The sequence below is a fragment of the Cibotium barometz genome, chromosome 43, assembly GCF_041138505.1.
Source record: "Cibotium barometz isolate CiBa-2024 chromosome 43, ASM4113850v1, whole genome shotgun sequence".
Lineage (NCBI taxonomy): Eukaryota > Viridiplantae > Streptophyta > Polypodiopsida > Cyatheales > Cibotiaceae > Cibotium > Cibotium barometz.
The window spans coordinates 7,412,869-7,484,957 of NC_141088.1; the positions used below are offsets into that span (position 1 = coordinate 7,412,869).

Consider the following 72,089-nt stretch of genomic DNA (forward strand, 5'->3'; position numbering starts at 1 on the left):
CAGGCCGAAGCATCACTGGCTTTGATGCTTCTCCAAACGGGTGAACCAATGCAGGAAGATGATCGCATGCTTGAGCCTGAAGAGGTTGAAGAGGAGATCCCTGACATTGAGGTTCTCACCCTCAATCCCATCATGTTAGATGGCAAGGAATTTCTTTTCTTAGACGACATCTCAAAAACAGTGGGCCTTAGAGAGGATGAGGCCCTCTCAACAATCGTTAACACTTCATCCATGCTTGATGAAGGTGAAACCTTTGCCACAGCGCCCTCCCTTGCCATTGACTTTGAAGACCACGAACTAACAAAGTCACTTGAATACATTTCATATGATGCAGTGCGCAAGCAGGAGGAGAATGTAGTGGCGGCACTTGTCGCCATACAAGAAGCAGTGGTAGACCATGATCTACCCGACTCTGCGTTTCAACCAAGCTCAAGCTGGAATGCAACTAAAGTGGACAACTCATCAAGCTTCATCATCGACAATCCTACTTTAAGAGACACTGATGATGCCCATGCGGTACGTTGAATTCTTACACTTCTAATATGTGCATTCTGCTTTGTGTACTTATATATGTAATTCTTGCAGACTGCGCTTGTTATTGACCATTTTGCGACGCGCGCAAGGGCGGGGTTCGAGTTTCTTCAACAGGACGCGATACCTCCTTGTGGTATTATCTCCCTCCTAGATTGGACCCCTCTGTTATAAGAGTATTCCATACAGATTGCACTGAAGAAGCCCGTGGAAAGTTACTGATGTGCAAAGCATTGAGTGGCCTTCTCTGTGACGATCCCATAGCTAGCAATGCCAATAAGTGCATCCTCATTAATAGGGAAGCTGCCTTGTGGGCGTTTGCCGGTAACTATCCCCATGGCCTTCTTGGACATTGTGCACTCTCTCTGGCCCAAGGTATAAATGATCCCCAAGCTATAGCTGATAACCTAGGCAGCAAATCTATACAGGGGTCTTCTAAAATCCCCAAGATGAGTGATCTTCTTGGGGGAAAATGAATTGTACTAGCCCACCAACTTTTGTAACTTTATCGAGAAATAGAACTTCTTTCTTGGTGTTTATTGTACCTCTCAATGTTTTGATCAAGTGATTAAATTTTGTGGTTTTACCATGTTTGTACGGCTTGCAATAGACTGATCTGCAATTGTCAATATTTTTTTGGTCAATTCAAAGGTCAATTCACAGTGCAATAGTGCTCACATAGTGTCCAGAATGTCAAAACAAGCACAAATAACCCTATTTCCCTACGGCGTGATTTTTGGCCTTCTGCAGCCGCCGGCCGGGGGCCAAAAATCGCGCCGTAGGGAAATAGGTCTATTTGCACTCATTTTCACATATCGGACACCGTGGGATGAAATCTGCACTCAATTTGACTTTATATCACCCTCGAGATGCATTCTAATTTATCAAAAAATACAAAATGCATCAGAGTTGTACCAATCTTGCACATTTCATAGGATGAATGAGATAGACACAGTGTTTAAAGTTTCTGGTCAAACCAATCTTGCAACAGACTTGTCGGCAAAGAAAAATATTTTCTGGGTCAAACCAATGGGCAGGTGGACTCATTTTCAGTATAATATTGTTCTCACTGTGTCCAGTATGTGAAAATAATGGCAAATGAGCTCATTTCCCTACGGCGCGATTTTTGGCCTTCTGCAGCCGGTCGGAGGCCAAAAATCGCGCCGTAGGGAAATGAGCTCATTTGCGCTTATTTTCACATACTGCACACAGTGAGAGCAATATTATACTGAAAATGAGATCACCTGCCCATTGGTTTGACCTACAAAAATATTTTTCTTTGCCGACAAGTCTGTTGCAAGATTGGTTTGACCAGAAACTTTAAACACTGTGTCTAGACCCCGTGTGAACAATATGACACTGAATATGACCTAATCTGACCCTCAAAATACATTCAAATTTAACAAAAATATCCTAAATTCACGAGACATTGCAGCAATTAAAAAAAACATTGCACAAGTCAAAGCGTGCACCAGAGAGACACAGTAACATAACCATTATATTCCAAATGTTGATTACATCAGATGTGATTACAAAAGGGTAAAAAAGGGCTGGGTTGTAGGCTTTAATCTCCTCCTGTCCTCCTCAGGCAGTCATCAGTGTGGAGCCGCATAGCAAGCGCCATATCAACAGTCTTTAGAGTAACGTGCTTTGCATGGACATGGCAGAGGACCGAATCTTGGAAAAGCATGACCAAAATTGACTCAGCGGCCTCCTGCAGCGCCCCAAGTGCAGCACCCTGTATGCGATCCACCCTATCACTATACTCTGCCATCACCTCTCTGACAAGACGTGTAAATGGCGCTTTTGCGATAAGTAGCTCAGTGCTTTTCTGATACCTGCGAATTTCTCTTAACGCCACCGTGCCCGGCCTGAACTTGTATTTTCTTTTAGCAGCAGGGGGTGGAGGAGGTTGTGCTCTGCGCTCCCAAGCAGGTGGATCGCGCCTAAACTTCTTTCTGACCTCTTCTCTTCGCAAACCTTCTTCATTCGTTGTCCCTTCAGTTTCCCCTTGTCTTGCCTCCTGTTCTGGTTCTGGATGGGGCCTCTTATTAGGAGGCACTAAGCGCACTGGCTTGGTCTTTCTAGCGCATTGCTTTTGGCGTTGTTTAATGGGGGTTCTCCGGGTCTCCAATTCTCTTTGAAGCTGCTCCAGCAGCAATCCGATTCTCCTCCTCTGCAATGCGTTGCCTCTCAGCCCTATCCTCTTGGCTTTTCCTCTGTTGTTCCTCCCTTTGGGCATCCTCTACCACCCGCTGTTGTCTTGCCATTTCTTCTTCATACGCGTAAAGCCTTGCCTGCTCTTGCAACACCCATTCCTGTTGCTCCATTTCACCTACATTCGTAGGAGGGAAGAAATCTGGGAGGGGGGTGCGTCGTGCCAGCATGGGGTTCGCATGCGCATGTATGTTTTCTGGCAAGATTGGGCCGAGATCTCCAAATATTTGTTGCTCATATTGCGTACCTTGTTGCGACCCCCCAGCTTGTTGGTCCTTTCTTCCTGCATGTTCCCCTTGTCTCTCCGGATGCGAGGAATCCTACTCTTCTTGATGCTCTTGTTGCGCTTGTTGCTTATTCCTTTCCGCATGTTGGTCTTGTGCTTGTTTTTGCCCTTGTCTGTCTGTATGCAATGAGCCTTGTCCTTCCTCTTGTTGCTTCCCTTGTTGCTCTTCCCCTTGCTTCTCCTGTTGCCTATCTTGTTGCTCCTCATGTTCTTGCTCCACACTTCCTTGTTGCTGCTCCATTCTTCGAGCTTCTCGCGCACGAGAAAGACCACGAGAGCGTTGTAGAGCACGGATACGAGCACCGGCGCTACTGTTGGCCGTTGCGATCGCACGTAGCAGGGTGTGTGCTTGGGTAGTGGTGTTCTCTTTCGGCGATTTGCGGGCTGTTTGCTTCGTTCTAGCCATGCAAAATATTTGAATGAGCTCTCTCCCAATGAAAAAGATTATAAATGAACTTTTAAAAGAAGGTTTAATTTATATAGACTTTATAAGTGGATTTAAAAAAAGAATTTAAATAACCTTTTAAATATTAATTTAATCAACCATACCAATCGGAGAGCCATCTTGAGCCACATCGACGTCGTGTGGCGACCCAACCTTGTAACCCCTCTCTTGCGCGTGAGTTGAGGTAAGCTTGGGTGCGTGACGCATTCACTGTCTTCACTATTCTGCGTCGTTGTAGGCAAATATTACCGTGTGAATTTTTGTTTCCCCTACCACCCAAGCTCCTGTAAAACCAATTGAACATTTCGTGCAGGGCATTGCTTTTTGTGGTGCCACCGCCATGACGTGTGTTCTTGAAATAAACAGCCTTGGCCTGGTAATGGGACCGTTCCATACCTTGGGTGCTCCAGAGAGCGAGGGACCCATACTCCTCGAGAAAATATGGTGCATGGGCAAACAATATATGCTGTAAATAAACAAATGAAACTTGGTGACCTTGAATTAATGGCAACAATAGAAATAGCCAAGAAAAAGGGATTACCATGCAATGTGTGATGTGAGTTTCTCCCCAAGCGTCGACCATATCCTTGGTGAATATCTTGATTGCATCTTTCAAGGTATCTTTTTCATCACTGTTGAGTGTGGGTTTCTCCATTAATTTGACCATTTGGTCTAATGATTCCCAAACACGCGCATGTTTCAGGCCAAGTACTGCATCATTACCTCTATATGTGGTTACATCACAAATTTTCTTCCAAATTTCAAACTCTGTGTGGCTTTTTGATTCCGAATGGTTTGACAGGAGATGCCTAGCCTTGGGTCCACCCATGCAAATTTTGGTGGGATTATCTTGTGTCGAACCTGATGTTTTTGTGTCCTTTTTAAGGGAAACTGCTCCACCATGCAATCCCACACATGATAGAATCACTTCCAAAGCGTGTACACATTCTTCCCGTCTTTCTGCAGGCTCCATATTCCAAGCATAATTCACATGCAACTTCAATAGCTTATCAAGGATTCTAAGCCTTGCATGCAATGAGCATACATGGACCCTGCTCAGAGGAATATTTAGAACTGGTTTCCAGTCGTTGTCCTGCTGGTCACGATTAGGTGGTGTAGTCTGATCACAAGACATAATGCCTTGAAACCACTGCATAGACTTCTCGATTGTTGAACTACCTGTAGTGACCTCTAGTTTCTTACCCTTACCCTTGCCCTTGCCCTTCAATTTAGCGTTTGGGTCCACTTTGGTGTGGCTACAATAAATGCAAGGGTACATAGTGTTTGCACCTAGTTTGCAACCTAACATGCATTTCAATGTCTTCAAGTCACCTGCCATGTGCCATTCAACATCAAAGTTTCCAACACCTTCTACATGAAGCTTTTGCCCTACAGTTTGCTCTGAAATTACATCTGGAATGCTTGTGTGATGAAAATACCATGTGAGTGTGTCATGTGTCTCATGTGGGAGCTCAAAGGCTGCTAGCCACCAGATGTTTTTCTCTGATTGAACTCCAAAATACTCTTGTGCTAATTTCTTTTGCCTTCTTGATGTTGATTCCCCATCTTCAACATTATTTTCGGCCTCTAGATCATCGAGAACTTCATTCTCCTCTATATATGTACCTTGTAGAGCTCTGTTCATGAGTGTTAAGCTCACTCGTTCAAGTCGATGACCCTTCACTATCTGGCATTCATCTAGCTTCAAAACAAATATAACTTTACCATCACATTCCTCATGTGTTAGGCCATAATACATGATCATTTCCCTTTGCAGCATCTCAACATCAACATAAACATTGTTGAAGTTGTCGTATTGAAAGCTGTTTGTCTTCGGTAGTGGCAAAGTTTCCAAGACACACCTGAAGCCGCCTAACATGCTTGCAATATTAGAGTTTGCACATTTCTTCGCCATAGTAATGCTGTAAGGGGTTGGAAGCAATGGTCGAAGAAGTCCTTTGTCCCTGAGAGCCACGCTAATCAATTTGTAAATTGCTTCATATCCTTTTCTGCTAACGCCCGCTGCATCGCATATCTCCATCATTCTTCGCGGACTAACCAAATTCTTAAGTTCACCAAAGAATTTCTGACGCAGTAATTCCACCGTCTTCTCATAGGATGGGCCCTGTAGCATATGCAAGATATCCTTGGTCCTGACAATGTGTTTCAATAGACTAGCACGTGCTGTAGCTGCCCCATTGCCGCACCCCATCATTGCATTGGCAAAATTTCTGCATATTCAATTGATATTCTATATTCCTTCCTATAACATTGATAGTATGATGGCAATGCAAGTAACAATAAAATGGAAATAGGTGACCTTGTTGCTCGTAGTCGCCTCTTCCTTGCTCCGCTCCTATTGGCAAGTAGCTCCACGGATTGTCGCTTTCGCTTCCTTGCTTGGTACCCTAGAGGAAGATGTGTGAGGTGATCGATGCGACGCCTCATGTTGCGTGTGGAGTATTGAAGATTGACATAGTTATCTGTGATTCTCAGAAAAGAATTGAAGCGCTCATCGGACTCTTTGCGTTGTGAATCTAGTTGCTTTGTTAGGTCAATAAGCATTTGATTAAGAGTCTTGATTTCCTCTGTATACTTATGTTGGAGCTGATGGAGTGCAGATTCCGCTTCAATCCTTTTTCGGGTCTCATCCAAGATGAGGGAATGCAGTCGAATGCAATAACCCAACAAGCCATTGTAACCATCGCCAATGAATCTGAGGAGCATTGTTATGTTCCTAAACATAGGTGGAGCACCGGAGAGGGGATCCATTGGGTAAAGTGATCCATCTGTCCATAAATCAATTGCTTTGTGACCTTGCATTCGGAGTTGATGCAAAGCTAAAGGGGCATTCTGAGACACTCTTGAACTACGCAATGTAGCATATGCCGCTTCAAGGTCGACATGAAAGCAAAATTTACGTGCCATATTAGTGATGTCTTGATGAGCCATTGATGAAGAAGAAGTAGATACAGTAGAATACAGTAGAATAGTGGTTGGATTGGATGATGGAGAGGAAACTTGCTGAGAAAATGAAATTTTTGAGAGAGAAAGTGGAGGGAAAACACAGATCTTGGAGAGCTCTGTGGAAAAAAGAATGAAGATGAAGGAGATAAGTGAGGGAGGGAAACATAGTTGAGTGAGAGTGGAATCAGTTGTTGCAGGCATTTTAGAGAGAGAGTGTAAAGAGAGAATGCAGATCTGCAGCCACTGGGCAACCTAGGATGGCAAACAGTAAGAGAGAGAGGAGGGAAATGATGGAGGGAGTTGTGGGAGGTGAGAATATGTGAGGGAGATGTGAGAATAAGTTGCAGGGCATTTTAGAGAGAGAGTGTAAAGAGAGAATGCAGATCTGCAGCCACTGTGCAACCTAGGATGGCAAACAGTAAGAGAGAGAGGAGGGAAATGATGGAGGGAGTTGTGGGAGGTGAGAATATGTGAGGGAGATGTGAGAATAAGTTGCAGGGCATTTTAGAGAGAGAGTGTAGAGAGAGAAGATCAGATTTGCACTTTCCTGCAGCCTAGGAGGGAAAAAAGTAAGAAAGAAGAGAATAGAATTTGAAATTCAAATTTCAAGAAAGAGGGAAGTGGAATTACCATAGTAAAATCTTGTAAAATCTCCAAGCCCTTTTAGAAAAAGAAATATAAAAAAAGGTTTTTTATAGGCACCTCTAGGCTACATGCCCCACAATTTCCCCTTGGTCAAAGCATGATTAGTATTTTAAGTAATTCCTTAAACTGCCAAATAAAAGGGCCCCTATAGACTCCACCCTTCCCCTAATGAAGATCTCTGGGAAATGCCCTTTCCACCCCAGACACTCTCTGAAGGTCGTAGTATGGATGGCGCTCAATTGAACGTTTAGAAGTTAATGACCTTCTTAGGCATGCCAACTGCGACTACTATGCTTGTAAAGCTTAAAGGTGATCCGAAATTGGCGGAAACCTTGAGATCTTTCCTAAACGATGATCTCGCCGTAAATCTTGAGAGTTTACAAGAAGCTCCACATGAACCCCCACCCCCATGAGACTCCACTCTAGATCTAATCTGCCCAAGCACTGCCCAAGCACCCTGCGCCAATCAATGGTGAATCCAAGTCCTTGTTTCGACTCCGTGTCAATGTACTTGGTGATTACTTTGAGGGGGATGCTTCAAATGCTGTGTTACCCATTATTTGCGAAGGCAATAGTGTATTAGCAGTGCTTGATGGCAGAGCGGGTGTTAGCAAAGTTACCAAACGCTGTTGGGAAAGAATGTCTTGTCCCTCCATGGAAGTAGCCAATCTCACAGTCAAGCTAGCCAATGGCAGCTTGATTAAAGCCCTGGGCTTGCTTAGAGAATTCAAAATCAAAGTCTTAGACCATTACGTCCACCATACATTTGTAGTTATGGACTTTGACGACAAACCCAGCTCTTTTGAAATGATCCTAGGTTGAGCATTCATGCGAGAGCACAACATGGTCCATGATTGGTCTCGAAATCATGTTTACCTGACCTTGGAAGGTGAGAATGTACGAATAGATCTGAAATCTGGAAAATCTTACCCTATGGCTCACGGATTCTTTCGCGAGAATTCCGACACAACAGTGTTTTCAGACTCGGAAGCGAACACATCTCTCAACTATTGCAGAACCTGTAAAAAAGAGACTGACCCTAACAATAAGGATTACGTTCAAGACTACGGTGGATGAAAATTGGTATCATCTTCTAGCCACAGTAGATGCATGGGGTAAACGAGGAATCACATGTGTTACAGCACAAGGAATACCCATTCCTAAGATTGTACCCTTAAATACGCTATGTGTTGCCCACGATTCAAGTGGATCAGAAACCAATTCTAGTTCGAGTGACCATAGTTGACCATAGTCCTAGAAATAACGCTAAGCCAAAATCCACAAGATCCAACAATTCCTTTAGAGCTTGGCGAAAAAAATAATAAAAAATAGCCTACCTACATCAGAAACTCATTGAATGTGATACCACTGCACAATGGCTACAATATGTTGGCACCTTTGATGCGAATCGAAAGATGATAGACAATTGGGGGGAGGAAATGCGACACTTAATGCAAGAAGGCAAACCCCCTAGCGCTGACTTGAACAAGGTTGAAGTACCAAAGAAACCCAAGCCTAGTAAATCATCGCGTAGGAGGAAGAATCGTGAAGCGCTGAAAGATGAACGACAAGCTAAAAAAGAGCTACAGCAAAAACAACACCCATAACCTAGTATGGACTTACATCCTGCTCCCGACAGGTTTAAAGCTTTTGTTGTTGGGGAAAGGCATCTCATCTTTGACAAAGCTCAAAGGGAACCATCTGTGGGAAACACAAAGGGCTACGATGGTCTAGCGGAAGTTAAAGAAGTTGATTTAGCCCAGGACGAAGAAGACCCTAAACCAGTCTTCATTGCCACAGACTTAACCCATCTTGAAGAGCAAGAATTGGTAGACTTGCTACGTGAGTTTCGGGATTGCTTTGCATGGACCTACAGGATATGCCTGGAATTCCTCGAGAGGTTTGTGAGCATACGATACCAATGAAGCCTGATGCAAAACCTATCTACCAGAGACCCTATCCCATGAACCCCAAATATGCCTCCCAGGTCCAAGAGGAGATCAATAAACTCATTGAATGCGGATTTATCTATGAGATTGAACATCCTACTTGGGTGTCGCCCTTTGTGGTGGTACCTAAGAAGAATGGAAAGCTCAGAGTCTGCATAGACTTAAAGAAGGTAAATGCTGCAACATGTAGAGACCACTACCCTCTCCCATTTAGCGAGCATGTACTCAAAAGAGTTGCAGGAAAGCAAGCTTATAGCTTTCTGGATGGATACTCCGGCTACAATCAAATCTCGATTGCAGAGGAGGACCGACCAAAAACAGCCTTCATCACTGAGTATGGAGTGTTTGCATTCAAAAGGATGCCATTCGGCTTGACCAACGCTCCTGCTAAATTTCAACGAGTAATGAATCATGCATTCAAGGAATTCTTGTGCCTCTTCCTAGAGGTATTCTTGGACGATTTATGCGTGCATTCATCCTGGGAAAAACACTTAGAGTGTCTGCACAAGGTCTTTGAAAAATGTCGCTATTATCGCATTTCTTTGAATCCCCATAAATGCCAATTCTGGGTAAAACATGGTGTGATCTTAGGTCATATTGTGTCAAAGAATGGGATATCCACTGATGAAGGTAAGGTTAAATTGATTCTTGAATTATCACCCCCTACCAACTTCAAAGGAGTACAACGATTCATGGGGCATGTGGGCTATTATCGCCGATTCATACTATTTTTTGCTCAGATGGCTCGTCCCTTGTACAAGCTACTGATTGAATTTATATGGACCGAGAAATGCCAAGAATCTTACGAGTTACTCAAGAAAGCTCTAGCATCCGCACCTATCTTGAAATCACCTAACGGGGACATCACATTTCATGTGCATATCGATGCATCCAATTTTGCAATTGGGTGTGTACTAGACTATCTCATTAGCTTTGCTAGCCGACAGCTTAATGACGCCGAAATAAACTACACTACCATGAAACAAGAATGTTTAGCTATGGTGTATGCTGTGAAGAAATTCCGGCATTATCTTCTAGCTAACCAGTTTGTATTTTATGTAGATCATCGGGGCATTACTTTATTTGGTCAACAAACCCTGTGCTACAGGACGCATCACTAGGTGGGTGTTAATACTTTTAGAGTTTGACTTCACCGTAGTGGTACGGCCTGGTAAAAAACATCTAATGGCCGATCATATGTCAAGGATTCCTAACGGGGAACCACCAAGTGGAATAGATGATGATCTCGCGGACGCCACCTTATTTCTTGTCGACTCTATTCCCCAATGGAGTGAAGATATTGTGGATGTCCTAGCACATGTTTGGCCAACATTAAAAGTCTAGATAAGCAGAAGGCTAGACAACTCATCAAGCAAAGTGCCGACTATCAACTCATTGCAGGACAACTCTACAAGAGAGGTAAGGATGATATTCTAAGACGTTTTCCTAGGGAGGATGAAACCTTACAAATCATGGAAGAAGCCCACCAAGGAGTAGGTGGAGGTCACTTTGCTGCAGACATCACTGCACACAAAATCATGCTTACGGGCTATTGGTGGCCCACCTTATTCAAGGATTGTGCATTGTTTGTCCGAGGTTGTGACGAATGTCAAAGATGTTTAAAACCTGGCAAGCAAGATACATGCCGCTACACCCAGTAGCTGTAAACAAACCATTTGAAAAATGGGGTTTTGATTTTATTGGGTCTATTAGTCCAGCTGCACGTCGATCTCATGCCAGGTACATAATAACCGCAACTGATTATGTCACAAAATGGGCGGAAGCCAAGGCGGTCAGGAAAGCTGATGCTCTTGCCACTGCTAGATTCATGTATGAAGACATAATCACTCGATTTGGTTGTCCCTTAGAGATCATAAGTGACCAGGGCACGCATTTCATCAATGAAATAGAAATATTGACTGCCAAGTTTATGATCTCTCATAGGAAATCATCTCCATATTACCCTAGAGCAAATGGATAAGCCGAAAGTACTAATAAGATATTAGTCTCCATTCTGACAAAAACAGTGGAGTACTAAAAGATCTGATTGGGAAACAAAGCTGTCAGCAGCTTTGTGGGCCTATCGGACATCCTACAAAGTAGCCACTGGATGCACCCCATTCAAGTTGGTCTACGGGTTAGAAGCTGTTATGCCATGGGAATTCTTAGTGCCTAGTTTACGAATAGCAACAGCCGAGAAATGGGACGGTCATGAACTTTCTGATCGTATCCAGATCCTCGAGCGTCTTGAGGAAGAAAGGCATTATGTGCTTCAAGGATTAATCACAGAAAAGCAACGTCGAAAACAGTGGTTTGACAGCCAACTGAAGGACAAAAACACCCATGAGGGGGATATGGTCCTCTTGTTTGGTGTAAGAGACAAAAAGCGAAAACTTAAATACACCGGCATGGGTCCCTTTCGGGTCTGTGAGATCACTCCCCAGGGCACTATTAGAGTGGAAACATTGGATGGTATAGAGACCGTCGGATTTCTCAATGGTAGCAAGTTTAAACGCTACTATGACTCCTTGACCATTGAGACAATCCAGGTAGCTCTCGGGATAAACAAGCTGCGAAAGAGAAGGAGATGAAACACATCCAAGATGCAATCAAGGAAGGAAAGGAACGCGAAGCCAAGCTCAAAATGAAACGAAATGTGAATGTGTGGACATATGATGTCTTCACATGCGAAAACCAGGAAGGTGACGGCCTCGCTCCCTTAAGAACTCAAATCGAAGTAGAAGGCAGTACTGGTAAAGTATTGTATAATGCCTTAGTTGATACGGCGGGTGCTAGCCATAACCTCATATCCTTTGAAGCATGGAATCAATTGGGAAGGCCTGCCTTGACCAGTTCCAATATCAAAGTGAAGGGCGTGAATGGGCATCTCTCTTATATCGTTGGTATTTTAAATACTAGTGTCCACTTTACTAATGGCCACATGGAAGTTTCCTTCTTAATAATGCCCGCAGGAGAATTATTGAAAAATGTGTTGCTAGGGCGAACTTGAATGTTTGCTACAAAGTGCCAAATTGATTGGGAATCAAACTCAATCGAGATGGTAATACCTACATGCCCTACAGTTTCACTCTGCACGCACTGTATACACGACGCATTGAGGATAACATCTCCGCCAACGTTCCCTCCGCAAACACTAACCACTACTAACACCCCTCATACACCACTACTAACACTAACAACCCAGCCAACCATCAAATGGGTATGGGTCCCCAAGGTCCAATCCCCCATCACGGAAATGATCCCTAAGGTTCACAGAAAACCCAACCAACCACGCCGACGATGGGTTGCAAAAGCTTTGCTTAAAGCATAAGGCTTTTATCAAGAAAATCAGTTTATTTGGATCCCCAAGGATCAATCTAACTGTAGCAACCCTTGCCAAACCATGCCTAAACCAAGTGAACCCACCAATGACAAGGGTAAAGGCCCCCTAAGGTCTCCACCCACGCCTTCTCCCACACGCCCCCCACAAGGTTCTCAAAAGTTCTACGTGACAGCCTTCGAAAAGGGGGAATCATCAACGACAAACTGCGCTAGTGAAGGAGAAGAGGTGTTGCTCTTTCCACCTCCTCAACCCCGTACCCAACCTCTACAAGGGAAACCCATTACGCACCAACAACAAGAGCGACCTAGGGGACTCGTCTCACCAATAAATGGGCTGTTCCACAGCCACATTCGAATACCTCAATGGTGGCTTTCTAGGTTCCCCAAGCTCCAAGCTCCAAACTCCACCGCTGCAAATACACCACCCATGCAATCAAGGGGCAACACCATTTCAGTATTTGTTGCCGAAGCGGAACCAGAAGAGGATTTACTCGATAACTTCAAGAATTGGGTCACATATGAAGAAGAGCATGCAGACGACCTACTTAAAGTCTTCAAGCACTGGATCCCCTATGAAGAAGAATAGGCTGAATGGGAACATATCTTTTTTCAACAATATTTGCCCCAGCTACCACAAGAGATTAGACTCAGGGTCAAAATGACGTTCGCCATGACACTCGGCGTCCCATTCGGATTATCCCATGCTCCTCCGAAGTTCAAGCGAAATCTAGCTATGGTCTACAGGTCAATGATTAGGAGACAGGGAAACTAAAAGAATAATAAAAAATAATAAAAAATTAACAAAAAATAAAGCTGCTTACGAAAATCCCCCAGGGCGTGAGCAGTCCTTGGTGTGTGAAAATCTAAATCATGGACACGCCCAAGGGGAAAGACTCGTAAGAACCCAAAAAGACACGAGCTCTCAAATAATTCTGGGCTAAATAATCTACGTTTTCTTTATTTTCTTTCTTTCTTTATGCACTAATAATACTTTATCTATACATAAATAATCACTTCACCACATCCCTCCACAAGGTGTTGGTTTTGCATTCCTAGCATGCTTACATCACTCTTCAGTCTTGACAGAACTCAAAATGGCTGCTGCTATACTGGACACCAAGCTCCCCGGATACCTATCCTTCCCATCAAAGAGCTGAAGGACATTGGTGGCCACTTTCTTATTGGAAGGATAACTCCATTCAATGGAAAAGTGCTCACAATGTGTGTCTACACCACCAAGACATACGATCTGCTTAAATCCGACTTGTATAAAGCAAATCTACACAAAGTGGGTCTAGGAGACTTGTTGCTGGACAAACGCTTATCAGCTCATATGCGTATCTTCGATTTCCTTATGGCATGGACCATAGTGGATCACACTCAAAGGGTGTCTCAAACAACATTAGGTTACATGCTCCAGGGAAAACCATGCTTCCCCTTCATCTACTCAACACTCTTAACCCAAGTGAAGAAGCAGGGTGTTATACTTCGCAATCCTCAGCTTCTAACCAAAATTCTTTATACAGGAGCTCAATTGCCAAAATGCCCAGTTCAGAAACGGCAACATTAGCAAGCTTATGCAAACAGCTTGCCCAAGTCAACGGAGTACCAGGGACATCCCCAAATGTCTTGACCCTCGCCAGGACTGACATACCTGACACAGACAAAGGGAAAGCACAAGCATCTACGGAACCAAACCTTGGGCAGGCTTTCAATGTGGCTACTACCTTAGAGTCTCAAAAAACTCAATCGCAGGTGCAATATGAAAACACAAATCAAACAACAGGTGCCCTGACAAATAGGAAAAGACATCTTGAAGAGGTTTTTGCCTTTCTGAACACAAGCTGCAGCAAACAGGGTTAGGAACTAGTGTCCACGGAGCCCCTGCTCTAGATATCATTGAGTATACACCTGCCCAGCTGACAATCGCCTTCAGCAAGCAGATAAAGCAAAGGAGGATCTCCAGCAAGCTCTGGCAGAAGCCCAAGGCAAATACCATGAAGCTTTGCGTCAAACTACAATGCTTCAAGAACAATGGGACCATGACAAGGAGGAGTATGATGCGCTTGTAAAACAATGCAAAGCATATGAGACTACAATCAAAGAGGTTCTACATCGAGAGGAGGCGATGAATAAAAAAATTGACCAAGTGACCAAGAAGGCCCACTCCTACCACAAACAACTTCAATCTTATGAGTCACAGATCAATGCCATGAGACAGGACATTCAAATCAAAGATCAACAGATAAACCGTCTCAAGCAGCTCCCTTCGGATCACATTGCTCAAACTTTGACAACAATAGATCGACAGTTCTCTTCACATCATTGGGAACAACAGGTCAACTCTTGTGGGAGCCCAAGAAAGTTTTAGAAACTTTGGCGTTGGTACAAGGCAATGTGGCATCAGCTATGATGAAGTATGCTGTCAATATCAAGGACTTAACAACACAAGGATGCCAGGAGCTGCTAGCCCATGGCAAGGTGACAAGTCTTGATTTCATCACTTTCTTGGCATTGGCAAAGCAAATCAATGTGCTAGAGTGGAGTTTCCTTGTAGATCACTCCACCTTCCTCATTGTACGACGGTGTCTCCGTGCGTGGTGTACACTCATGGAGCATTCTGAAGATTTCACAGAAGAGGATGAGGAGATGATCACGTTAGAGCTAGTCCAGGTTGCTCTACCTGCCCAAATTGCCTTCAAAGATAAATATGCCGAAAACTGGAAAATCATGGTGGCATTAAAAGGAAGGATCCAGGCAATCCGGCTACGGATGTTAAAGCAGGATGTGGCGACATATCATGCAAATGGGTTATGTCATCTCTTCTCATGCGTCTACAGCGAGCCCACTGAAGCGAGCCCACTGAAGCGAGCCCAACACAATCCCATAGAAGAGCTCCTAATGACAGAAGCGACAATTCAATATCCTGTTGCTGAAGATGTAAGCGATGATGAAGTTTACCAAGCTTTCAAATGCTTGCCACTTCCAGGAGAAGAGCCCATCATCTACATTCAAGATGATGATAAAGGTGATGATGATGACAATCAAGGTGGCGGAAAGGGTAAAGGAAAAAAGGCTGATCAAGATGCTAAGGAGGATCAAACTGGAACCAAAGATAAAAGTCTTCCCCCCAAAGGCAACATTTCCCCTTCAGCACCAACACCCCCTTCAAGTGGATCTGGGAAACCTCCGCACCCCACAACAAAAGATAAGGGCAAAGGTTTGGCACCACCTGATCCATCAAAAGGCCCTACCCCAGGAAGTCAAAAGCAGCTGGAACTAGCCATAGTTCCAGCTTTACCTTCACAATTGATGGAAAACCCTCTCTTAGGCGTACCTGGAATGGTAGCGGCATCCACAGTGAGATTTGCTGGCAAGGAGACGGATCCGTGCATTGAGATCTTCGACTTCTCTTCGCTTTTCATGCTCACGTAGACCAAACTTCTGCGGCATTGTGATCTCGTACAAAAAGCATTGATGGCAGCTCTGAGCATCCTCGAGTGTCTGAAACTGGAAAAGCAGGAAATTGTGGAAGCGCACAAGGATTGCCAGACAAGGGAACGTGAAGTTGATACAGTTCTGGCAAAAGCTACTCAGGACCTACTGGATGCACAAGATAAACTTGAAGCCCCTCTTGCAAAGGCTACTTGCGCCAAAAAAGGTGAAACTATTGCCAGTCAACTTGCAAAAATGACTGAGGAAAGAAATCACTGGCAAAGAAAATTCGTGGAGATGGTGAACAAATACAACAAAAGCCAAGCCAAAAAGGACTTGGATGACTGCCACTCCACAGTTAAGGGTCTCCAAGATCAGCTGGCTAAAGCATCCAGTGAGAGGGACGACTTACAAAAGCAGGTACACGAGCTCAAGGAGGAGAAGTCCCACATGGTTCACCAACTCAAGCAAACTGAAGCTGCAAAGAAAGGTGGGCCACATGAAAAAACGCTTCAAGAAGAAAGGGGCGAAACCGATGCACAAGCTCTTCACCGCGTGCAAAGGAATCGAAATGAGCTGCAGGTCCAGGTCGGCCATCTTCATGCAGACATAATCCACCTACAGGAGAACATCAAAGAGCTCCAACAAACGCGGACACCTAACCCCCTTTCTTTCATGGATGACCACAATCTCTACACTCTGACTAAAGAATATTGGGTGTCTACCTTCGAGGTACTGGACAAGTGCAGTGAGTGGTTCCAGGATCTACAAGCTGCAGTTGTAAGAAACAAATATGTGAGGACTCCACAACCACCAAAGGAATATCGGCAACTCTTCACGAAGCTGAAGGAGTCCATCGGATTATTGAAAGAATATAGTTTTCATCAGAAAACTCGGAGAGCAGCTGCTTCTCTACAAGTAGATGATTATGGAACCAACTTTGATACCAACATCTTCCTAGTAAACAAACACCTATTGGAAACTGAAGAGTTTAGGTCACTGGAAGCAGCTAGAAAGGATCCAAATGTATGACCCCCCATCTATGACATAATGGAGATGTGACAAGCCAAGGATAAAACGGGCTTAGGTGCCGAATCAGTGTCGTCATTCCAACAAGGAAAGTGCACTCAAGTCAACTTTGTGAAGGGTGCTATACAAGTCGACCCTCTCACAACACAAAGCCTTCCCAGTGAGCTGTCCAAAGATCCAGCTAAGGTTACATTCGAAGATGCATTAGACTGGGATCAACTCACAACACCACCGGAGAGCCCAAAAAGTGGTGCAGTGCCAGCTTCATCTGCGGGGAAAAAGAACAGATGCCGGAATCATCTACCCATGGCCTCAAAACTCTCTTCCCCAAGGAATTTCCCCTGCGGCCTATCCTGCATGAGCCACAAATTCAAGAGCGCCTCCGGCAATTACAAGAATTATTTGGTCCCCAGGAAATCGACCAAGAGGAACAGCGGTTCTCGTCATTCAAAGAAAAGCATGGAGAGTTCTGGAATCTTCATGATGATCCGTTTCTTCTTCACATGCGCCTCAAGAAGATGGCTCCTATTCCATATACGGAGTACAAAGAGCAAAAAAGATTTCAAATTTACCCTTATAAACCATATTTTAGGGGTCTCCGAAGCGCACCAAGCTAGCAACGTCAAGAGGGATTCAGTTGGGGCTTGGGTCCGTTGGGTCCGTTTCAAAAAGAATCGGTTTACCGCACACAACCTAACCAATTTCTTAGAAATAAGAATGGTCACAACAAAAATCCGTTACCTGGCTCGACATTGGGTGCGCAAACACACAGATAAAGACACCAATGGATCTCAAAATATGCCAGAGAAGTGTACTCCAGAATGGGAGAAAATGATGCGTCATTAACCAGGATGGCGACAAGAATACTTAAAGAAAGATGCATTGTATTCGGTCTACAAAAAGCAGCGCCACCATATGTTCGAGCAGATCCACTTTTCTATCCTACAGACAGAAGATGGACATGGGAAGAATTTGAGGCCTTGAAAAGCAAAGATGCGCGCATCTCCTATAATTTCCCGATACTTCCGGCTAAGATGTACCCAACACTAGCAGAATTCCAAGCAGCAATAGTAAATCTTATTGAAGCTTGGAATCTAATCCCCGCCCTCGCAATGGTGGCTACGTGCAGGTTTTTAAAGCTAATCCTCTTGCTCACAACATTGGCAAACTACAATGCATTGGAAGCTCAGTCCATGCGGCAGGTGTATGATCTCTCACAACACCCAGACATTGACATAATCTATCATTACTTCCACAAAGTAAAATATCTTCCAAGTAACTATCTTGTTACTTTCGATTGACACAAGATTCTGGGACATAAAGGAGGAACTATTCTTCACCCGACATACACCTCACTGACAAGACTCTGCGCGCACGCAAAAAGACTGCACTCCGGGATGCAATCACATGTGCGTGATGCCGAGGACGGCATCACCAGCAGGAAGGGGGCAATGTTAACTTCACCAACACGCCACCAACGCCATGAAGCAAGGGAAGCAAAAGAATGTGGGAGAAGCGACGAAGAAGTGGAGCACAAGCAGAAACGGAAGGAAGCAAGAGCAAGCAGAGGCAAAGAAGAAGACAAAGATGAAGAAAGGGCATGCAACATCTTTTTCCAAGAACATCTAATTATTTTTGTAATTTTATTTTTTCCCGGCCATGAATTTTTTCGACCAAATATGTAATTAATTGTAACAACACCGAACATGAGCGGAATTATTACTTGCGTGTTCGGGTCGTTTTTGGCAAGTCTGAGTGTCCCGGGAGCTCTGGAATGGTCCTAAAACCCCCTAGGGACATAGTTTGGGCGCCCGGACACCTTTCTAAGTGAGTTAAAAGCCCAAAAAACTCATTTGTAAAGAATTATTCGTGTCCGAGAGCCAAAAAACGAATTCTGTTTCTGCTTTTGTGTATTTGCCTGCATCTGTGTGTGTGAGAGAGAGGTGAGGGAGGTGAAGGGCATAACATAGGAGGAGAAGGGTGATTCTAGCTTGCTCCATAGGCAAGCTCTCGCACTCTACGCGCGTGGGCTCTTCCGCGAATACGCCGGTCTCCAACGAGCGGGAAGAGGTGAGTGAAACATCTCTTCTTACTTTCTTCTTCTCTTGCAAAGTAATCCTTTGTTTTGTGTGTGTGTGTGTGGGTTGCATATGCTTCACAATCCATAGCCCAAGCTCCCTAACGATCTACCCTACGGTGTGCTTAGCCTTCTTGCCCAAAGAGGTGAAGCCGCGGGTGAGGGTAGCAAGCTCCTCTTTCTTCCATCCGATCCGCCTGCCCAAGGGGAGAGGGAGGAAGAAAGAACGGCTTAACAGAGCCATCTGTAGGCCTCGGCTATGCCAGAACATAACATCATAATCAATGAAGCAACAATTGGAAGAAGTGCTACCCACTTTCCATTCAACAAGGATCAACAAGCCGATGATTGTCTCCGGCCTTGTAATAGCGAGGAAGCGTCGGTGGTGCCAAGCCACATGGTACCCTTCGTTTGGCTACTGAACAAGCAATGGGATTACTCCAATGGACCCTTAATGCGACTTGTTAAATGCAAAGGACTCGGTTGCACTCATTCTCTACTAAACTTAAACCTTCAAGTTCTTATCTCTTCACACACATGTGCGGTTCTCCAATTAGCTTCAACTTACCTCTTCACACACACGTGTGGATCTCCACAAAGCTTCAACTAATCTTGCACACACTCACAAAATCATGGAGCATTAGTACCCAATGACAAGATTAGCATGCAATTTATGCATCTAATTATGCAAATCTATGTGTGTATGCACATGAAATTAATGAAAATTAGTAACAATTAGTGAGAAATTAGTAACAATTAGTAAGTGGTTATTGCAAATTAGTGAGTTGGGGAGCTACGCTCAACCAATCGGGAATAATCTCAACCGAATCAAAGGGGTTTTTGTGAGTTTTTGAGTTCTCACAACTCTATGTTTTTCTGGCATTGGGCTTTTCCCTACCCAATCCTCAACCTAATCCTAAGTGGCCTTTGAGTCCCACTCAAACCCACAACCTATCCAATGGTTTTGTAACAGATTGGAGTCTAATTAGACACTAATCTACTTTTCAATGAACTCCACTAGCTTAGGAAATCGATCCCCGACAGTGGCGCCATTAAAAGGGGCGTCTTGCACATAGGGGATATGCTTACACCTCGAATCAAATTGTCATCCAAGAATCACATTACCCGGCTAGGGCATGGAGGCATCTCACAAGTGAGAGAGCTCATATGCTAGAAGACTAGATTAGTAGACTCATGAAGGTAGCAAAGAAGCTAATAGGGGAGAAATGCCATTGATTGGCAAGCCCTCACTACTCTTCCTCAATCTACTACTCTCAACCTCTCAACACGAAAGCATGGGTAGCATTGGCAAGGTCCCCTCAACCACACACACACACACACACTCCTCTCTACAAGCACACACAAACTTGGAAAAGATGAGATTAGCACACACTAATCAAACCATAGGCAATCAATGCACATACATCTCAAATCTTATCAACAAGCAAGCATACTTGGAATGGAAGGGCATACACATGCATAGGAAGAAAACATGCAATCTCAAGCATTAGTCAACGCAAGCAACGCACACACACATACAATCAAGCAGTAGGAAAGCAATTAGAGAAGAAATGTAAACCCTTGCATTAGTATGTGAAGCTCTCAAACTATGGAAAGCTCAAGAGTCTCCACTATCTTCTTCACAAGCACTCTAAAGAATGCACTCAAGAAGTGAGGTTTACACTTTACAAGTTATGTTTTATACCTAGGGTTCATTGGCCATGCCCATTCACAACTAGGGCGCCCATTGCTCTAAAATACACACCTAGGCTTAAACGGGAACCTCTCTTGTCACTGTGGCACTGTGACTTACAACCTGGAACTCTTATCGAGCCCGTTTACCACTTACATTGGCATGGAATTGCATTCGGGATATATTTACATTGTCAGTTACGGCCCAAAAATAATATGACGCTTGTTCGGACTTGCCATGGCCGCCATGTCATAACTCCATAACATTCCTGTATCACTACATCTCCCTTGTATCCGTCATGGAATACTCTGTATTTGTGTATGTTCAGTATTTGGCTGAACAACTTGAAATAACAAAACAAGAAAGATATATAAGCTGCCTAGAGCGGGATCCCTCAACCGCTAATGTGGGGGTTTGAAGGTTTGAAAGGTCCTTCAACTTTTGTGATTGTGCACCCGCGTTGAGTCTTCCCACACTCAACACTCCACCTACTCTAAACCAAAGTAGACTTGAGTCTAAGTCAATCTACAACCACCTGACCATGGTTTTGCAACCAATGGGAAACTAATGACTCGATGCTAAGCGAAGTGCTCTAGCTTCGGCACTCATCCCAGGCAGTGGCGCCACTTGTGAGCGCAACTATGGGATTAGTTAGCTCACACCTAACAAGGGGATTGTCATGCACAAGGGTAATATCCGGCTAGCTCATGGAAGGGACATGGGTCGTCAACCCCATGTGCACTTCTAGCTATTGCAAAGAGAGTGATTAATTAGGACTCTATCTACTATCACAAGCAATACCGTATTCCCTACTATCTACCCAAACCCACTAGCTATGGAGAAGCTAGTAAAGCTCACCTAAGCCCAACCCACTACTCAATCTACGAGCTCCCACTTCATACACATGAATGTAAGCAACCCATTAGATTGATGAGCATCCTTGATACTCAATGAGCCTAAGGCTAATTACACCATGGCAAGCTTCAAGGCCTATTCCCTTGATAGCAATCACCACAATGCAATGCCAATAGTGCCCTAGAGGGAAGCTTATCTCTCTAAGATGATCAGGTCAATCACTAATCCATACAAAGCTAAGAATTCTTACTCTAGTATGCAAAGCATGCACCTCTAACTCATTCACAAGTAGCAAACAAAGCCTAGATCATTTCAAGAGAAGAGAGCAAGCTCTTCAAGCTCACTAGCCTTTGCTAATGAATGTAACAAAGCTTGCAAACCCACAAGCTTCAAGCAATGATTAATCAACAAGCATTCAATACACAAAGCATAGAGCATTGAGTAGCAATGGAGCAAGCTAGAAGCATTCAAGCTCTTCCACTACATAGCCAATGTGTAGAGAGTAGACAAGGGATGAGGGAGCATTGAGTAGCAATGATTAATCAACAAGCATTCAATACACAAAGCATAGAGCATTGAGTAGCAATGGAGCAAGCTAGAAGCATTCAAGCTCTTCCATTGCATAGCCAATGTGTAGAGAGTAGACAAGGGATGAGGGGAAGGAAGCCATTGACATTAACCATGAACAAATGATTACAAAGAGAGCATAAGCTCTAATGGATAGCTCAAGGTGGATGAGGTGATGGGAGCTCAAGCTCTTAGCATATACTTTGATAATAGTCTCCAAAAAAGTGGGCTTCTTTTAGTGAGAGCTACTTTTATAACTAAATTGGCATTAAGCCCTAGCTTAGTGTCCCTTCTATATTTGGCCGGACAACTAGCTAATCACTAAAAGGAGTAGTGGGTTCATCATATTACAAGCTGGAACCCACATTGGCCGATAAATATATCCGTTCATACTTACATTGCACTTTACAAATATTTCTAATCATTCACATAAATACATGAATAAAAATGTAATTACACAAAGATAGGGAAACATTAAAGATGTCCGCTTCCCATGTCCACTTTTACACTTGTTATCTGCTACTAAAATCTTTGTATTCTGCTTTCGTTGTTTCATCCTTCCCGAAATACACCATATCTGCTCCTATTATATATCTCCCGTCTTCACACCGCTTCCGCATGCTTTTGCTCTTACTCCTCTTACTCCAAATCCGGTGGAACAAATTTATTGCAGCTTTTTCTAAAATGAGGATAAAGCATAATGTGGTTGCTCTGATTGCTTCTTGAAAGCAAAAACTACATGAATTAGTAAGAGACTCCACAAACTGGCTCAAGCAATACATTACAAGGTGCCTAGCAGCAGATGAAAGACCTAGCAAGGAGAGATTGATATCAATCTTCCTAAAGGGCTTTAGAAACAAAAATTTTCATGCACATTTGTATGCAAAGAAACACAATGAGTGCTACTTGGATGCCATGGATCACAATGACAATTTCGATACCTCTGGTGTCACAAGTTTGGGTAACCAAAAAGATAACAATAGAACCTCTTGCACAGATAGCAATTTTTGGTTCCTTCTGTCAAGAAATTGAATACAAATGAGATTGTTGATCTTTTTTCAAAATAATTGGGACAATTGTATTGTGCTCCCAATATGCCAATGTATAGTTAGCGAGTACCTCAAGGATGGGGGAGATCACAAAATGGAATAATGTATAGTTAGCGAGTACCTCAAGGATGGGGGAGATCACAAAATGGAATAATGCAATATGTTTTCATTTGGGGCGGTTAAAAACTCTCCTCCAAGACTGTGGTGTGATGCATGTAGATGGAGATCCACTCGCGTGACTAATGACTACAATTATCTAGCATGCATGCAGTGAGAACAAGGTTATGCTTACCCACAATAGCTTAGACCACACAATGGAAATGTGGAACAAGGTTATGCTTACCCACAACAACTTAGACCACACATTTCCACAATGGAAATGGGGAAAGAGCTTTAGTTTCTATGCAATGGGGTGATCAAGAATAAGCCAACAGGCCTGTGTTGGGAGCACAACCCTTTGTGCCACAAACGATGCCATTTAGATATTTAAGTGCTAATGAAATTGAGCTAGGAATGGACTTAGTATGTTCTCAAACCTACTTCATTGAGGAGGAGCCACCTTTGCTTGATATGGAATCAGAAATTCCCACTAAGCCCAACCAACTTGTATATGTGAATTCTAAAACCAATCAGCTTATGTATGTTGCTAACCAAAGCATTAGAGGATATAATCAACAACAGCAAACCTCGATACAGAGCTTGACAACCTTTACAATGCTGCAAGTGTGGTGGCAATTGCTATGCAAGGTATTGTCTCAATAAACCACCAGCCAAACCAAGCCAGCCTGCGAGACGATTGTTAGCCAGTTTTCGCCGCGATCGGGTATTGCAGAAAGCTCTTTACACCAACATACTATGTCAATGCAGGGGAGTGACCGAGACTAGTTGTACGGAGACATTATATAGCTTGTCAAGCCATACGAGAATCAATTAGCAAGAGGATATGGTCAAATAGGACTAAGGCCTCACTAATCAAGTGGATTACTACTAAACGGGATATGACCTAATACACATACAAAATTGAATCATTATAGGACTCACACATTATACTCTAAACTCAGCCCACAACACTTAAAGAAGAATCAAAAGCTTAATCGTCAAGCAAGGCACTAATCTCCCGCATTTAAGTAAGAGGCTTCTTAATCACAATCTTCATAAATCATCAAATTAGTATGCATAGCTTGCATCATTAGCTTAGCAATGCTCCATAAAGTGCAAACAAACTTAATCTAAAGCTAATTAGTGAACCCACAAGTGCTCATAAGCATGTGTGTGAGGAGAGTGTAGATTCAAAGGAGAGCTTCATACACTATCTTAGGCATACAACAACCATAGCATTTGAACCCATAGAGCTTACAAGAGCTAAGAGCTTGAGTAGAAGGAAGCAAACCAATCCCTAGCATGAGCTCTTCATCATCTCTGCTTCACGATTTCTTTGTTAAGAAAAACGTTATCTTGCTTTATGAAAAGGCCATTTTCTCACCTTTCACTTTGGCTTTTATACTTGCACACCCAATTGCTAATAAGTGGACATCCTAATGGCCACACACTTACTCCAAATTCCCTGTGGGTTTCTCACTTTTCCTCTCTCTATGCTCTCCATTCCAGCGGTTATAGCTCTCTAATCTTAATACAAATAATTACAATGGGTGGGACACTTAAGTGACCACGGGAATAAATTGAAAGTTTTGTCCACCGCTTTTGGTCCATCACTTTGACTCGGTCTTCTTCTCGTCCTTCAGCTAAATTTAATCTTTAGCTTTGCTCCGTTCTGTATTTGGCGGAACATTCCCCCCCACCTAGTCCAGTGTCCGTCCTCGGACACTGCTTGTTCGAAGAGTAATGTCGTATGCCGGTTGTGTGTCGAAAAAGTACATGTTTGTGCACTTAAGAAAATAAATGTGGAAATAAAAGTGCCGTGTCTTATACATAGATTTGCTATGTGCAAAAAACCATCTCGGCAAAAAAGCACATAGTTTCGATCTTATTTAACTAGTGTTAATAGAATAAATAGAAGTATGTACATTTGACCACCTGTACATGTTCCTGTACTTCACTTGAATGTTCTATCTGTATCCTCTTCTTAGGATATCCAACTTTAGAGCACTATTCCATTCTTCCTTGTGTTTGAACTGCTCTGCTTTTATTACTAGATCCATGAGTGGATTTTGCAGTTCCATGTTATGATAGGCAATATATCTGGTTCCTAGATCTCCCATCTTCGGATGCATGGTTAGTTAGTACGAAAGGTACGATACGGTACGGTACGATAAAATACGGTACTAATTGGTACCTTAAAATTTTTTGAGGTACGGTACGATATTAGTACGTTTTTTTTTTAAAAATACTTCCTAAACTTAAAAATTGTAGACAAGAAGTTACAAAATAGTAGAACCATGAACATAATGTCATCATGCCATTAGAGTACAAAATTGCTACAAAAGGATAGGCCAAAAACTCATGGCATGGGCGACCGCCAAGTTCCAACATGCGTACATACATGATACTACATACTACAATACATCATCGATGGGCTAGAAGGAGATAGATGCCCAATGCCTAGAGAGCTATAACATATCAAAAGTCTACATCATCACCAACATCTGCATGATCATCAACATGATCACTACTAGAGTGTCCATCAAGAGAGTTCTCTGAAGAGGACTCTTCGAAGGTGGACGAGACACTCTGGGGATCATTCTCGCTAAGTAGGTTGCCATCATCATCAAACAAGGGCTCTCTAGGCAGTGGGGTATCATCATGAGGGGGCAATGGAATATCATCATGAAGGCGGGGATTGGAGCTCGAGGATCCCCGCCTCACATATGTGCGAAGGCCACCCTTTGCCGATGCCGAAGGCGGAGGCCTATGAACTCCAACTGCTCGGGCCCCCGTCCATGCTGACTCCTGGTGCTGCGAGTATCTGCTGCCACAAGCTCACTATAGAGCTCCATGAAGATTGCCTCGTTCTCCTCATCAGGCAATATGATCGCTTGCCTAATATGGCAATGGCAAGTGCACACGCTGACAAACAGCTCCCTATAGGCTGCAAATGGCGATGAATGGCTCTCTAGAAGACTGAAATTGCTCCACGCAACAACAACAACAACAACAACGACGACCCAAAAAAAAAAAAAAAAAAAAAAATTTCGAAAGTCGTACGATACCGTACGAATCCGTACGGTACCGTACCGTACAACAAGTACGTACGATTTCAGTCGTACGACGTACGGAACTAAGCCTGTTCGGATGAAATATGACCGTGTCTTACTCAAAAAACCCTGTGAGGAAGGCTTCCTCAAACGTCACCATATATTGGGATGGCAAAAACTGGCATCTTGCATAAAAGCCCATTTAAACTTCCTTTGGAGGCCGTTCCTTCTGTAAATCCCAACACATGCTGCCGTGTTGTCCTTCCAAGAATTTGCGCCATGTAGCTTTGTGCTCAATGCATTTTGCAAATTCTAGAGTGCAGGCTATAAGCATTTGTGCTATCTTCACAAGCATTACACATGCGAGATCTGGCATGCCATCAAACTGTTCAATTGTGTCTTTGAGTGTTTTGATGAAGTATTGCTCAGAGACTATATCATTGTGTGGTGGCGGCAGCAGAACGGGGTAGTTCAGATAATGAGGTTTTCTTTCCTTCAAGGCGAGAAAATCCGGCCACATTCTCCTCCTCCTTATAGGGCAATGACACGGGTCGATCCATATTTCTCTAGGTGCCATCGCATAAACATTTTTGTATGACGGGAAGTCTCGGAACCACTTGATCCTCCACCTGGGCTGATTTGGCAACCTTGACAAGCTCATCCACGCCTCCATAGTCATCTCCCTATAGCCACCTAGTTCCTCTTCGTCGAGACACTTGGGGAGAATCTCCACTCTGAGTAGTTTCTCTTCAAGCTTTAACAGTGGTAGTGGTAGAGGTAGTAGATGGTAATCTTTTGTGGCCTCCCCATGCTTCATATATTTAAGTTTAGCACACATCAAGACTGCCTCCTCCCATTCTGTATACTCTCTTTGTTCATGAGAGATTTCCTCCTTTATGTCAACTTGCAGTTGAGAGGATGTGCCTGCTTCATGGCCAAATTCATGTTGCTTGACGGGAGGCATTTCCATTGCAATTGCACTCGTGCTAGCTCCCGTCGTATGTGGAGGTGGTCCCACTGTGGCTGTTACTGGGGTTTGACTTTGTAGAGCTTTTACCATATCCTCCAACTCTTTAATCCTCGCTCTCGAGGCTAATTCTTTTTCCATGAAAACTGATGTGAAGGCTTCCCTTTGTAATGCTTCAGAATCTAATTTTCGCCTTACATTGCTTTGTAGAGGGTTGCCGCCAACTGTTGGTATGGTCAATGCCATGGCCTGTATAGGATCATGTAAGAACTTTCTCATGGCCGCTTTGGCTTGGTCACATCTGTCAGTTGCTAGCCTTTGTGCTGCTTAAAAGATCTGCACTTGTTGGTCCTTGTTGGCCACCTCTTGCTCTGTCAGTTCTAATCGAAGTTGTACTTCATCCAACTGCTGCTTTAGAATGTCATTTTGTACTTGCAGTTGGCTCTGGTACACATCCTTGAGCTCTAATTCGCATTGCAACTCCTCAATCTGTAACCCCAAAGATTCCAGCTCAATTTGCTTGCCTTCAGCTTCCAATTCTGCTCTACTGCCGCATCTTTCTTTTGTTCTTGAAGGTATTCCCTTGTATTTGCCACGATGCCTATGTACTGTATGTGTTCAGCTTCTGCCATCTTCAATGTAAGATTTTTGTTTTCTTCCATCTCTTTCAAGTGCCTCTTGAGAGCTCTATTATCAATGATCTGCTTGTCTAACTTTTCTGCCAGCACTACATTATCTTGCATAAAGTGCAATGTAGAAAACTTTAAGTACCGCATGTTATCATACACACTGTCAAAGGCGGTTGTCTAATCATTATTGTACTTGGCCATAATTTGCCTTTCCTCTTCTACTGAAAACATTCTTAAGCCACTCGGGAAGGTAGGGTTCTCCCTTTGGTCAGGATGCATCATGTGCGAAGGGCCTGCTTCCTTTTTGTAGACGTGTCCGCCTTGAGCATTTGTCTTTGAGATTCTTCAAGAGCTCAGATCTCTGTGAAAGTCAATGATTTTTTTACTTTTCTTTCTTCCCTTGCCCGTTTTTCTTCTTCCTCGTCATCAAACTCTATCTCTGTCAGTTCTATGGACTGTTTATATGCGGTTATCTTCTTCCTCTTTTTGATTTTGCTCATCCTGTTGTTGAGGAGGCGCTTTTTCATTTGATTGAACACCCAAGATTGGCGAGGGAGGAGGTTGCTCCTCCTCTTCCATGGCATCTTTCTTTTCTCCCTCTTCTTCATCTTTATGCTATTCCTGTTTTGTAGCTTCGGCCACCACAGCCTCTTTTTGGACCTCTGAATTTCCTCCTTGTTGAGTATCCACTTCGACTTCCATATCTCAGGCTTTGCCAGTAACTTGAATAGCCGGTGGTCTCTTTGCTTTTTTCTATGAATCTTGACTCTTCCAGCCTTGGCTATTCTCAGGGTCATCCTTCAATACTTCTTTTACAAATTTTTCGGCCTCAGCCTCATGATCAAGGCTACTTTGGCCCTCTGTATGAGGCCTTCCAGGAGGTGGTGGTGCAGTGAAATCGAAAGACTTTTTGGGACTTGAGAACCCGCTTATTTTTGTAGGAGAGGTGAGAAGACTTGAAAACTCAATTTCTTGAGAGGGCCGAGTTGGGGATGTTATGCCCACACTTATGTCTATCTCTGGCTCCTTGGTCTTTTGTTTCTCCAGTTCCTTCAAGGCCTCGTGGGTTGCCTTCTTCGCCTCTTTTCCAGCATCATGGGCTGCAACTCCCACTTCATGCATTTCATGCATGGCCTCTTTCACTTCTTTCATGGCCTCTTGAGGGGATATATCCTTTTTGGCCACTTTCTCTCCCTTTTCAACTGTCGTTTTCATAGTACGTGTCTGGCTAATTGGCTTTGCCGACCCCTCAGACGCTTTTCTCTCCCTTTCCGTTTGAATTCGCCTTTTGGCCATCTTCAACTTCTTTGCCAAAGGTTGTTCATCTTCTTCAATAGCCTCTTCTCCTGACACCGGATGTCGCAGGGTAACCTTCAGTCTTTTGGACCTAGTTGTGGTACCCACAATGCCCTCTGTGATTTCTTTCGCCGCAATAGACTTTGGCCTTTCAATCTTTTCCAAATTGGCAATCTTTTGTCGCTCTTTTTCTTCTTTATCTCGGGCAATACGTGCACTCCTTGTGTTGATCTTTTCAAACTTCCTGAATGCATCGAAAATCGGGATTAATGTCTCTCCTTTCTCCTCTGCAACCTTCAGTTTCCCTTTGACTCTCTGTAGAGCTTCGTCATGCTCGTGGAAAATGGTTTCCCATTCCTTATACTTTTCATTTCGAGCAATCAAGGTTTCTAGACCATCTTCTTCTTCCTCAGAGGTCGCATTGGTGGCTTCTTCAAATAATTTCTTCTTTCCCCTTGTCCTCTTCGGAGGAGTGTCCATTGTAGCATCAATCTTGATCTATTGGTGGTGGTATAGCTGATCAATCATGCCAACTGCATGGTAGCTTATCCTTGTGAGCATAGGGCCTGTGCTGATGAATGGCTCCTTCTTGATGATTTTGCTCTTCGCCGTCTGTTTCATCTCATTGAGAATGAACTTTGCGAACTTGCAGTAATGAAAATGTTCCTTGTGTGCCTTTGTAAAATGATATGCCAACCCCTTGTTAGGATGGGTGTATTTCTAAGGCTTTGCCATCCGAAAATGTTGCGTGAAGAGTTCCAAGGGTAAGACAATCTCTTTGCAATTGAGATCCTTGAAAGTCTTTGTGTGCCCTGGAGTGTATGCAAACACTTGTGCCTTTTCTTTATCCTTTAGAAGAGCATTCAATGCGTGACCTTCATTCCTTATGTTCAAGGCATCTGCTATTAGCTCCTCCGTGATCAGGACCTCCATTTTCTTGCCATCTTTATTTGTGATCATGGCTTTGCCTTCCTCGTTGATTGTACTCATTAGCTCAAAAGCTCTTTGGTTGTCTGTTCCCCAAGCTGGCAAGCTAAAATACTGGTTGAGCCCCAGCGTGTGGAAGATCCTTTTGCACTTCGTATCTTTGTGGAGATTGAAGAAATTCTTCAGCATTTGTATGGCTTGGCCAATCCTGCCGTCTTCAATCTTGAATTGCCCCCTAAATACACAAGCCTTGTGCTTTTCCATGTACTCTTGCTCCACGTAGTAGGAGTCTGAAATCTTCAAATTTGTCACTTCATATGGAATTTCTTCCTGCTCCGCCATTTTTGTTATCTTCTTTCCCGTTCTTGAGATATGAATATCTGTCCAAGGCAAGACAATCACATTAGCAAGGTGTGCAGAGTGGCAATAGATGAGTGTGTGCATGTTAGTGTTAGTGCATCAGTTATTTAGCATTTTTTGCAGTGTTTTCTGCTTTTTAAGATAAAATGAGATTTAGAAATCCAATTTCCAATCTGACTGGCCCACAAGGCTAGTGCATAGATGCTCCACCCTGCTGGCTAAGTACTCTTTGTAAAAAACACTCCTCAACTTGGTACGCGTACCAAGTTGAGATGTTCATTTTTAGAGTTTTTTGAACTTTGACCATAAATTAAGTATATTAATCCTATTTATAGCCTTCCTGTGCAAGGGGATCTGAACTGTGCATCTCAAGCTCAAAAAATGGCCCAAAAAGTTTTCTGCAGTTTTACTGACTTGGAGAAAACCTTTGCTCTGAACCTTTGCTCTGACTGACTTTTTTGAAGTTTTTCTTGATTTCAACCATGTTTCTATACTTAGAGTGATGTTGTTGAGCTTTGATACTGAATTCCCTGCATTCTGGATGATCCTGACTTGGTACGCGTACCAAGTCATTCTGGCCTAAAAGTGTGTTTTGAGCATTCAAGCTGAATAAGCATCTTAGCCTGAGTCTCCCATATGATTGGGACATCAATTGTGCATCTCAAATTTCCAATATGGATTTATTTTGCATAGCAAACTCTGAAATTTCCCAAGTATGTATCCAACTCAGATTTTTATAATGTCATGAAGTTTTGGGCATGCCCTTAGCATAAGCAAGACATATTTTAGTTGTGTATGAAGTTTTGATGAAAACTGACCCTTCCTGACTTGGTACACGTACCAAGTCTAATGTCCAAAAAATTGAGTGTTAGCATTGCCTGCTGATAGAACACCTCTTGCTGAGTAATCTCTGACCTTTAAGCAAATGATTGAGTCTTGTACCCCATGAATATCATGTTATTTACCACAATTAAGCCACTTTTAAGTCCATTTTAGACTCAAGTGTAGCCCACCAAGTGTAGCCCACCAACTGAAGTAATTCCTTTGCAACCAAGTAGCCAAGCACTCTGAATAGTGCCTTCCATTAGCTAAAAATCTCTGAAAGTCATTCTGACCCTTTCCAACTTGGTACGCATACCAAGTTGGGATCAACCATTTTGATGTTTTGAATAAGTGTGAGGGATAAGCAAGTGTGTAATAGTCTCCCTTTGCAAGGGGACCCGATCTGAAACTCTGGAACTGTCCCATGCAATCAGATTTGTGTTATGCACCTCCAAGCTAATTTCCACCCAATGTGCCCTCCAACCATGGGGCAACTTTGCATGTATGCATTTTAGAGGTATTAAAGGTGTTATAAACAATTGTGGCAAGTCAATTGTGTCCAAAATCTCCTCCCAACTTGGTACGCGTACCAAGTTGGGTATGTGCAAAATGATCACTTGAGCTCATCAGAGCTATGCCTTTGCTCCCTCTACACTGTGACATGCTTGGAATCTCATGTGGACCCCCAAAAGTGCTCCTTTTGCTCAAAAAATGAATGTGCTACTCTCTTTGTGAGCATGATGTGTTTAGTGTTTGATATGGTGATCGTGCCCTTGCTAAGTATGTTACACATGCTCAAAGCTTGAGTTTAGGTCATGGTAACATACCTCTAAAGCTCGATGGCGAACGTAAGCACTCCTCCAAAGCGTAGGTGGTCACGTGGTCACACAAGCTCCCTCCGTGTGCTACAAAGCCAATGTGCGTGCTAGCAAGCTCACTCTCACCTCTCCACACTCTCTCAGGGCTCACAAAGCTCTCTAGTATGTGTGCGTGAAGATGTGCACGACAGAAAGCTCTATGGTCGCTCCTAGCTCTCTCACTCTCTCTCACTGACAATAGTACAAATGAGGTCAAAAATGCCCTTTAGGTGAATTTTTGAGCGGTCACATACCATTGCCGATTCTCTGAGCCCATTTGGTCACTTACCTCATTTCACTGACATTACCACTGCTTTTCTCAAGAACATTCTCTTCGTTTTGACTGGTTGGTTGGCCCATTCCGACGGTTGTGCCCTGAGTTTCCAGAATTTCTGCCCGAGACGTAAAAATTGCATCCCGTAACTTTTTTCCGCTTTGTCATTTTCTTGATGGTAATCTTAAGCGTACTGCTTCCTCAACACTGCTATGAAGTTCAAACCTCAAGGCAACTGCATCTGTCCTGTGTTTTTAAGGATTTTCTGTGCCGTTTTTGGCATTTTTATACACAAACGCACGATAAACAATCAGAATGCCCTTGCAAGCAGTCCCCATGCCCATGCATGTGTTTCTAACAAATAATTACTTATTCACGGGTCAAAATATGTATAGGTGACCCTAATTTGCCCCTTCTTATTGTGTGAGGTTGCCTCTTTTCGGGGTTCCCTTGGTAGTTTCGCCTGAGGCTGTTGCTTTGGTACCTCCAGTTGAATGTGCTTGGACTTAGGTACCCAAATTGCTTTGGTTCCTTGTTGTGCTTGCACGAATTTTTTCGAAACCCAAATCTTCCTTGTCTGCATTGCATGTGGTGATGTATATGTTTGTTTGGTTTGTGGGATAGGTACTTGGTTCATACTTACTGAGTTCTTCGGTACCCAAATCTTTTTAGCCTTAGCATTCGAAGTAGATGGCATATCCACTCCTTTGTTGACCATTGATACAGTCTTCGTGATTTCTATAACGCTCCTTTCTAGGTTTGTAGTAGATTCTGACTGCTTGCCTTTTGCTTCGCTCGTCAATGGTTGTGCCGTGATGGGTGCTGCATCTTTTGTTGCTGGCAATGGTGACCGTAGAGCCACTTGCTCTAGCTTGGACTGTGAGACCTCCTCTCTAGAAGGGAGCTCCTGACTGTCATCTTCCTCATCGCCGTTGCTTAATCTTTCAAAAAAATTTGGTATATAAAAAGGAACAAGGAAGCAATGCCCCTCTTTCTCGCAGCGTACTTCTTTCTTCCGCCATTCGCAAACTGCATCGTATTTATCTTGCCAAGCCCTTCCCAAGATGATTGGATCTGTATCTATGTTAGGCTGTAAAACATAAAACTTATGTGGACAGTTAACGTCATTAACAAATATATCCAAATATAGCACCCCATAAGCTCTAGTTCTATTTCCTGTAAATGATCTGAATCGCATCTTGGTGTGCTTTAGCATGCAGTCTTTGATATGAATGTAAGGGTGATACATGATCATATTATGATTGGTCCCTGTGTCAATTAAGGTACATTGTTTTAACTTCTCCTACCCCAATTCTACAATAATGTACGGTTCTATTGGGCTCTCTTCTTCTTCATTGCTCGACTCCTCTCCTTCAAAATGAAAGAGACGTTGGTGTTTGGTATCCCTTATTTTTTTCGGAAGACCAAATCTGTCTTTTCTTTTTCGGATACGGTCTTCAGCATCTTCTTGTGCATGCTGCTTAATTGCATCTTTGATTTTACTATGTTTTTTTGCCTCATGGATACGCTCTAGCATTTCTTGAGTGAGTGGTTCCAAATACTTCTTTATGCGGCAACCACTCAGCCAATTCCTCATAGGCTCCCCATCTAACGTAGCAAGCTGTACAGCTCCGCTCACTGACATTTTATGAACCACAAACGGGCCCATTCCTCTCTTTTTCAACTTGGAGCTATGCTCCTTCAGTGTGTATACTAAGACAACATCCCCTCTCTTGAATTCTTTGTTTTTTATGTGCATATCATGGAAATTTTCTTGTCTCCTTTTTTGGGCATAAATCTCAGCGATAGCACATAATCTATCCTCATTTAGAAGCTCCAGGGCTTCTAGTCTATCTGATAGCTCGTGGCCCGTCCACTCTAACTCCTTTGCTACACGTAGCGTAGGAGTTAGAAACTCAATTGGCAATATCGCATCCAAACCAAACACCATGTTAAACAGCGTGGTTCCGACTGAAGTTTTGTATGCCACTCGATAAGCCCATAACGCCGCGTTAAGTTTCATTTCCCAATCTGTTCGTGAATGTTCCACAATCTTTGTTAGAACCGTACACAATATCTTGTTAGTGCTCTCAACTTGACCGTTTGCTTGTGGGTGATAGGGTGCACTCTTCCTGTGAATTACCATGAATTCATCTAGAAGATACTCAATTACCTCATTTAGAAAATGAGTACCCCTATCACTTACAATCTCAATAGGCAAGCCATAGCGCGTAAATACGTTCTCGTACAAGAATATAGCTGTAGTTCTTGCATTTTTCTTTTGAGTAGCCTTAGTCTCAACCCATTTTGTTAAGTAATCAGTAGCCACAATTATGTATTGCGCTTGTGTTCTATATGCGGGTGGGTGGATAGGACCAACGAAATCAATCCCCCACTTGGCAAAAGTTCTTGCCCCCATTATTGGTCTTAGAGGCATCTCATCTTTTTGTACAGGTGCCTTCGTTTTCTGGCACTGCTCACATCTGCTGACATACTCTTCAGCATCACCATTCATGGTAGGCCACCACAACCCAGATTGCCTAATCGCAATCACACATGTCTTTGTTGCAAAATGACCTCCTGCAAGCCCTGAATGTGCGTGCTCAAGAACACGGATATACTCGGCTTTTGTGACGCACAACCTTAGTTGATTGTCTTTACATCTTTTATATAGTTGGCTGGCAATCACCTCAAAGTCTCGTGCCTCAATTTTGATAGCTCGTTTGCATGCCCTAGTCGCTTTTTCTGGGAACGACTTATCTTTCAAGTATTCCACAATGTAGTGACTCCATTTTGGTGCTACCAAAATGTGAAACAACATTACATGAGCGATCGGGTTATGATCTTTGCAAAATACACATTGATTTACATATGCATGCACATCTTTTTGTATCATGGGCCACGAGACTCTTATCCATGATATTCTTTTTAGTGTCTGATCCACTGCGTAATGGACATAGTCCATCATACTATATGTGCCAGTCGTATATATTTCTTGTAATCCTCAGGGTTTATGCACAATCGTAAGACTCCATCCTTCCCCATCTTATACAAACATCCGGATAACAAGCTATAAGAGGCTGAATGCTCTATTAACTATTTACTCTTGGCTAGGGATAGAGGAACCTCAGGGCGTCCAAAGCAGAGAAGAGGAATTAACTCTTTGCTCCAACGTGGCACTGACTCAATATTAAAAAGGTAAGCATCAGGGAGATCATCATCAACCCCTGTAGGCTTCTCTCCATGTGTTAAGCGTGACAAGTGGTCAGCCCTCTGATGCGTTACTCCTTTCTTACCAACCACCGTAAAATCAAACTCCAACAGAATTATAAACCAGCATACTATGCGTCCAATGTTGCATGGTTTATTGATAAAGTAAGGCTTGATGATCTGTAAAGAATACAAACTTATTTGCAAGCAAATAGTGTCTGAACTTTTTCACTGCGAAGATCATACCCAGTCCTTCTCTCTCTGTTGTGGTGTAGTTATTTTCAGCCTGATTTAGCTGGCGACTAGCATATGATATCAAAAAATCCATATTTTTCTCTCCCGAGTGAGCTAACACACACCCAATACATAGGCAGATGCATCAATATGCACATGGAATACTAGATCCCAATCCGGAGACCTAAGTATTGGTGCCTTTACCAATGCCTCCTTCAATTTCTTAAAACAGTCATCACACTCTACAGTCCAAACAAAAATGGTGATTAAGCCATACAATGGCTTTGCAATCACGGCATACATATAAATGAAACGTCTATAATAGCCGCAATGCCCCATAAAGCGTTGAACTTGTTTAGCATTAATCGGAATTGGTAGCTCAGCTATAATTTTAATTTTCTCCATATCAGTGCTAATGCCATTCTTTGAAATTATATGGCCCATAATTTTGCCTTGTCTAACCATAAAAGAGCATTTCTCAGGGTTAAGGAAAATTCTATAAAGCTGGCACTTCTCAAAGACCTTTATGAGATGCCCGACATGATCTTTTCTCTCCTTGGAGTGGACACACAAGTCGTCCATGTAAACTTCTAAGAAATCCCTAAGGTATTCCTTAAAAGCATGTACCATCAGTATCTAAAAAGTGGCTGGCGCACTGGTAAACCCAAAGGCCATGACCCTATAGGCAAACACCCCCCATTCAGTAGCAAAAGCTGTTTTATGCTGATCCCGTGGGTCAATGGATATTTGATTATATCCAGATAACCCATCAAGAAAGCTATAGGCCTCTTTTCCTGCTACCCGTTCTAGCACGTGGTCCATTATTGGCAAAGGAAAGCTATCCTTGATCGTAGCTGCATTTACCTTCTTTAAGCTGACACACACTCTTAGTTTTCCATTCTTCTTGGGTACAATTACAATAGGCGAGACCCATTCCGTGTGCTCAATCTCGTAGATAAACTCTGATTCTTTTAGCTTTTCTATCTCTTCTTTTATTTTCTTCACAAAAGTGTCATTATATGTGTAGTACGGACGCTGTTTACTTGGCTTTGCATCATCCCTTGTCGGAATGGTGTGCTGATAAATGTTAGGGTCCACTCCTTTAAGGTCCTTGTATGAGCATGTGAATACGTCCCGACACTTTTTCAGGGCTGCTATCAACAACTCCTCCTCCTCCTGGGTTAGATCATTAGCAATGTATGCTGGCTTCGGATCCTCTCCAGGCTCTGCAAGATCTATCCTTTTAGCATTCTTCGGCCCTTCGTATGATTTGTATGGCTTTTCCTGGACTCGTATGGGCTGCTGCACATACGATAATCTTTCGATCCTGGATTGTATACTTATTAAAGTTAGAAGGTACACTAATCCCGTCCCTCTCTTCAGGAGAATCTTTCGATTCCATCTCTGTAGTCCAGACCTCCTTTAGAGTTCTCTTTTGTTCGTTGTACAGTTGTTTGCGTTTTAGCTTCATCATGGTTGGTTTCTTTTCCTTTGGAATAGGCTTTTCTCCTTTTACCGTGGTTGGTTCCTTCTGTTTCTTGTTATGCTTGGGTAACTTTCTTGGCAGAGGTTTGTCTCCAACTGAAGATGTTGACACCTCATCTTTCTTTTTAGTTTTGTCTGGGTTTTTGTTGGTTTTAGGAGCTTCGTCACTTGAAGATGGTAAGTCCTGAGTCATATAGCATCCTGTTCACAGGGTCTTTAATGCACTCCACTGCATTTACCATTTTTAAGTAAGCAGTTTTACCCTTCACAGTAGGCATGTCCTTCTTTCTTGCAATGCTTTGTGAATATCCTTGCCTTGTGCGACGTTCAGCTCTCTCAACTTGTATGTTTTTTCGAGGCCTTATAATTTCAATGGGAATGGTATGCCCATCTCTTTGTAGTAGCACTCCATGTTCTAATGTTGGTGGCGATCCCACTTCTGGATCTGTTTCCCAATCCTGAGCGTCCATATCTGAAGAAGCATCGTAAAAGACTTCTTCTTCTCCGTCCTGCTCCCGTTCACTGGGGTCAGTACTAGCAACTACATCGTTTTGCCAGTAGATGTAAACATCTTTCATTTCAGTTGCTACGTGTTCTGCACCATCACATGTACTACAGTAATCTGAATGCGGTTGTTTATCCTTAGGCTCTTCTTCCTGAGAGGACTCATTTTCATCAACTTCTTGTATGATGCTTAAGACATAAAGTGGTTGGACATCATATCCCTCCTCATCACAAAATTTTGTTGGAGTGACGGCATTCACACACGTATCCATGGAGCTCAGTATATGCATCCACTCGAGAATGGCTTGGAAGCTTGCTCTCAAGGCATCTAGCTATATATTGCCTCAATCTCCCTGCGCAGTCTAGTATGGACTCTTTTCCAATTGCTTGAAGTTGTTGATGAGAGCGACTGCATCGTGCTTTACTCCCATCTTCCAGAAAGCTGCTACAAAATCTCTATGCAGGCTTTCTGGGTCTCTCAACACTATAGGCTCAAGGGTCTGGTACTAGGATAGAGCTTTCCCTTCCAAGGTCATGCCAAATCCCTCGACCTTTGCTTTCATGAGGCTATCGTTGGCCAGCTTTACCTTAAGGTTAGCGACTTCCATGGCTGGTCAACCCAATTTTTCCCAGCAACGCTTTGTTACAATGCTCACGCTGGCACCACCGTCAAGGACTACCATGATAGTATTGCCTTTGCAAACAATTGGTAACACTGTATTGGAATCATCACCTTCAAAATAATCTCCAAGTGTGTTGACACGAAGTCTAAACAGGGACTTGGGATCTTCATCTAGCGTGATGGGATTTTTATCAATAATTGTGGGAATTTGTTCATTGATTGGTTCTCGTTGCAATTCATGCAGAGGTGGGGCTTCCTGTAAGCTTTTAAGGGTTAACGGTGAGCTCATCATTGAGAAAAGATCGCAGGGTTTCTGCCATTCCGGGTCTCCTTTGAGCTTAACCAACATGGTGGTTGCGGTGGGCATGCCCAAGAAACTCATGAGCTTCTAGACATTTAGTTGGGTGCCCTCCACGCTTCGTCCTTCCAATGGGGTTTGAGGTGGAAATGGAATTTCCCATAGGTCTTGTGTATCATGCTCGAAAGTGTGACTTGTCTCGTCATTCTCGTGCAAATCATCGGGATGAACACTTGTAGGCTCACGTTCTCTCAATTTTGAGTGAGGCTTGTGCTCAAGGCTCGTGTGTTGGAGCATGTCCTTGTACCATCTCTCAAATTGTGTATTGTGCCCTTCCTCAGACTTTTCTGAGATCACACTGGGAACTTCTAGGGGTTTGCCCGTCTGAGGGGGTTTGTAGAGATTAGTTGGGTGCTTGCGAGGACCTGCAACAATCGACTGAGGGGAAGGTTTCTGAGAAACTTGCGTGTCATTGTTCTTATTTATGGCTTCTTTTAGCTCCTCCCTAGTTGTTGAATAAACACCATGCTTATTCGTGTTGGTTTCCTTTTGGGGCGGGGCCTTGGGGGCTTGTGTATCTATCGGCTTAGGGGGGTCCTTGGAAACTTGTTTGCCCGCATCTTTACGCGATTCCTTTGGAACTTGCTTGCCTAGAGCTTTGGGTGGAACTTTAGTGCATGTGGACAAGGACGAGTCATCGAAATCATCATTGACATCTTGGATTATCGGATCGTCGTCTTTGGTACCGAAAACTTCCTTTTTACCATTTTTTGACTTCTTTTTCTTGGGACGCCCCAAGCAGTTGGCAAAAGACATAGACACCCAGAATTTAAACGAGACTGGTGAAGAACAAACAACATCCAAAATGTCTAAGCTTGAGAGAAAGGCAGCATACAATGACTGCAAATGGACCCTAGAGCGATCGATGCGATCTTGGAGCGAATCTAGCGAGTCTAGCAACGAGAGTAGTGAGGAAGAGGTGGATGGACTCAGTGTCCCTTCCGACGCTATAAAATAGAAGATCACAAGATCATTCTTCAACAACCGCAGAGAGCCAAGGCCAAGAACAAAGTCGAATCTTTTGACGGGCCTGAGGACTCAAAGAAAATAGACCTAGCAAAGCCGGGAGAAGAGCCCAAGCCTGTGTATATTGCCACAGACCTCACACCTGAGGAAGAAGAACTCCTAATATCTACTCTCAAGGAGTATCGCGATGTATTTGCGTGGAGTTACCGAGACCTCAAAGGAGTTGACCCTTACATATGCTAGCATACGATTCCGATGAAGGATGATGCGAAATCGAGAAAGCAAAGGCCATATATGTATAACGAAACATTTGGCAAGAAGATCAAGAAAGAGATCAACAAGTTGCTTGAGACTGAATTCATCTATGAAATCGAACACACTGAATGGGTATCCCCCATTGTGATCGTTCCTAAGAAGAATGGCAAGCTCTGAGTGTGCGTCAATTTAAAGCAGGTGAATGCTGCTACCGTACGGGACAGTTTTCCCCTACCAATGATGGACCACGTACTCGAGAGAGTAGCCGACAAACAGGCCTACAGCTTCCTTGATGGATTTTCCGGATACAATCAGGTCTCCATAGCCAAGCAAGATCAACACAAAACTGCATTCGCAACCAAATGGGGAATCTTTGCTTACCGAGTCATGCCATTTGGGCTGACAAATGCGCCTGCAACCTTCCAACGCCTTATGGCACATGCGTTCAGGGCATACCTCAGGGATTTCCTTGAAATTTTCATGGATGATCTCTGTGTACACTCGCAAGAAAGAAAAGATCACATAGACCACTTGAAAAAGATCTTTGTTCAATGCCAGATTTATAGAATCTGCCTTAACCCAGAGAAATGCAAATTCATGGTTAGGCAAGGAAAGATTCTTGGACACATTGTATCAAAAAATGGCATATCCACAGACATGGACAAGATTTGGGTAATTGTTGATCTACCAAAACCAGAAAACGCTAAAGGAGTACAAAGATTCATGGGGCATTGTGGATATTATAGGCGTTTCATTTATATGTACGCCCATGTAGCTCGTCCCCTATATGCTCTCCTAGTGGTTTTTGAATGGATGTCGGAGTGTGATGTGGCATTTCAGACATTGAAAAATGCTTTAGTCACAGCACCTATTTTAAAAGCACCGGATTGGTCTAAACCTTTCCATGTACACATCGATGCCTCTGGCTATGCGATAGGATGCATGCTTGCTCAACCAGGTGAGCACTACATGGACTTTCCTATCCTATACGCTAGCAGGCAGTTGAACGCGGCAGAAAAGAACTACACCACGACTGAGCGAGCAGGTCTCACAATGATCTATGCAGTCAAGAAATTTCGCCATTATCTTTTGGTAAACCCCTTTGCATTCTTTGTAGACCATCAAGATCTGCTTTATTTAGTAAACAAGCCACGCGCAACAGGACGCATCATTCGTTGGTTTGTTATTCTTTTAGAGTTCGACTTCACGGTGGCAGTTAAGAAGGGGAGAACACATCAGAGAAGAGCAGACCATTTGAGTCGTTTGACCATTGGGGAACCACCTACGGGAGTGGAAGATGATCTGCCAGATGCAACTCTTTTTGGAGTACAAACCGTTCCCAAGTGGGCAGCAAAAATTGCCAAATTTTTGTCTACTGTGTCCTGGGATCAATCATTGACATGTGTTGAGAGCAAAGCTAACTTTTTGGAAGCTTGCCGACGGTTTCAACTCATTTTCGGAAGGTTGTACTATTTGGGCGATGATGGGGTTTTAAGATTAATTCCCAACCAGCGAGAACACTTATTCATAGTGCATACTGCACATAATGGGTTAGTTGGGGATCATTTCTCTATCCACGGAACAACGCTTAGAGTTTTATGTGAAGGATACTGGTGGCCAACTCTTTCTGAAGATGTTGCAACTTTCATTGCACATCAATGCATTGAATGCAAGGCCAGACCAACCTATTCACATTCAACCCTCTACTATCAAATCTCTACTTACCCTAAGTGGAGCAAAGACATTGTCAAATGCCTATCCGCTGGAGAAGCCAGCAAAGATCTGCCATTGCATCGCAGACGCAAACTGGAGCTTGAGACTTTAGATTTCACAATCATTGGGGCTCAGCTTTACCATCACGGTCCGGACAGCCAACTACGCCTCTGTGCTAGTGAGAACGAGTACATTCCAATCCTACATCAGGCACATTCAGGCCTAGGGAGTGGTCATTTTGGAGCCGAAACCACGTATAGGAATATCTTATGGTCAGGAGTTTGGTGGCCAACGCTAAAGCTTGACGTCGAGCAATTTGTCAAACGCTGCAAGGAATGCCAACGATCAAAGCCGCCTACCATATATGATCGTATGCCTCTTCATCCTCTCATGAGCACAAGAGCATTTGCAAAATGGGGCATTGATTTTGTAGGACCAATCAAGCCACCGGCAAAAAGCACTCATGTTGAATATATTCTTGTTGCCATGGACTATCTGAAAAAATGGGTTGAAGCTAAGGTCACCATTAAGAACGATGCCAGAACCACCGCTAAGTTCTTGTATGAATATATTTTCACGAGGTACGAGCTTCCCATAGAGCTCGTCAGCGACCAAGGGACTCATTTCCTTAATGAAGTCATTGAACATCTATTGAAAGAGTTCATGGTGATTCATTACAGATCAGCACCATACCATCCACAAGCCAATGGTCAGGCGGAAAGTACCAACAAGGTGTTGTGCACAGCATTAACCAAGGTAGTTGAGGGATCGAGGAGCGATTGGGAGCAAAAATTGCACAGTGTGCTTTGGGCATACCGCACGGCGTACAAGACATTGATTGGAACTACTCTCTTCGCAATTGTCTTTGGACTGAATGCATCCTCCCGATTGATTTCTTAATTCCAACACTCAGAGTGGGCACGCAACTTGATTGGAATGGCCACGAGCTCTCCAGTTGTTTAGACGAGCTGGAAGAGCTGGATGAGCGGAGATTAGTAGCGAGGAGCTGGAATGTATGTTGAAAAGAAACGCTGCAAAAAGTGGTTTGACAACAACATTCGAACAAAAGAGTTCAAGAGAGGAGACCTAGTTCTAGTGTACTCTCTCAAGAAAAGCAAGCGCAAATTGAAGATGTGGGGGCTTGGCCCATACGTCATCAATGATCTCACCTCAGGGGGAGCAGTGCGCTTAGAGACCATAGAAGGAGAACCCATGCCTAACTTTATCAATGGTAGTTGTATGAAACGATTTCATGAACCACTTACACCGGAGATATTGGAAAAGTTGCATATAGCTAAAAACAGGAAGGAGGCTCTCCAACTATTAAAAGATGAAGCGCAGGAGGAAGCTAGGATCCGAGTGGAGAAAGCTAAGGCAAGACGACTCCAGATCTCAGCTCTCACAACCATCAACGAAGAGGACGATGACTACGTGCCTCCGGTACTATTAACGGAGGGCTCGCCTCACAATTCACTTGCAAGGCAATGCTGACGAAGTCTATCAACGCCTAATCAGAACACCTCTTGCAGATACATCAGTTTCATTCAACAGTTTCACTAAACAGGAGACAGTCTGCAAGGGAGTAGTCACAATTCAGCTACAGTTTGAAGACCACCTCGAAGACTGCACATTTTATGTGGCAGATGCGGAGGAGTGTGCTCATGACTTAATCCTAGGCAGAACATGGCTAAGTCGTCATAGATACTCTTATGATTGGGAAGAGAGAACCATCATGTTAACTCTCAACAGTGGCAGGACCTACATCCACGAACATAAGCCAATCCCCAAGTTCAAGAGTGATCCACCCAAGCTAGTCCAGTCACGTCAAACCAGGTGGGTTCCTAAACAAACAACTCCCGCAAGCACGAAGACTAAGGAGTTCAAGCCACGGGCAGCAATGACAGAACCAGCCCAAAGAGCATCAACAAGCACCGGCAGCTCAGGCAAAGCGTCGGTCTTTTGCACACCGTGCTCAAAAACAACAAAACTCTCGCCGAGGACAACCAATGACGTCACAAAGGTGGATACCAAAGACAATCCTCGCAGCTCAAGGGTATTACGAGGGAGCCACACACGTATGGGTTCCAAAAATACACAGGGTTACCAACAAGACACCCAACGCAGTTCCGCAAACAAACATGATGACTGCTAAAGGAACAATGAAGTGCGTACCCAAACAACGATCTAGTCAACCTGCAACAACAGAGAGTACGCTGGCTCAAATTTCTACCACGCTTATAACACCAACAAAAGAAGAAAGAGGTATGCAAATGAGTCTCAATGGAACATCAAAGAATGCGATTCAATCTCTCTCCGTAGCAGCAAGTTCCAGAGCACACAGCTCTGAGAACGCAGTTGTGAGTGGGAGCAAGGTATCTCACTCACTACTTCTAGCAAACTCCGGCATTGCAGCACGCTACCCAACATTCCAAGAACGAGCTGGGATTCTACAAGAACAGTTGTTTGGACTGCAATCTACAGGCAAGCACTACCAATCTCGCGGTGAATTCAAATTACAGGAAGCATTGTTACGCCGACAGATTGAGAGCAAGCACGTCAATTACAAGGCGAGGAATCCTACAGATCACTCGTACTCACAGGTCAATGAGCAAATAACGCTCCCACAAGCCAAGAAACAGGAGCCAAAGCAAGGGATAACTCCGAAATAGCTAACAAAGGCCACAAATAGTCCTTTTTTTTAAACTTTAAAACAGCTCCAAATGTGGCCTAACTGCAGCACAATTCACTGAAATGAATCAAACTCTCAACCACAGGTCCACCATACATGGTTACAGGACGAGCACAAGCCATGGGCCAAGGGTGTTACGTTCGAAGGGGGAAAAAGGTGAAAAAGTAGTCAAAAGAGCGCTTTTTTGGCCATTTTATGGTCAAGACACCACTCTTTTCACACAAACGATCACAGAATTCATCCAAAGAAGGAGCGAACTAGATCACAGGTGCAACATGGCAGGTTACAAGTAACAAGACGAGCCAAGACTGTGAGTCCATTTGCCATCATGCGAGGCATCAACAAGGCCAAAAAGTGCTCAAAAATCCACTAAAATTGCCATGACGCTCTATCTGCTACATCCGAAAGCTGATTCTGGGTCTCAAGTACCACAAAGCTTTGCAATACCTTCATTATAACACATACAAGTCAGCTCACCAAGCGAAGTTCATTCGGACCAAAATATGGGCAAATTACACTATTCCGGCTCAAATGTCAAATAAGCCTCTGGGCCTACCTTCGCCGCTTTGCCAAATTCAAACCGGAGAACTTCCAGAAAAATTGACCATCCACGATTCGAGTCAATAGGTTGAGGAAGCTTGGATTCAAACCCCATCAAAAACAGAGTTCCGGAACCAATTCATTTGCACTCACGAAGACAGGGCAAAACACTCCAGGAACGAGATGTCCCGATTAGCGTTTTTTGCACAAAATCTTCATTCGGGCATCATTCTTCATCGTTTAAATGTCAATTCATGATTAACCGACAATGGCAAGAGCGCTATAAGGCCGAGCAATGCACTGGAGTTCAAAACGAGCTTACGGATCCATTTCAAGCCAATTCAGAGAACTGCCACTTGTGATAACAAGCCGGCGAGGTGAATTTTGACGAGTTCAACCATCTAGCACGCATACGGCACATGTCCACATTCACACCACAAGTATAGTCAAGTCGCCGTAGCACTTACTACAGGCATAAGATTCAGAGTCGGCTTTACTTAGCCAAAACGTGATAGCATCTTAGACCCATATTGATCTAGCTATACATTCACTACTCTGCTTGCTTGTATGATCATAAGTGTCTTCACTTTGCATGCTTAACGCCGAGATGGGAAGTCTGGCTAGCTAAAAGAGTTGCTTGCGTCAAAGGAGGAGCATAGTCATTGAAGATAGAGGCGGACGGAGTGTCCAACACACCACGCACAAACCACAAGTGAGGAAGTGAATATCGCGCCTACAAACACCCTTTCCGAATCATTGCGAGCACCTAGAGTGGGTGGCACCACTCGATGTGCTACAAGCAATCCGGAATGATGTCAAGTACAACACTGCTTGCACAGCATACGCCAACTACATTACATGTTCATCAAAGTCATCCTAGGAGTCCACAACATCGGGCTATGCATTAGACACTTCTACAGTGACAACCCATGCATGCTGCTGTACACACAGTCGGACATCCTCTACTACGCATACCTCTTGACCGCGGTTATAGAGCCGAGTGACTATCTTGTATAGTCATGACGCTCTGTTTCTACCTTAAGAACCCAACGATTACCCGTGCACCACTCAAGCTTGGAAGACTCTCAGCACAACACACACAAAACACTCACTCCACCACAGTCACTCACCGCATAACCAACACTAGACTGGGGGGAACATGGGCATCCACTGCACAACCACACCACCTCATCATGAACACTCATTGCACTACTCAGCACACAAATGCATACTGCATACATTGCTCCGGGAGTAGCAAGACACTAGACTGGGGGGAAGCAGGGCACAGAGCACAAGGCACTCACTGAATGCTCATCATTCATGAGCACGTGGAATCATTAGGCCAAAGAGGGCACAGTCAGGTGCACTTAGAGCATTCAAAGATGCAAAAATGACAAAAACGTCAAGCAAGAAAACACAATTTCAAGCAAATGGAGATGAACACTTGTTGCAGATGATGATGAAGCACATAAAAGTGGAAGCATGCATCTCTCGGGAGCTCGCCAAGCACAGAAACTGCAAACTGGAGCAGAGCAGGACAAAATTCAGCAGAAATCTGGCAAAGATCTCACAAAAAACACCAATTGCAAGCAAAATTTGGACAAACCACAGTTAGGAAAAGTGAAGAGGAGGCCCAGATGCAGACTGTAGGATACCCAGCTGCTCACTGCCCCAACCATCAACATCAAAATGTCGATGGTCCAAAAATCAAGGCACTAAGAAAATGAATTTGCACATGCCACTATGCACACAGGGTAGATGCAACCTTGGACCCCAGCCTCCTACGCAGCTAACTCAAAATTGACATGTCGATGGTCCAAAACAGGGTGTCGATGGTCCGAATCTGCGCGGCACTTAAACACTGTATTGGGTATAATGTGGGTCATTAGAAGCTCAAGAGGTGCAAGAGGGCCATATTGGTGAAGGAGTTTGAGCTTTTCGAGCATCATCGCGCGCGCACGGAGCAGCAGACACTCGCGAGGTAGGTCACACAGCCCTCCCGTTTACATTCACAGTGCCGGGTATGCCCGAGGCGACACACAGAGCTACGGCTCGCTCCAGAGGGAGTGCGTAGGCACACCTCACTCATACGTATGCTTTCACGCGGTCCGCGAACGCTACTGTGGCAAAGACCTGGCAAAATTTCCAGAAAAGAGCAGCACTTAGGAAAAATCCAACAAAGTGCACACTATGGCGAGAACGCGCCGTGAGTCTCGAGGGCCAGCAAGGGCGCAGCGCACATAGTTGCCTGACCCACCCCCACCATATGCTGAAGAGCCAGATATACCCGAAGACCCTTCGGAGGACCCTAGCTCCAGCGAGGGAGAACCACCGGCAAGAAGACCACCTCCTGCTTACCAATTCGAGTTGGATGCGTACACAGCAGATTGCTATGTCGACACACCTGTCATGATGCAGCATCAGGCTTGCCTTGCTCGAGGAACTTTCAAAGACACGCAGGGAAGGACGGTACTAGTGCTGGTACCCACCACATCATTTTTTGCATTGTACACAGTGGACCCAAACGCTGCACGCCTACGCCTATGGGAATGCCTAAGCCTGCTGGAAGGCTACTTTGCGTTACCTGCTTGGGGACCAGACCTACAGAGAGCATGGGAAGCCTACACTACCATGGACGCCAACTTCAGGTGTCAAGTGACAAACATGCATGGCAACAGGTAGCTATACAACTGTCGCCTGCTGCTGGAGTAAGAAGAGAATTACGCCTCCAACCTGGAGAGATGGAATTCAACGACCGGGGGCACACTAACGAAGAAAGGCTACGATGCGCCGATGTGGTGGAGCCACGCTGGGAGCAACTGAAAAGACAAGAAATCTGGCTGCCACTACAAATTCATATGCAGCACCTACATCTTGCTCACCCACATAGGTGGAGCACACCGGAGAAAGCGATGGCAGTAGAATACACCTTACGTCAAAGCATACCATCTACGCTAAGGAAAGACTACGCCGCTACTATTCTGCATAGATTAAGGAAAGGTAGATTGAGCATCATTACCCAAGGTGCCAGCAGGGCTAAGAGAAGAACTATGCCATATCTGGGAGCTGTGCTAATGATCACACGCTTAGTATATGAGGCCCTGGATGAACCTGAACTACCAAAACCATGGGATGCACCTGAAGGAGCGCATGTTCATAGCCTCCACATGAGAAAGATTGAAAGGGAGGAAAGGATGGCTGAAGAGCAAAGAGCTGCTACCTCAGAGCCTGAAAGCGCATCCAGAAGTTGCAGAGGACATCCCTATGACTGAAGAGGAGCAACTTGCTGAAACATTAAGGATTAGTGCTAAGGAAGAGAAAGCGCGAGCAAAAGAAGCGCCACGAAAGACGACCATGAGCTACATGATGCGAGCGGCGCAGTTGTCAGGGCAATTTGAATATGAATATGATGACCCTAACTTCCAAGAAGCGCTACGAAGGAGTCTATACAACACGCATGGGAAGGAATGGAAGCTCCCTAAAGACGCCTACTGTACCCCAGAACAAGGAGAGCTCGTGAGGCAAGCGATGCTAAACTTTGCACAAATACCCCAGTGCTTAGGCACATTCGTAGGGGCACTAGCAGAGTACAAGGAGGAACTCAAAGCTGAAGTAGAAAAGAAGCTTACGGAAGAAGAGGAAAAGGAAAGAGCCTTCAGAGAGCAAAGCAGGGCTACTGCCCAAGCTCAAGAGCACTCAAAAGGTAAAGAGAAGGTGGTGGAGCAACCCAAGAAGAAGACCAAGCCAATGGAACATGCTGCAGAATCTTTGGCTGAGCCATCGGTTGAACCACGGAAGCTGTCAAGGATGGAGGAGGTAGCCATGTACAGACAATTGCATCCAGAAACACAAGAGTGGATGCAGAAATTCTTGGAAGCCCATATTAGCGATGCTACAAAGAAAGATGTGCAAACAGAGTTGACTTCCATCATGGCTGTAAGAGATCAAGCACAGAGAAGACTAGAAGATGTAAGAACCAACTTTGAAGCTATTCTGAGCAAGTTTACAACCAAGTCCAACAGAATCTCCAAGAAGGCATAGATGCAATTGAAGATCTCTATGCCAGTAACATGGACCGCATGAAGCTTGTCACAGATTTGAATATGTGGCACAATTACTTCAAGGATGAAAATCAAATGCTGCATGAGTACCTAGACGAAGTGGCCATCAAGCTTATAGAAACAGAAAAGAAGGAAGCAGACAAAGAAGAAGAACACAAGAGCAAAAGGACATCTACGGATGCTGAAGGAAAGATGCTAGCATGACTCAATGCCACTACCAGTGAGCTGCGAGAAGTCAGGGAAACGAACAGACAATTGGCAGAGTTCCTGGAAGCCAAAAGACAAAGGGCAAACTCTGTGGAGTTCAGAGCTTCGGTGCTAGAGGAGAATGTGAAGAAAAGCCAGAGCCTCGGATCAGCCGCATCTATCATCACAGATAGCAACGCAGGAGAAGAGCTGATTCGAACTAGGCAAGACCTTACAGAGGCCAGTGCTGCAAACCGGGCTTTGAGAGCAGAGAACATGGACCTGCAATTGCAGATGGAAAGGCTATGAAAGGAAATGGAGGAGCTAAAGCGGACCCAAGGGACAAGAGAACCGCCAGTGACTCCGAGGCCACTGTCTCCTATACTGGAGCACCCGGCGATGGAAGAAGAAACCCAGCAACAGCAACAAGGGAAACCCTCAGTTAGCACAAGTCAACCACCTGCTGCAGGACCAAGTGAGCCTCAATGAACATACACGCTAAGGGAGAGGATTGACTTCATAATGACTGAAGGAGTCTTTGCACAGCTATCCAGGAGGCAGAAGGATTGGTACGTGTATGAAACCGCCATCTTGGAGCTAAGTCGTCTCATCCCGCAGGAACAATTCCCGAGCGATACAATGATGATGAGCAGCGCCATGATGAGGGCAAAGATTGAGAAAGACTATGTTGAATGGGAGATGCTCCATCCAGAGGAAACCAGAGGTGGGTACAAGACAATTAGCAACATGTACAAGAGGGAGGTCATGGAGGTCCAGCAGCCCAAGTGGAGGAAGGTGTGGTTCCGACAAAAAGAGGGAGTAATGGATATTTACAAGGAGTCCCCTCGGGAGATTCGCATCAACCCTACGTTCTGTCCTACAAGAAGGCACTATACTTGGGTGGATTACGAAAAGAGAAGGGAAAGAAACCCTCAACTCCTCAACTTCCCACACATCGCCTCACCAGCACCGTATACAAAGATCAACAACGAGTGGATGGCAGAGCTCTGTGAGAGGACAACAAATTATTTTGCAGGAGTACCAGATTTCTCTATCCAAATGTTCTGCAAGTTCTTGAAGTTGATAGTGATATTTCTCAGAGGCTTCGAGAAGGAAAGATTGGAAGATCCCAGTTTCTACAAGTTTCACTTCGGTGATTATCAATTGGCATGGGACTTCAACATACGACCTGACATTGATCATCTCCATGGGCTCTATGAGCGGACTAGATGGTTGCGGAGTCACCACATGCAAGCCTTCAAAGAGATGATGACGATAGGCTTCTTTGATAATGTGTACAGCACTTGCTTCCGACCGAATGCTGATCTCCAAGAAGTGTTTGTACAACAAAGATTGTTGGATGCAAGGTTGCCATTCCTGCCGCCAGAGCCAAGGACCGAAGAAGAATCAAGTGCACAGCTACACACACACACAGTACTCAGATGGATCCATCAACCTTATGAGCATCAAGATGTCACCAACAGGACTATCATGAATAGGTTGGATCTCATGGATCAAAGAAATTTGAGGCAACACCAACGGACACAAGGGAGCCTACGCCAAATAGAGAGAAACGCTGGAGTCACTACGAGGGCTGCCACAAGAGGCGGGCTTACCCAAACACAAGAAGCAAGGTCGGAGCCAGCTGAAGCTCAAACCCAACCTACTGCTGCTGCTGCTAAGCAACAACCAACAAGGGAAACTCCTTCATGACAAGGCACAAGAAGAACTCCAAGCACACAAGGAGCTACGGAGCCAGGAACCAGCACACCAAAGCGAGGACGAAAGTGACCACCCAGGCACTTCAAGCTCACATGTCTGCGGACGGAACATGGTTTAGACTGGGGGGATTGCTTGGCTTGCATGGGAATTGGGTTTATACGTGCTGCTAAAGACAAAGAGAGAAGAGGAATGAAGCCGCTGCTGGAGCTGCGGGAGCGGGAGTACAAGTTTTTGGCCAATTTTGTAGATTTCCCGCAACTACCTTTTATTATTTAACCGCCGAAGTGCAATGTCACAACACTATGAGATACGTGGGCTCAATATGAGTTCCAATGTGTATTCACTGAACCCACTTTCATAGAATTAGAGCTTAGGAAGGCTAGCGGGCGCCCAAGTGTGGAGTGGGCACAACTTAGGGCATTTTGGGCTAATTGCTATAAGTAGAGCCTTCTCTAAAGAAACCCATCCTTTTTTGGTTATTACTAAGTGTAACTAAGAGCAAGAGCTCTCTTCTCCATTCACTCTCACCTCTTGAGCCTCTCTCTCATTGCAAGAGCTTTGGCCATAGCTATGGGCTTGAATCATTGTACTTCACTTTGATTAATGCAAGGAGGAAGGTTCTCTAATCACTAATCTCTTTTCTCTACTCTCTCTTGTGATGAAAGCTTGTGTGCATTAGCTTAATCTTTAGCTAATTTCCTTGAGTTTGATTCAATGTCTACATGTGTTGCAATGTGTGTATGTATTGATTAAGTTGCTAATCTCGATTAATGCTTGCTTGGTTGCTAATGTGGGTTCTATTCTCTTACTTGAGTGCTTATGGGGGAAGTGTAGAAGCTTGGGGAAGCTCTCTATGCTTAATGGGTATTCGTGGGATTGAGTGTCAAAGTTTGTATGCATTAGTGTAAGCATCATTAGTGTAGAGAAGCATGCTTAGTCAATAGAGTGCTACCGAGTCCTTCTTATTCAGTAGCATAAGCGCTCACTCGAGTAATCCCCATGCTTGTTCATTAGCCTAAGGGATTAATCTCCCTCACTAATGCAAGGCCGGAAACAATCGGGAGTGCTAGTGTAGCTTGATAGATAGGAAGTGGGTTGCATTCCATGCACATGGTTGTTTGATTGCATGCATTAATGGTGGGTAGATAGGAGATGATCTTGATGATTAGGTGAATGGATTAGCATTTCCATTGCTAACCTCATTCGGTAGTGGTTGAGCGGGTAGATAGGATATGTGGCACATGTGGGTAGCTAGGATGGATCACCAAATGGCTCGGCAAAGAGATTAGCAAGCGATTGACAACCGCTTGTGTCCTCCACGACCTAGCCGGGTTAAGCTCTCCCCGACTCTTGGGGAAAGGGGTGTAGTTGGTTGGGGGCCCACTATTCACTAGTGACGCTCATACTCCTCCTTCAATCCCTCAACACCTCTCACACTTCCACACACACATACACATAAGCAAGTGAAGAGAAAACACAAAGAGGAGAAGCCAAACTCATTTTTTGCCCTTCACCAAATATTATCTCTTCACACATTATAAATTGGGCTTTATAATGGCCATGAAAATGGTCCCGAGCGCCCATACTATGGACCTGGGCGCTTTTCGACAAATGGCACTCCCCCCCGGCTCACTATATTGGTCTCCGAATGCTGCAAACATGCCCAAAATACAATTGGCAGTGTTTCAGAGACGGGAATTATATTACAAGTGTCGGTCGAAAATAATGGCTGGGTTCGGGCATGTTAAAATGAAATAGTGCGTAGGTGAAAAATATATATATGGTGGCTATGATTGAATTTCATAAATCTGTTGAGAGGCCTTATTATTCCGACAGTAGAGTCGTCGGTGGGGTTGAAGTGGAGTCACTAGTGGTTGAAGCGATTAACAGCATTGCACCCTTGTAGTTTGATGCATTATCTGTGACAATGGCCGTCACATTCTTTGGGTCCCCCACCTTAGCAATTGCACTTTCATTAACTTTTGTTGGGTAAGGATTAGTCTTTTCTTTCAAGGAAGTATCGATAGCATACAAGAAAACTGAACCTCTGGGACATGTTAATAAGAGGTTTCTTTTGGCAACTTGTCCATCCATATAATGCAATAGTACATCCAAATGCAGGAACAAAATCCAACACTGTTCGTTTCAAAATAGATTCAATGCTATTTTTGATTTTATCTAAATATTCAGTACGCATTTTGTTGTAGTCTGGCAACACAAAACCGCGTTTGACCGTACTCATCAATGCATCTTGAAATATTGGATTACCCATTATATTAAATGAAATCCCACAAGCCATAAATGCTTGATTCTATTTTAAGTGTAATTCAAGCATATATTGCTTATCAAAGGTAGTAGCGATCGATAAATGCTTGATTCTATTTTAAGTGTAATTCAAGCATATATTGCTTATCAAAGGTAGTAGCGATCGATATTCGTTCTTTCTGGCCCCCTTAACAAAAGTAGCAGGATCTGTATAAAAAAGACTGTGTCCAGCCGCCGCCGCTAAAGGTGCACGTGAACACTGACCTTGCGAATTTTGATCCACAAAAGATGCATTCTTGGCTGCCTAGTTCCATATCACCAGAAAAGTTAGAGGAGGTATCCACTGAGGCCATTACTACTTTCTTTCTAAGTTGCACTTCAACCTTTTTTTAAAGTTTGCTAATATACTTGTTTAGCTTGACATTAATGTCACCTGGAGGTGTTGGACAACCCTTGACATTTACACCAATACTAAACAAATGTTCTTTTATCCTTGTAGTACTACCATGAAAAGTACTTACACAATCGAAATACTGCAACCTCAAGTGCAAACCAAGGCACAGGACAAGGAAGAGGCCAAGGCAGAGCAGCACATGCAAATGGAAGAGGACATGTTGATGCCATCATATCTGAACCCACACTTAACGATGAAGTAGTTAGGATCGAACCTCGCGTCAAGGAAGAATAGACAAGTTTAGGAAATTCTAGCAGAAGGCCATAGCTGACTTCAAAGCCGACCGACTAGGGTTGCGGTCAGTTTTTGTCCATAGATATTCTCGAGATGAGGACATCTCGAATTCTTTAAGTATGGGAGGATGTAATATACCCCCCCTTGGTATCTTACTTTATGACACAGGATACCCATAGACTTTGTAATAATCCTCTTCGTCAATGAAAATGTTGTCATTTTCTTCGCTTTGTTTTATTTTACGGTCTCGATAAATTTTCTTAGCTCTCTAAAGCATGTCTCCCCACTTCGAATGAGTTCCGGGGACGTTTTTGACTTAAAAAGTGCCTATTTCTGGAGCGCAAATTTTAAAATGGAGTATTGAAAGTTATTTTCTCTCATAATTTAAGTAATCAAAGCGTAATGGGATATGCCCTCAATTTTCTAACACATCCATTTGGGTTCTGGTGTGGTGATGAGCGGTCTAGGCAATAATTTCATTAATTCCTAAGGACTTGGGAGCGTAAATTAATTAAAAAAGAGTGCTAAGGTTAGAGATAAGATTCAGATAATGATTAAATGAGAGGCTAAGGAGAGATAAGGCAAAGACTGAGACTCAGACTCAGAGAAAGTCTAGCTTAAGTGAAAGCTATAGCTAAATGAATGAGGGAGTGAACTAAGATAGCTCCAGTGGATGAAAAGAGGACCCGATTCAGCCCCCCTTGCATTAAAAAATCGAATTTTTTATCTTCTCTCTCTTCATCTCACACCCACCACTTCCCTCTACCCTCTGGCTATATAAAGACCCCAAGGGCTCACTCTTAGGCATCTCTTTTTTATAAGAGAAGGCTATACGCTGAGAGATCAAGCTCCCATAACTCATTTCCAGCTTTGGGTAAGCTCCTTACCTCCATCTTCTTGCCCCTACCTCTCTCTACACAAATCTATGTGTAGGAGGGAGCGGTAGAAGGCAATTTTCTCATTTTCTTGCTAAATCTATGCAAAGAATTGGATTAGGAGCCTTATACTCGATGCAAATCGAGGTATTAAGCCTCCTAATCAAACTCTGAATTCTGAAATTGTAGAAAAAGGGGGTTTTTGTCCCTTTTTGACTCAATTTATCTCTCATTCTGTAAGGAATCTGAGGAGACTCCCTTAACAAGAATTGTAGCCTCCATCATAGTCTACAACTCTTGTCGGATAGAAAAAGTCAACTTCTTTGTGATTATTGTGAGATATTTTGCATTTAAAAAGACAGATCTCTGTTTTGTGCAGATTCTGCAGAGTTTTGACTTTTTCTGCATTTTCTAGTGCATTTCTAAGCATCTTCCTTTTATATTTAGACAAGACTCAAGGAGACAAAGTTTTAGGTCTTCCCTCAAGCTTTTACTTTGGTGTTTTGTGTTTTCCGGGATTCCGAACACATCAAGAGTTATGGTCCGCTAAAGTTGACCGGTTGTCAGGATTTCACTTAGGGTTGCAACACTTCGAATATTTCTTCTAGTTGCATAGTTCCTAGTTGCCCAGTTTAACTAGTTGAGGTTATGGATAGTAGGAGTACTCTTACATGAAAAATTAATGAAATTAATCTAACTTAAGATAAGCACGTGCATTACATGAGGGTTTTTGATCTCAATCAACCCGTCTTTTATCGGAGACCGTGTTGTTTCAAGCACCCTTCCGCACGTAGTGCAGAGTGGTCACTTCACACGACTCCTTTGGAGGAATATCTTGTACGAGTGAGATTGGTTTATTGTGTAATTTGTTGTGGAAGCTAACATATTGATTATAGCAATCATGTATTTCCTAAAGAGCATTCTAAATGCCCCCTCATCGCATTGCTCACTCAAGCCGGGTAACAACTTCCCCGGTAGTGCACCCGTAGTGTCTGGGAATGCACCAATGACGGTTGTAGCAGTAGCGGCACCGTGATGATGGCAGAGGCAATAGCAACACAGACAGCTATATTGGTGGCAGCTCCAGTCACGGATGCTCATCTTGAACCCAATCGACAAATTAAACCAGGTTTCTCTAGCAATTCAAGTTGTGATTAATAAAATGCACGCACGTCCTCGTGACCTAGAAAACATTCCCAGGAACCCTTGTATAAATTGGCTGCGTAATGATTGGTTATGCCAATGAGAAACATGGGCATATGTTTTCACATGTAGGATGTAAGCCATTTTTGCTCTTGCTTATTCCTAAGTTAATTTGGCTTTATGGGGAGCCGTGAGTTATGAATGGTTATTTTCCAAGATAATTTAACTTTAAGGGAAGTCATGGTTTATGAGAAGTCGTTTCTAAATTGGCTTTAAGGAGAGCCATGAATTATGATTAGTTGTTTTTTTTAAGTAAAGTGGCTTTATGGGGAGCCATTAGATATGTTTGATTGTCTCGAGGATTGAATGACTTTATGGGTGGTCGAAAAACTACAGATTGAATAACTTTATGGGAAATTGTGCCGTGGTTTATGATCATGCATGCACGTATGAAGTGAACTCTTTTACCTAATTGCTGTTGATTCAAGTTGTTGCAACGTGATAATTGATAATGGAAAGTGAAAGGGCCCGGGACAACTGCGGGTGCCACTATGGTTGTGGAAAGTGGAAGGGCCCAGGAAAAATGCGGACGCCACTATGGCTATGGAAAGTAGAAGGGCCCACAGGAAAAATGCGGGCACCACTGTGGTTGTGGAATGGAAGGGCCCAGGTCCAATTCGGGCACCATTGCCATTGAGGGATGTGTAGCCTAGGTCTTTGCGGGCAGGGCTTGCGGGCAGGGCCCAGGTCATTGCGGGTCAGTATTTCAATGCCTCCCAGATCATTGCGGGAGAAGAAAGACCCTCCCAGGTCATTTGCGGGAAGGGAAGACTCGCCCAGGTCAATTGCAGACTAGAGTAGTAAAGGGATGGAAGTGCAAGTAAATGCGGACATGACAGCTATTAAACCTAAAAATTAGACTACTATTTTTAAAAAACTTTATATTATTCTTAAAATATATAGTCTATGCTAAATTAATATAAATTATATGTGTAGTTTGAGTTGTTTTAGTATAGCGACTAAAACAACTCTAGACTAAAAATATAATTTATTTACCAAAACCATTAGACCTAATATAAGCTCTAAATACAGTTCTAAATTTAGGCTAAAAATTTAGAGGTTATATTTTAGTCTAAACTGAATTTTAGGCTAAATATTATAGCCCAAAATTTGGTTTTGAAAAATTATGTTTCTCTCTACCTTGGAGAAGGTAGTCGGGTGCCTCACTATGGCAAGGTACCTGAGATTGACGGAGGCTTGAGGGGGGTTTTATAGCTATTTTGATTTCGATCTAAAGCCTTTGGATCAAAAAACATTTCGATCTAAAGCCTTTCGATCGAAAAGCTTTTCGATCGAAAGGCTTTTGATCGAAATGTAAGCTCCAAAACGTATTTTCCAAAGTACGTGACGTGTCAGCATATTTTCGGTCGAATATTTTGGCCCTTCGTATAATATGGCCGAAAATACATAGTTATTTGAATAGCGAATAATGTATAATGCAACATAGCACGCACCGCTCTACAACCTAGAGCTTAACGAGCCCGCCGCCGTCACACGGGGAAACATCCAAGCAATCACAAAAAGGAACATAAATAACGTAAAAGGTGGAGCCAAATTGCAAAAAAATGCCATAATTGCACAAGGAACCATACGCAAAGAGGGAGACGTCCTAGGACAACCGGGCCTTGTATTTTTGCAAGTGTCCAAATCCAGCTCCGCTCTAAGAAGTCATTGAAAGTCAAGGGAAACAAACGGTAGGAATGCCGAGACGTAAAAGCACAATAGAGGCTTGAAAGAACAAACACAAGGACCGCACAAACATATTGAACAAAACCAAGTGCATTCACAAGGTACGGAGCATCTTTATCACTTTAGATCCCAAATATCCTTAAGGGACAAAAGTGCACCCTAAGAGTGCAAAACCATATGCAAGGGTTCTTAGCACCAATCCAGATTGAGACTTGGGTATTTTTAGCCAACCTCCCTGCTTCAAGTATGGAGGATTGCAAGATCAATGCACTTAAGGCGGTCCAATATTGTGACCGCGGTGAGTTGATTAAAGCTCCATTTAATATGGCGTTTCTTGATTCTTCCGAATGTGACTCCACACATGGCATATATGGAAGACCAAGGGTGTTATGGCTTTCACAAAAGTAGGTGTAGAATACTATACATAAAGTGTCTAGAATGTCTACAAGCCATATGTGAAATGTGCTTTGCTAGTTTCTTGATTCAAAGGCTCCTTGTGAGTCTAGTATCATATGGTTTTTGACCATGCCATATGATACAACCTTAATAACTTAGAATTACTATTCCATGATAAACCTAAAGAGTTTCATATCCCTCTTCTCTGCTCTTGGCTTGGTGGCCAAGCCAAGCATATGGTTATTGCTCAGATGTCTTTTATACACTTCAGGAACACCATGCTGGAAGCTCTCAAAAAACTCAAGGAACATTTGGTATCAGAGCAGGTGAGAGCTTCATGATGAGCAGTGTTGCCAGTACCCTCCACCTCATCTCCTCCAATTGGGACAACATTTCACATGCATCTGTAGGGCAACTATATCTATGGGGGAGCTCAAAGAGGTTGGTGTGCTCAAAATTTTCATATGATGGGGCCATTTCAGGCTCTGTATCTGTATCACAAGTTCTGTGCAGTCTACTTCGTCCTTTTGTGCGAAAATTTCAACAGTTTTCATTTCTGTAAAATAAGTAACCTTTGTTCTATTATGGGTTGTGCTATATAGCACGGGCATTTCTCTCCGGGAAAATGGATAAGGATATACCACACCACGACAACAAAAGCTCGAGTTTGAATCCCAAGACTATACCTAAGGGGACAGATGGACAATTGCGCTTATGCATCAGGGAAAACGAGTACATCCCAATCCTTCATCAAGCACATTTGGGACTTGGGAGTGGCCATTTTAGTGTGGAAACAAAAGAAATGAACATTCTTTTGTCAGGCCTTTGGTGGCCCACTCTAAAGTTGCACACTAAAATAGTTTGTCAAACGTGGTGAGTCGTGACAAGTGCCAAAGATCGAAGCCTCCAACCATGTAAAACCGCATGCCTCTACATCCTCTTGTTAGTACTAGAGTGTTTGTAAAATGGGGGATAGATTTTGTGGGACCAATTAAGCCACTTGCAACAAGTACGCATGATGAGTACGAAAATATATTTACACGATATGGTCTGCCAATTGAGCTTGTTAGCGATCAGGGCACTCGCTTCTTGAATGATGTCATTGAATATCTTCTCGAGGAATTCATGATTATTCATCATAAATCTGCACCCTGTCACCCTAAGGCCAATGGGCAAGCACAAAGTACAAACAAGGTGTTACGCGCCTTTTCACCCTCCTAAGGCCAATGGTGGGCAAGCAGAAAGTACAAACAGGGTGTTATGCATGGCACTAACAAAAGTGGTTGAAGGATCGCGCAATGACTGGAAGCAGAAGCTTCACAACATCATTTGGGCTTATTGCATGGTGTACAAAACGTTGAGAGGAACGAATCCTTTTGATCTGGTCTTTGGACTTAGTGTGATTCTCCCAATTGAATTTCTTATCCCGACCTTGTGTGTAGCCTCATCACAAGAATGGAAGAATTAGAAGCCCTAAATGAGCGCAGGAGACAAGTTGTCGTCTCTATCTATGTAGAAAAGTGTCACCAGAAACAATGGTATGACAAAATTGTATGAACAAATGAATTTTGGAGGGGAGACCTAGTGCTAGTGTTTACCCTCAAGAAACAAAAAACAAAATTGAATATGCGTGGCTTCGGGCCATATATCATCCATGACATCACCACTTGCGGGGGGCTGTCAAATTAGAAATGCTTGATGGAGAGCCCATGGCAAATTTCATCAAACGGGAATTGTTTGAAAAGATTTGATGAACCATTAACTCTTGATATGTTGTCAAGACTTCATGTAGCCAAGACCAGGAAATAAGCACTCCAACGTACAAAGATGAAGCTAAAGAATGGGAAACCAAGGCTAATTATCAAAAATTGCAAATTTATGCTCTTTCAACCATTAAGGAAGAAGCAGAGAACTATGTGCCACCAACCCTACTCACAGTGGGATTAACATCGTCTCACGATACCTGCAAAGCCATGCTTGATTCTGGAGCTGATGTCAATGTAATGTCAAACGATATCTATCAACGCTTTTAATTCATGCCCCTCTAACAAATACAACAATCTCCTTCAATAGCTTTAATAACCAGGAAACCTTATGCAAAGAGTGGTCACCATCACTCTACACATTCAAGAGTATCAAGAGTAATAACTTTTTATGTAGCCGACTCACAAGGATGCGCTCCGGATTTATGTTGAAGAGGCAGAATCACAGGCTATCTAAAGTTCCAAAGTAGATCCATATTTAGTAGCTATTCTCTGTTTTGGCATAATGTAAGGCAATACTTTTTGAACCATAGTAAATTGCCATAGATATGAAAGGGCATTTCTTTTGTGGGGAGTTATCTATTGTAACTCATGCCTCTTGTAATCGGTTATCTATTCCAACGTTAATGAATGAAGCGCAGGTTTCCTAGCATTGTCTATGGTGTAAACCAATGTGTCAAGTTAAACAGAATGCATAATCTGTGTGTGATGACAATCAGAATAAGAAATCTGTTTATTGTTTTCAATTTTGTTTGAAGGATGATGAATAGTGGTGTGTATAGCAAACATATTTGAAGTCAATCCAATGTTTGAAGTAATCAGAATTCAATCAGTAGGTAACTTTGTCAAAGCAAATAATGCAGACTGTGTGAGAAATGTGTAGTCTGTTGTGAGGGTGATACAACCCTTACACTTGGCGATCCTGCGAATTTAATTCATTGGGCTGTCGGGCAGAAGCAAAGCAAAAAGACAGATAGCATGGACAATGGGTCCACAATGTCAATGCAGTGATCAATATGGAAGCATGGCTTCAGGAATTCAACCAATGGAAAACATAGGCTGAAGAAAGAGAGGAGTTTGCTCAGACTCTTATGAAAGAATTCAGAAATTGGAAAACAAAGACTGAAGAAGCAGAGGAATACAATACCGAATTTTTGAACATATACTTTGAGGAATTGCCTATTGATGTGATAAGAAAGATAAGAGACAGAGTTTGGAAGGCAACAAAGCAGAAATGGTATAGAATATCTTTTCCTTTTGGATGTGTCAGCATGCCAAGACAAACAAGCAAATTTCTGAAAGCATTGCATACACACATGTTTAAAGGAACATGCAAATGTTCTGGGTTTCACTTCTGAGTAGGGGACATGAACAGAAGTGGAAACAGAACTCCATCAGAGGTCAGAGAACTGAGTGGATGATGTATGTCAGAGGAATATAGAGGTGAAGGTTTCGGAGGATTTTATTACACTAGACTTCAGGCACAGAGGGAACTTAGTCTGAAGAAGCTTCAGGAATATTACAGAACATCAGAATCAAGTACACAGATTGGAAATCTGACTGAGGAAGCCACAATTGATCAAGAGGCTCAAACAGAGGTTGGAGGCAGCAGCAGTGTAGAACAAACATTATCTCCTGAAGAACAACAGAGCATCAAAAATACTTTCATTGGATCAATAGCATGGACAAGAATTCAACAGCAGGCAGTGAGAAGACAGCAGTTTAATCCTTTGCCACAAAAGCCAGTTAGAAGGAGAATTTTACCACCAATTAATCCAAGAATGGCTCAACCACCTAATCTAGCAAACCTCAAAGTCAAATTTGCACATTTCAAGGGAAAATCCAAGAAGGAGAACCCTGATGCCCATGTGGCTCAGTTTGAGACCAAATGGGGAGCAAGTGGCTTCAATGGGGTGTATGGAGACGATGTGAAGATGCAGCAATTTGCTGCCACATTGGAGGCAAAAGCTATGAATTGGTTTAAGCAGTATGGTATAGCTCACTTCAATACCACTCAGGCATTGCAGGAGGCATTTCTGGGGAGATTCAGAAAAGAAAAGACTCCCACAGATATCAGATCCAAACTGCAAGGATTGAGACAGAAAAAATTGCTTGTTGATGATTTTGCTCAGAAGTTTCTAGATATGAATGGAAGGCTGGCTGCAAATGAGAGGCCCACCAATGAGACATTGGGGGAGTGGTTCTGTAAGGGACTCAAAAAATCTCTCAGAACATCAGTTGCAAGCCAAGACATTCCTGCAGGTGCAGGAGGATTCAATGATCTTGTAGAAGCTGCCAGAAGAGGAGAAAAGAGAATGGGGAAACATAAAGGTTCGTCTTCTAAGAAGAAGAATAAACACAAAAGCAAGAAGGGCAAGAGGAATAGCAAGAAATCAGATCCTGATAGTGATTCAGATGAGGACTCTGATGATGATTCAGAGTCAGAGTCAGATTCAGAGTCAGATTTAGACTCAGACAGTGAAGATTCAAATTCAGAATCTGAAGAAGAAGAAGATTCTTGAGACTCTGATGATGAGTATAGGAAAAAGAGAAAAAAGAAACGCAAGGGCAAAAGCAAGGAAAAGTCCAGAAAAGAAAAGAAGTCCAAGAAGAAGACTTCAAATGATCAGGTCAAAAAGATTGCTGACACCCTAAAAACCATGGGCATTTCATCAAGCCAAGACAGGAACAGGAGATATTGCAGTGCTTGTAATATGACCAATCATGATGACAGTACCTGCTGGTATAGACATAAAAATAGAACAGAGGTAGTGCAGCCACCACCCTCTGCAAATATTATGCAAGCTGAGAGCAGTAGGGGATCTAGGGGACCACCAAGGAGATTCCAGCAAAGGAATTGGGGACCACCTAGCCCATAGGCTTGTGCATCATCATCATCAACACAGAATAGCTGCACTTATTGTGGAGGAGACCATAGACAGGGTCCTGATTGCCCACTTTGGTGCAAGCACAGGGAAGAAAGGGGAATACCAATCATAAGGTATGATAATCAAAGGCAATCAACTGGCAAGCAGCCAATTCAGTCAAACAGAATGCCACAGGCTAATGTAGTCATTGTGGAGCAAATAGATCAGAAAAGCATCATGGAGGAGATGAAAGTTGACTAGTCTGAATCAAAGGTGTTGCATGTAGAGTGTGATTGCTCTAGTTGCATTAAAGTGGAGGAAGTCCTTGACAAGTCAGTCAATGTTTTGGCAGTTACAAGATCAGGAAAGAAGTTTAGAGAAAATTCAGATATTTCATAAATGTCTCTGAAAGATCGAAGAGTATGGCAGGAACAGCAAAAGTGTAGGAGAGTAGTGTTGGACCAAATTCAGAAGGTCAACAACAAAATCTTGGATTTGGTGCAGGATATGGCAAAGAAGGCTATTTTGAGTCATCTGTTTGATAACAAAGAGGACAGTGTTCCAGAGGATGAGAAATCTGCAGAGGATTGGGCTAAAAAGCTCAAATACACAACAGTTACATTGGATCAGTTGCTCAGTTTGGTCCCTGAATTCAGAAAGAATGTCCTGTCAAAATTTTTGGGGTCAGATCTGAACACAGAAAGAAATCCAGGTGATGCTAATGTTGTCAAAGCAGAACCAGAAGATGTGAACTATTTAGTTCCCAAGATAGAATTGCAATTTAATAAAGAGACAATTCAGGGAGTCCTATTGGATGGAGGCTGGATGGAGGCTCAGGGGTGAACATACTACCAGAATTCTTGTATAGGAAGTTGAAACTACCCAAATTGGAGGAGGTGCCATTTCAATTAAAGATGGCTGATCAGAGGAGGATACAGCCATTGGGCATACTCAGAAGATAGGAAATAGTGGTGGCAGGTTTGTCTTACCTGGTGAATCTAGTGGTGCTTCAGATGGAGGAAAATTACTATCCATATCCTTTATTATTAGGAAGGCCCTGGTTCAATCATGCAAAACTCAAAATGGATTGGGGAAAGTGTAGAGTTACACTCAGAAAAGGCAAAAAGAAGATCAAATTGAATATGGTCCCAACTGCAGGTCTTACCAATTCATGCAAGAGCATTGCATACTCAGGCAATCAGCATGGCTAATGAGATAGAGGAGGATGAAGAGGAAGCATTCCTCAGAACAAATGAGTCAGTTATACCATTTTTTGATATAAATGTGGTAAGGATTGTGGAACAATACAAATTGGAGAAAGATCAGAAGAAGTCTGAAGTAAAGGATGATTCAGAGGTCATAGAACAACCAGATTTGGAAGGAGCAGAGCAATCAGATACAAAAATTCTGAATTCAGAACAGATGCAGAAAATGCATGTGCAGCAGATTATACAGACAGAGAAAGTATTTGAAGAACAAATGTACAAAACAGCAAGGGTCATAGAAGATGATCTGTAGGACCTGAACTTGGGTTCAGAGGAAGATCCTAGAATGGTGAAAATCAGTGTTCATGTGGAGGGTCAGCTCAGAGAGCAGCTCAGAGAGCAACTAACTGAACTCCTCAAGGAATTCAAGGATATATTTGCATGGCAGTATACAGACATGAAGGGGGTAGATCCACAATTCTATATGCATAGAATAAATTTGAAGAAGGATGCAGTGCCAGTAGTATCCCAGAGATATAGAATGAATCCAAATTATGCAAAACAGGTCAAGGAGGAGCTTGACAAGCTGCTCAGAGTTGGATTTATTTATCCTTTGGAAGCAGTAACATGGCTTTCTCCTATAGTCATAATTCCTAAGAAAAATGGAAAGTTAAGAATCTGTGTGGATTACAGAAAGCTGAATGCAGCAACACAAACAGATCCTTTTCCATTGCCTTTTCAGGACACACTGTTGGATGCAGTTGCTGGTCATCAAATGTATAGCTTCCTAGATGGATTCAGTGGATACAATCAGATCCTCATGGCTCCAGAGGACAGGGATAAAACAACTTTCATTACAGAGTGGGGAGTGTATGCTAGCAAGGTCATGACATTTGGTCTGAAGAATGCACCCCCAAAATTTCAAAAATACATTCAGAGGGCTTTTGCCCCATTTCTGACATCATTTATGAGAGTCTTCTTAGATGACTTTAGTGTTTTTGGTAGAATATCTAAACACATTGATCATCTGAAATTATGTTTTGAAAGGTGCAGAATGGCCAGGCTCAATCTGAATCCTGCAAAGTGTGCATTTGCAGTCAAAAGAGGCATTCTGTGAGGGCATGTAATTTCAGAGGAAGGCATGCAGGTAGATCCCAAAAAGGTGGAAGTTATTCAGAAAGCAAAGGCTCCAACAAATGTAAAGGAGGTAATGAGATTTGTGGGACAAATAAAATGGCATAACAGAATTTTACCATACTTGTCTCATGTTTGTGCACCTTTAAGCAAACTGACAAAGAAGGAAGTCAAGTTTTAATGGACAGAAGAGCATGAAAAAGCATTCAGAATTCTGAAGAAGATGCTGCAGATTTCACCCATAGTACAACCTCCAGACTGGACTCTGTCATTCCATGTGTTTGTGGAGTCTTCTGATATCTCAGTAGGGGCAGCATTGATGCAAGAAAAGAATACAGGTTGGTACAGACCAGTATACTATGCAAGCAAAGTTATGTCAGCAGTAGAAAGAAATTACTCAGTAACAGAAAGGGAGTGTCTGAGTATAATTTTTGCCTTGAAGAAGTTCAGACATTACTTGCTAGGTAATATGGTGATAATTCATGTGGACCATCAAGCATTGATTTATTTGGTCAATAAATTAGAGCCAGTTGGTAGATTAGGAAGATGGGTCTTACTTCTGCAGGAGTTTGACTACTCAGTGGTGCATAGACCTGGAAGGCAGCATGCAATAGCTGATTACCTCAGTAGATTGGATACAGGAGAACCACCAACAGGAATACAGGATGAACTTCTGGATGCAGATCTGTTTCAGACTAGTGCAGAAAACAGATCTGAATGGTTGGAAAATATGAAGATATACCTCAGTGAAGGTCTGTTTCCTGTGAGCATGTCTAAAGACCACAAGAGGAGATTGGCATTACAAAGCAGATATTTTCAGGTGATTGCAGGATATTTATACAGGAAAGGAGTAGATCAGATTCTGAGAAGATGTGTTCCAGAATCAGAGCAATATGCAGTATTGGAAGAAGCACACAAAGGAGTTTCTGGTGGACATTTTTCTGGTCAGATTACTGGTAGAAAAAAATTTCAGTCAGGATTATGGTGGCCATCAGTCATAAAGGACTCATTTAAGTTTGTGCAAAGCTGTGAGCAATGTCAGAAGGATGATTATCCAAAGGCTTCAGACAGAATGAGTCATAATCCAGTATTGCCACTAGAACCATTTCATAAATGGGGTCTTGACTTTATGGGACCTATCAAACCAGCAACCAAAGTCTCTTGAATAGATACATCTTAGTTGCAACAAATTATTGCACTAAATGGGTGGAAGCAATGGCACTCAGAGATAACAAAGTAGCTAGTGTGGCCAAATTTCTGTATGACACAATTATGTGCAGATTTGGATGTCCAATTGAAATTGTGTCAGATCAGGGTGTGCATTTCATCAACAAGATCATTAAGTTGTTGACAAGTCAACATATGATCAATCATAAGAAGTCTTCTGTCTATTATCCTCAAGCTAATGGTCAGGCAGAAAGCAGTAACAAGATTCTGATTAGAATCGTGAGGAGAACAGTGGCAGAGAATAAGAAAGATTGGGACAGAAAGCTCAATTTTGCATTATGGGCATTCAGAACAGCTTATAAAGTTAGCACAGGTATGCCACCATTCAGATTAACCTATGGACTTGAAGCTGTAGTCTCCCGATGGAATATATTGTGCCATCTCTGAGGATTGCAATCGGTGAGAAATGGTCAGAACAGAAATCTCTACCATTCAGGGTGGATAATCTGATTCAGTTAGAAGAGGACAGATTACAGAGTGCTCATGTGGCTACAGTGATTCAAAATAGGAGGGAAGCACGGTTAGATAAACACAGAAAGAAGAATTTTTTTCAAAAAGGTGACAAAGTGCTTGTCTACAATTCTAAATTGGGAAAGCATCCTGGTAAATTGAAACTCAGATATTCAGGACCATTCATAATTGTGATAGATTTAGGTCAGGGGACATTCAGAATATCTGATCTGTAGGGTAATATTCTGAAAAAGGACATCAATGGATTCAGAATGAAGTTGTTCGTGGAAGAGTCTCAAATATTCCATGTGGAAGTGTGCCAAATATGGAATATTTATGAAAAAGAGGGGAATAATAAAAATTTTCAAAAATACTTTGAAAGGGGGAAAATAATCATGGAAGGGAGAGAATGTGAATCATTTTGCATGGAGAAGAGCACCGAAGAGTGAGTGAGATGTCAAGTCGAGTACCCGCTAAGTTTTCAAAAGATAACATTGCATGTGAGTCGCATGAAACCACAAGTGTAGCTCTTGTCTACTACAGAGTGCACCGATTCTTCTTGTTCTTCGCTTTCATCTTCTGCAGCAATGAAGAACATCCCTTCTTCTAAAAGTGGTCTCGCGCTTGTGCCTAGAGAAATCTCACCCTACAGGAGATCTTCTAGAGGCAAGGTGGTCATTTCAGATTCAGATTCTGGGGATGAGGAAGCATATGAGATGCGACACCCAGAGCTCTGAAAGCTTTGGCAACAGACTTAATGCATCCTATGACAGATTTTCAAGTAAACTTGGATATCAATATTCAAGAGACAAAGCTGTGGCTGCAGAAACTCAGATTGTGGTATTTTGCTAATCTCTAGTGGGAAAGGTACAATAAAAACATCTATGGCCCAACCCAGTTGGAAACCATACAGAAGGGTACTCTATTACATGGGGAGGAACAGGAAATTACATCTACTCTGTTTGCAGAGGTGTTCAAACTGCCAAAGGATGGTGTAACAACTTGGAAGAAGAGTTCAGATGAGAGTATGAAGAAGCAGTTTGGCAGCAGAGAAGGTGAAAGGGGTTATTATCTTCTGAAGAAGGTGTCAAATTTAGAAAGGAGGAAACAGTTGACATGGCTTATGGAAAGAGTATTTCTTCTTGTCAAGATGGACTATATGTCCAAGGACAATTTTGGTCTGATTGAGGCTACAGAATCAGGGGAATGTATTAATTGGAGCTATTTTATGCACAACCGATTTCACTCTGAAGTCCTAGTGAAAGATAAAAGGAAACAAGGGATTACAAAAATATCTTCATTTTTGGGAATCCTGTTTGATCATGCAAAAGAGAAAGGCTTAGCTCTGAAGCTAAAGGCTTGGAAGATGGTTAAAGCAGTTGCTTCTAAACACAAGAAGACTGATAATCAGTCAGAAGATGAGGATGAACCTCCTGCAAAGAAGGTTAAGGGAACAATGGTCAAAATGGAGTTTGATACTCAACCTGATGATGTTGTAATGGCAGATTTGTTAAAATTGGGCTATGGAAAGGAAGATGTCATAAGTGTGATGAAGGATAGTTGGAGTCAGATGGACTACAAGCTTTTGGATACTCCAATTAAACCAGAAGCTGATGAACAGAAGATGCAGATTATGAGAAACAGAGAAGATAAAGGGAAATCTGTTTTGAAGTTGTCCAAGCAGAAAATACAGATAGCTCAGAAGAGTTCTGAAGTGGTTAAAGGAAAGATGGAAGTTCAAGCATGAAGTGTCATGGGTTGGCAGAAGGCATTGACAACCTTAAAGTCTGATATTGGATCATCAGCAGGAAGGATGAGTGTAGATGGAACAATTTCAAGCCTAGTGGATGCAGTAAAATTTGTGCAAGAACAGTAGAAATTGATGAAGAAGCTTTTTCAGAGGGTGGAAAGATTGGAGAATAAAAACAGAGAGATTCAACTGAAAGCTTAGAGTTCAGTTAGGCATGAGGAGTTATTAGCTCAAATTTCAGTTATCAAAATAGAGTTTATGCAAGAGATAGAGCTGAAAGACAAACAGATTGTCAGTACACAGAAAGAGATGTATGATACTCAGATCAAGCTACCAACAATTACACAGTGGGTAGAAGAAATGAAGACAAAGTTCTCTGAAGAGCTTATTGTGATTGCAAGTGAGAATAATGCATTGAAAGTTCAGAATTTGATGGTGGAGAATAGGCTTAAAGTATTGGAGTCTGTAGAAAAACAATTAAAGGAATCTGATGAGGATGTGGAAGTAGAAGGAACCTTTATTTCCAATTCTGATTACAATGTGTTACTTCAAGAGTTGACAGATGTTGGTCAAAGGATGTGGGATACTATGAAACAGAGGTTGAACACAATAATGCAGAGGCCTTATCATATATGTCAGATGAAGGATATAACTGACAGTGAAGTGGAACTAAAGATAAAGAGTGAAGAGTTGCAGCAACAGGTGGATCAAAAGGAAATGGAGATGTCACTTTTGTCTAAACAGAATAACGTTTTGGAGCTGCAGATTGAGGCATTGAAGAAACAGAATGAAGAGCAGCTGCAAAAGATATCAGATGCAGAAAAAGAGCAAAAGAAAAGGGGTTTTTCTGACAAGGTTTTTATTTTGCAGGATGATAAGGATTTGCTGATTGATGTGGATAAGATGAAAGTTGCAGATCTAACAAGTCATCGGAAGGAAATTGCTGAAAAGCAGATTCCTGTTGATGCAGATATACTGATGGTGGAAACAGAAGTCATTAAAGATTCAGAAGTACAGAAGGAAAAGATTTATGTTAGTGCAGTGGATGAATTCTATGAAGCAGAGAAACAATTCAAGTTTAACACTGTTAGTGAGGCTGGAGGAATCAGTTTTGAAGACCTGCAAGTAAAGAATGACATTCAGAATGTGCTTTCTGATTACAACATAGAGAAGTCTGATATGATGGATACAGATCTGATTAAGACTAAAGATAATACAGAGAACAAACAAGAAGATGAAGGCACAGGTGGGGATCAGGTCAGAAATCCTTGGCAAGGTCTTTCAACCACCGGGCGTGCCAGTGTTGAAGAGGCAGAATCACAGGCTATCTGAAGTTCCAAAGTAGATCCATATTTAGTAGCTATTCTCTATTTTGGCATAATGTAAGGCAATACTTTTTGAACCATAGTAAATTGCCATAGATATGAAAGGGCATGTCTTTTGTGGGGAATTATCTATTCTAACTCATGCCTCTTGTAATCGGTTATCTATTCCAATGTTAATGAATCAAGCGCAGGTTTCCTAACATTGTCTATGGTGTAAACCAATGTGTCAAGTTAAACAGAATGCATAATCTGTGTCTGATGAATAAGAAATCTGTTTACTATTTTCAATTCTGTTTGAAGGATGATGAATAGCGGTGTGTATAGCAAACATATTTGAAGTCAATCCAATGTTTGAAGTAATCATAATTCAATCAGTATAGGTAACTTTGTCAAAACAGATAATGCAGACTGTGTGAGAAATGTGTAGTCTGTTGTGAGGGTGATACAGCCCTTACAATTTAATCCTGGGACGTGCGTGGCTATGTCATCATAAATACTCATATAACTGGGATGATCAAACAATACTGCTTACCTCCAATGGGCAAAGATCTTACATCAGGGATCACGCACCCATCAAAACGTTCAAACAAGATCCGTGAAAGATGTTCATACATGCATGCATCAAGCCAAATGGGTTCTGAAACAACAACCAAAAGTTCCACATTGCACCCAAGCAGCTATGGATAATCATACAACTTCTCAAGCGCAATGGACACCACCAGAAACCAATCTGGAAAACCAACAAGTTCGAACAGCCCACCAAGCATCTCGCAATGCCACCAACAAGCCACAACAAAGGCGACCTTTCCAATGACAGCCATATCACTCTAACCATTCCCAAGTTCAAAAGTGTTGGATACCAAAGTGCCTACTCCAAGCACATGGCTACTATGAAGGCAATCCATACATTTGGGCACCTAAACGAACAAAGCCATCATAACCACCATCCGCAGTGGCAATATCCGTGCATGCTCCAATTACAAAGCCACTCGCAATCTCAACCACTACAACAAGATGTATGCAATGGAGACCAAAGCCTCAATGCATGTAACGTCTCTTGATCTTCACACAAAACAAGAGATCTCAGGTGTACCCACGCCAACTGGCAACGAGACCACACTTCTGGCAAACGGTCATTGTCAACCTCCAACATGCCAGCACCACCAAACGGTCATTGTCGCTTACGTCGGAAGGGCAAGCATAAGATTCTAAGTCTAATACATTATTCAGATGGAAGTGATGGAGTGTCCACTTACACGCACTATACCACTGGTGAGGAGAAGAGGGAAATCCTTTGACATTGCAACCCTTTTCGGAACATTGTGATCTCTTGGAGTGATGTTTGTTTCTCTTAATGCTACAATGCTTCCGGGAAGCACCCATCATACTCTTCTCTTGCACCAGATACTATTTTGCATTCTCGTTCATACATATGCATGCTAGGGTGTTCCACCTTCAAACACTTGCACTCGGCACTCTTTTGCTTTGATCCCATGCACATATCACTATCGCCATTAACGCAACCTCTACTACAAAGCCTCTCGACCGTAGACATAGAGCCTAATGACCTCTTTGGTTGGTGACTATGCTATACATCTACCTCGAGCACCGTTCAACAAACCGTCACACTTACCTTCCGCACGCGCATGTTTCCCATTCAATGTCATGACCTTGGTACACACTTGCACCTCAAAGTCATATCAATAACCATACACACCTCACTAACATCACTCACGCACACCAAATAAGGCTAATAACCTTTTCACCCTACTAATCACACTACTCACTCACCGTCCACATCATATAGGGGGGAACCACTCTTATGCAGTCGTATTATCTCCAATTGCACCATCTTCATGCACAATTGTTAAGCAGTCCTTCACGCACACACCTTTCACTGATGATCACCAGCAGACAGGGGGGAGCATCACCTTCACATTCACATCCACCCTTGCACCAATTGGGCACCATAATGGACACTCACAGTCACACCAAGCTTCACCATCACTTGGGTTCCATGGGTTCACCGCACCATCTCACGACTTATCACTGCTCCAGGAGTAGTAATATAGCAGACAGGGAGAAGAAAGGGAACACAAGGCACTATCAAGGTCAGTTCTGGCAATATAAGTGCAAAAAAACTTCAATTTTGGAGCGAAAAATATGGCTTCTCAAGCAAGGGAGCTCAGCACTCCAATTTTTCTCAAAGATGGAAAAGCAAATGGCACATACCACGCTGATGGGTAGCAACAACCAGGATCAAACACGAGAATTTAGATAGTTTCAGAGCAAAATCAATGGTTTTTCAACATTTCGGGGCTTGTACCACACAACCA

General features: G+C 43.1%; 3 protein-coding genes and 1 long non-coding RNA gene across 5 annotated transcripts in view; 2 read left to right on the top strand and 2 right to left on the bottom strand.

Annotated features, from left to right (window-relative positions):
• The window catches only part of LOC147613490 (uncharacterized), a 1,562-nt gene extending 492 nt beyond the window's left edge, over nucleotides 1-1,070 (top strand). Inside the window, exons 1-3 of one of the 2 annotated variants that reach the window (XM_086781178.1) lie at nucleotides 1-244; nucleotides 335-516; nucleotides 586-1,070. The exon at nucleotides 1-244 is cut by the window's left edge and continues 492 nt beyond it. In XM_086781178.1, coding sequence (XP_086637304.1) covers nucleotides 1-244; nucleotides 335-516; nucleotides 586-705 — 546 coding nt within the window. In that variant the 3' untranslated portion in view covers nucleotides 706-1,070. Of the gene's footprint in view, nucleotides 517-585 lie in introns of both variants that reach the window. The other variant, XM_086781177.1, reaches the window with a different exon arrangement.
• A 1,006-nt stretch (nucleotides 1,071-2,076) lies between these two features.
• LOC147613491 (uncharacterized) lies at nucleotides 2,077-3,421 on the bottom strand. Its single transcript, XM_086781180.1, has one exon. It carries the CDS (start codon nucleotides 2,771-2,773, stop codon nucleotides 2,096-2,098), a length of 678 nt encoding a protein of 225 aa, XP_086637306.1. The 5' UTR covers nucleotides 2,774-3,421; the 3' UTR covers nucleotides 2,077-2,095.
• A 152-nt stretch (nucleotides 3,422-3,573) lies between these two features.
• LOC147613492 (uncharacterized) lies at nucleotides 3,574-6,641 on the bottom strand. Its single transcript, XM_086781145.1, has 2 exons — nucleotides 5,800-6,641; nucleotides 3,574-5,710 (listed from the first exon to the last, which is right to left on the bottom strand). Exons 1-2 carry the CDS (start codon nucleotides 6,429-6,431, stop codon nucleotides 3,574-3,576), a joined length of 2,769 nt encoding a protein of 922 aa, XP_086637271.1. The 5' UTR covers nucleotides 6,432-6,641.
• Nucleotides 6,642-16,783: 10,142 nt separating this feature from the next.
• Nucleotides 16,784-54,057, top strand: LOC147613493 (uncharacterized). The gene is made up of 3 exons (XR_015263204.1): nucleotides 16,784-18,916; nucleotides 53,386-53,517; nucleotides 53,681-54,057. It is a non-coding gene; the product is annotated as an uncharacterized LOC147613493 (long non-coding RNA).
• Nucleotides 54,058-72,089: the final 18,032 nt, after the last annotated feature.

Excerpts from the sequence above, each read along its gene's own strand:
- LOC147613491 (XM_086781180.1), bottom strand. The coding sequence starts at position 2,773 with ATGCCCAAAGGGAGGAACAACAGAGGAAAAGCCAAGAGGATAGGGCTG.
- LOC147613492 (XM_086781145.1), bottom strand. The coding sequence starts at position 6,431 with ATGGCTCATCAAGACATCACTAATATGGCACGTAAATTTTGCTTTCAT. Across the intron at positions 5,711-5,799 it reads AGGCGACTACGAGCAACAAG|AAATTTTGCCAATGCAATGA; the intron begins GTCACCTATTTC and ends TTGAATATGCAG.